The 69628-nt window shown below is 41.1% G+C and overlaps 6 protein-coding genes across 10 annotated transcripts in view; 4 read left to right on the forward strand and 2 right to left on the reverse strand.

The window, feature by feature from the left end:
- Positions 1 to 707: 707 nt before the first annotated feature.
- Positions 708 to 4334, reverse strand: thtpa (thiamine triphosphatase). Its single transcript, XM_033985737.2, has 4 exons — positions 4206 to 4334; positions 2879 to 2948; positions 1248 to 1772; positions 708 to 1160 (listed from the first exon to the last, which is right to left on the reverse strand). The coding sequence occupies exons 2-4, from the start codon at positions 2946 to 2948 to the stop codon at positions 1060 to 1062; spliced, it is 696 nt and encodes a 231-aa protein (XP_033841628.1). The 5' UTR covers positions 4206 to 4334; the 3' UTR covers positions 708 to 1059.
- Positions 4335 to 4828: 494 nt separating this feature from the next.
- Positions 4829 to 17697, forward strand: zfhx2 (zinc finger homeobox 2). 2 transcript variants are annotated; one of them, XM_055230221.1, is made up of 5 exons: positions 4829 to 4933; positions 6907 to 7065; positions 8307 to 8364; positions 9209 to 13269; positions 15065 to 17697. In XM_055230221.1, the coding sequence occupies exons 1-5, from the start codon at positions 4928 to 4930 to the stop codon at positions 15425 to 15427; spliced, it is 4647 nt and encodes a 1548-aa protein (XP_055086196.1). In that variant the 5' UTR covers positions 4829 to 4927; the 3' UTR covers positions 15428 to 17697. The 2 variants fall into 2 exon arrangements, with proteins under 2 accessions (XP_055086196.1, XP_033841617.2); XM_033985726.2 differs by lacking the exon at positions 4829 to 4933 and adding an exon at positions 5000 to 5370.
- A 323-nt stretch (positions 17698 to 18020) lies between these two features.
- On the forward strand, positions 18021 to 33490 carry pabpn1 (poly(A) binding protein, nuclear 1). Of its 4 annotated transcripts, none has more exons than XM_033985735.2 (7): positions 18021 to 18444; positions 19757 to 19865; positions 20175 to 20242; positions 20333 to 20439; positions 20529 to 20616; positions 23591 to 23742; positions 31778 to 31977. In XM_033985735.2, exons 1-7 carry the CDS (start codon positions 18310 to 18312, stop codon positions 31815 to 31817), a joined length of 699 nt encoding a protein of 232 aa, XP_033841626.1. In that variant the 5' UTR covers positions 18021 to 18309; the 3' UTR covers positions 31818 to 31977. The 4 variants fall into 4 exon arrangements, with proteins under 4 accessions (XP_033841626.1, XP_033841627.1, XP_055086205.1 ...); XM_033985736.2 differs by having other exon boundaries at positions 20178 to 20242; XM_055230230.1 differs by lacking the exon at positions 31778 to 31977 and adding an exon at positions 32817 to 33490 and having other exon boundaries at positions 18032 to 18444.
- A 729-nt stretch (positions 33491 to 34219) lies between these two features.
- ngdn (neuroguidin, EIF4E binding protein) lies at positions 34220 to 39435 on the reverse strand. The gene is made up of 11 exons (XM_033985729.2): positions 39390 to 39435; positions 39071 to 39130; positions 38918 to 38989; positions 38667 to 38804; positions 38490 to 38574; positions 38280 to 38332; positions 37887 to 37992; positions 36936 to 37110; positions 35964 to 36117; positions 34400 to 34463; positions 34220 to 34305 (listed from the first exon to the last, which is right to left on the reverse strand). Exons 1-11 carry the CDS (start codon positions 39408 to 39410, stop codon positions 34286 to 34288), a joined length of 948 nt encoding a protein of 315 aa, XP_033841620.1. The 5' UTR covers positions 39411 to 39435; the 3' UTR covers positions 34220 to 34285.
- Positions 39436 to 40048: 613 nt separating this feature from the next.
- Positions 40049 to 44584, forward strand: cebp1 (CCAAT/enhancer binding protein (C/EBP) 1). The gene is made up of 4 exons (XM_033985610.2): positions 40049 to 40126; positions 41090 to 41320; positions 42410 to 42746; positions 44466 to 44584. The coding sequence occupies exons 1-3, from the start codon at positions 40049 to 40051 to the stop codon at positions 42710 to 42712; spliced, it is 612 nt and encodes a 203-aa protein (XP_033841501.1). The 3' UTR covers positions 42713 to 42746; positions 44466 to 44584.
- Positions 44585 to 56091: 11507 nt separating this feature from the next.
- slc22a17 (solute carrier family 22 member 17) overlaps positions 56092 to 69628 on the forward strand; it is a 26138-nt gene continuing 12601 nt past the window's right edge. Inside the window, exons 1-3 of the mRNA XM_033985611.2 lie at positions 56092 to 56541; positions 59347 to 59855; positions 66657 to 66760. Coding sequence (XP_033841502.1) covers positions 59382 to 59855; positions 66657 to 66760 — 578 coding nt within the window. The 5' untranslated portion in view covers positions 56092 to 56541; positions 59347 to 59381. The remainder of the gene's footprint in view (positions 56542 to 59346; positions 59856 to 66656; positions 66761 to 69628) is intronic.

Consider the following 69628-nt stretch of genomic DNA (forward strand, 5'->3'; position numbering starts at 1 on the left):
GGTATTTAAATACTTCCATGTGATACTTTTACTTGAGTAACTTTTTACCTATATATTTGTACTTTTACTTAAGTAACAGAATTGAGTACTTAATTCTGAGTACTTCAGTCTTAATATAAGATTATCCTACATAGAAACGTCTAGATGACTTTTTAATCATTATTATTTTATGTATTTAATTATTACTATTATTATAATTTTTTATTTTTATTTTGTTCAGCTAAAGTTGTTTTAAATGTGCTGTAGAAATAAACTTAAATTGTTGCTTTGATTATTATAATTACAGATATTTTTCTGTGACAAACGTGTTTATATAAACCTCAACAAACCTGTGCATTTGTGAAACACAGCGTGAAATTTGAATATTAACACAGTTTTTGTTTTTTCCTTTTTGTTATTATATAGTAATATGTGAGCTAAGTAAGTTCAAGTACTTTCCCATGTGGAGTAGTATTGAGTAAGATTGTTAAAGTCTATTGTCAGTGTTGGAAGTAACTGATACTTACTGTGGAACCGGGAATACGTGTTCTGAATACACAGTTTGAGAGAGTAGAGAGTACTTTTTTCAGAGTACAGTTCAAAGTAATCATGTTATTTAGGCTCAAACTGCACAGAATCAGCGAGAAAAATATAAAACTCAGCTCTTGTGGTGAAGCAGGTGAGATTTTAACTTCTATAATTAGGAAAGGAAGCACAGAACAAACAGTGAAACAAACATAAAGCTATTTTTAATCCTTTATATCCCTGCAGTATTCACACTATAATTTAAATACAACTCAGCGTAAAAGTATTCCAAATATTCGCAATACAGTACAAACAAAGAGTGTTTATATAAATGAAGCCCCTCCCTCTGTACCTGCTGCTGTCAGACTCATCGTTTTGGTTTTAAATGTTTGTATTAACCCTCTACATGATCCTGGGGTTTTTATTTCACTATTGTGTCTGTAAATCAAGATATGAACATTACAAATAAAGTATTCTTCCCATCACTGTGTACTGTACTGGCACTCTCCATTAAAAGATCAAATAAATATACTAAAACACCCGCTTCATTTTAATTTACAGCACATGCGCCTTCATTAACGCGTCGTAATGCTTTGGGAGGTATCTCTGGAGATAAATGTACATTTTCCCAGGTATTTTCTGATTCCCAGTCAATCCTGAAAGAAAGAGAGAGAACAAATTCAAAACTACACACTATCAGAGCCGGTGATTGGACGATTTGGTGTCTTCAATGCAATTTTTACCCAGTTTTTGAGCTGCCTTTTCAATTTTCTCCAAGGCCGACAGCACATCTCTCCCTTCTGATACAAGGACCTCAATTTCGCCGACGCTGTAGCCGAAATCGGCCTGGTCCAGATCGACCTGCACGGCGTCCTCCTTTAAAGTAAATGACCTACGGATTGTTGTGAACTCGGCAAAGCATTTCAAATTCAACTCGTTAATCCACATCTCATCCTGCGTTTCGGACTCATCACTTGTAACACTTTGGTTTTGCCCGTCTACATCTCCATCCGTCTTCTGATTTTTATTTCGTTGTGGAGTCGACCCCTCGTCTTTTAGTACCTCTCTTACTCTAAGTTGAATTTCAGCCAGATCCGTAATCTCCCTGTAGCGGGTGCAAAGTGCTTCTACCTTTGCCTGGCCTCTGCTCATCGGACATTTCAGCTCCCAGCTTCCTTTGCGTTTACGAAGCCAAAAGTCTTGCAGAGTGAGGCCGAAGTCTGCGGTATCAAAGTACTGGTCATGAAACTCACGTTGTCTGACACAATCTGTTGAATAAACAAAACAAAACAATTGCTTTGAGTTTAAAATGACATGACACAGGGATATGAGCGTGTTCGTTTGGTTAATGATAATGAAAGCTGGGTTAAATGGGTCTGTCTAGGGGTTTATGTGGATTTTGTGATGCGGCTGGATTAATATAAACAAATATTGGACCTTGTGTTTATTAAATGCACACCAACATCTGATTATTATCTTATTTTTTGAGTTTTAAGTTTATTTGAATGACATGTAAACCACAAAATCTGATGTGCGTTACCAATAGGACCCTTCGATTTTGCTGTTTATTTGTAATTTTAATGGTCTTCCACAGTGGTGCAACCTAGCAAAGTAAAAGTAGTAAAGTACTGTACTTAAGTATACATTTTCAGGTATCTGTATTTTACTTAAGTACATTTTACAGTGTGTACTTTTTACTTTTACTTGAGTACATTTAAGAGCAGTATCTGTACTTTCTACTCCACTACAGTTTTGAACTGAACTGAAAAGTAAAAGTATTTTTCTTATTGTGTGAGACCTGCTGAAAAGGCTGAGGATTTATTTTAACACGTTCAGAATTTGAGCAAATAAAATTAAACAAATAAAAACAGCTTAAAAAAACAGCTGTTTCTAGTGAACAAAATTCAGCACAAATCTTTATCAAACTCACTACATTTACATTCTTTATAAGACTCAAAATGTGTGCAAAATACTTTTACTTTTTACTCTTTACGTGCATTTTTAACTTTTACTTTAATACTTTTACTGAGGTAGAATTTTCCACGTGATACTTTTACTTTTACTTGAGCATATACTGTATGTTTTTTGCTTTGTTATCTGTATTTTTACTTAACAAAACTTAGTACTTCTTCCACCACTGGCCTTTTAACTGAAATAATAGTCAAAGTGGGTGTGTGACCGCAGAGATCACTACACACATGATCACAGCGCTGCATGTCGGCCAATAAAAATGACTAAGCTAAATGAATCCTGGCTTCTGTCCGAGGCTGAGAACATGACACAGCCACATCCTCTAATTGGGAGTAGAACCAATTACTTCAGATTGTCTTCTACACGGTATAATTTCATCACAAACACAGAAGCCTATACTCACCAGCTGTTTGCTCCAATATTCTGAGAGTTTCATCGGTGCATATAAATTTTCTTTCTACCTCAACGCTCATCTGGAACGAAAATGTAACACAAATTTACATAAAAACAGTAATATAATATAAAAATAAGTCTTGTCATTAGGCTTATATATTTGAAATTACTGATGGGAAGTGGTTTCTTGAAGGAACAACAACTCAATATAATATTATCACGTAATTACAACATATTTTAATGTTTGGAGTTATGCCAGTTCAGATTTAAGCAGCAGCCTAACGATCATAGACTGTAGGCAAGGCAAGTTTATTTATTTGTACAGCACAATTAGTACGCAAAGTAATTCAAAGTATTAAGTGCTTTACAGAAAAAGAAAGTCATTAACATTCCAATACAACAAATCAAAACATAAATAATCACAAATTATCACGATAAAATAAACATTAAAGGAGAAAAGTGCACAATAAAACCCTTTCAGTCACATGCACAGATAAACAGAACAGAGCCAGGATTTTAACATTGTCAAAGTAGAGTCCTGTCTCACATCTTCAGGAAGTGAGAGAGATTTTAGCTGCACAAAACTGAAACAATGATTTGCCATGTTTAGTCCTAGTGTAGTCCTGGTTTAGCTCCAGTTTAGTCCTGGTTAAGACCTGGTTTGAACCTGGTTAGTCCTGGTTTGGTCCTGTTTTATTTCTGGTTTAGTCAATGTTTAGTCCACGTTTAGTCCTGCTTTAGTCCTGCTTTAGTCCTGCTTTAGTCCTGCTTTAGTCCTGCTTTAGTCCTGCTTTAGTACTTGTTCAGTCCATTTTTAGTCCTGCTTTAGTACTGGTTCAGTCCTGCTTTAGTCCTGCTTTAGTACTTGTTCAGTCCTGGTTCAGTCCTGATTTAGTCCTGGTTTAGTCCACGTTTAGTCCACATTTAGTCCTGGTTTAGTCCTGCTTTAGTCCTGCTTTAGTCCTGTTTTAGTCCTGTTTTAGTCCACGTTTAGTCCTGGTTCAGTCCTGGTTCAGTCCTGATTTAGTCCTGATTTAGTCCACGTTTAGTCCTGCTTTAGTCCTGGCTATTCTTGAAGTAGACTAATTTTATCATCTTAAATTAACATTCCTCAAAGCAAAACACATTTGGACTGTATTTATGAATGAGTGACGATCCTCGCTGCATTATCGACTCGCTTCATGCTGTTGCAAAAACGTCTCTGCGAAGTATTTTATCCTAATTGCACTGTCCAGATTACATGCAGCCAGATTAAACGTGTAACCCGCTGCACACAGACACCGGCACACAATCATAATGTCACACAAAGCTGGGTAATAACACACAAAACAGCTCACCTCACACAACTGACTGATCCGCGTCCTCTAATCCAAACAAACGAGTATTAAAACAGGGCGTCAGCTCAACCTGGAGAGCCCCAAACACGCAAAACACGTTCATTTTACTCAGGCACAATTAGAGACACCTATGAGGGCATTTAAGGACCCCCACTTCCTGTCCCAGTAACAGGGCACGCACGGGGGCTACAGATGGTGCACTTTTAATCCTCACCACTTCATAAATATTCATGCCACATACCCAGTGTAGATATGCACCACACCTTAAGTTCAATCATAAACATTTAACCGGGTCCAATTAAGTTATCGCGAGAGTTTGGCGTTTTAAAAAGGCAATCAGTGCGCGCGTGAGAGTGGCAGTGCTAATTGATGAGACGTTTTTCAAGTTGTATTCGGATATCGATATGAAGCATCTATTTTAAATGTAACTCTAGTTAATGACATCTGAAAATCTGCTGAGGTTACATAAGTGCTTTTATTTGATAGTGAGGAGGGACTTGTGAATGTCAGCAATCAGCCTTGGGGGGAGCTGTGGTGTGTTTACTAGAGAAGAGGGGAAGGAGAGAGGGATAGAAGCTTAGGAAGAGAGGGAGGGGAGACAGGAGAGCAGCCAGCGAAAGAGAGAGAGAGAGGGAGAGGGAGGGAGAGAGAGAAAGAGGGGAGGGAGAAAACTTTTCACTTGTGAGGAGCCACAGAGGAAGCGAGTGTGTGGAGCTGCGACCATGCAGGTAAAAACGCATTAGCTAATTGCTCCCAACTTAATTAAACGTCATCGCGTCGCTTAATTGTGCTGCTTCGTGCGCGGGGAGAGCCGAGACCCATCGACTATCGACTAAACGACGGATCAAACCCTTTACCAGCCCGTCCCCGTGTGGAAATCCAACATAAATCCCAAACTTTTCTGCTGCTCGGCTGTGTTTTGCGTGTCCTCCTGTTCTCCACCCCCATCGAGGAGCAGAGACCGCGTCGCACGTACTCTCCCCAGCTTCAACAAGCTTTTACGCGCTGTTAATTCCTTCCAATTACGCATCGCAGCTGTTTAAATGATAGTTTTTCCGTGGGCATGTGTTGCAGGAGGACTGTTTTAGGCAGTGGTTTCGTGCGTGGAGACGGGGGTCTGCTTGACGGCGAGGGAGGAGGGCTGTGAATGTTTCCTAACACATCTGTAAGCGGAGCCCACGTTCATTAATTAAATGGCTTTAGTCGGGCTAGGCCTCAATTTGCGCTGTTGAAGAGCAGGCGGGCGGGCGGTGCAGCTCTTCATGCCCGACTGCAGCCCGCAATCACCGGGGTAAGACCCAAACCGAGCCCGTGGTTTGGGACTTGGCGGCTTGTGTTTGTGTTTTGCGCTCTCTCAGTTGGAGCAGACAGTTTCAGGGGAAAGCAGGGGGGCTGTCCACTTGGTGCTCAGTTTTTTTTTTTGAAGCTCGGTTAATTATCTGTGAGTGCTAACAGGCTAAGCTAGCAAAGTGACACGACCGTTAATAGCTCAGCCCCTTCCTTTTCTGTTTATTAATGTAATGATCGCGCAGTCGTCATTGTGAGAGCTTGTGGATAGATTAAACTGACACCACTGCTGCTTTTGAGGCTTGACATAAGAGTACGTGCATGTGTGTGTGGTTATTTTAACTAAACTTGGAGCTAACGAGCCATTCCTGAGCTCAACTGTAATGCGGCGGTGCGGGGCTAGCCTGCTTAGCCTGCTAGCTAATTGATTCATCTCTGCGTGGCATGGCTAATTAGACTGCTCATTAATTAGCCAGCTTAAAGCGCGGACAGGCGAATGTAGCTCTATCACGGCTTTTAATTACAACATTTAACGTTTGTCGAAGAGTTTTAAATCCCGATACACGCTGTAGATATGGACTTGTGGAGTATTTTGTGCTCTTGTACCCGCGCTAGCTGCTAATTGGCACGACAAGGAAGTGAGCCCAGATACTGTAAAGGCATTCCTCTGTGCTGCTGTTGTTACTGTCCAAGCAACCGTAAAGTTTATACAACCAATTAAACCTTATTGTTAGAGGACGTTTCGCGATGTTTTCACGTTGTATTCTCATAAAAACATTGCACTCATTGATGTTTAACTTAATAGTGTTTGTGATTTTCCCTGCAGCATATGCCCCTTTGCCGTTTTGCAGTTTGTAATCCAAGCTCTACCATGTTTTTTTTTTTTTTTTCCCCACAGCTTCCCGGAAGTTTTGTGCGCAGCAGAACAATGATTATGAGCTGTAATCTGAGTTTTAATGCTAATGAAAGAGTATAGCCTATAATGAAATCATTCTGGTGCAGTTTCTATCCAGAGTAACAGCGTGTTGGCTTGTGGTCTGTTTGCTAAACGCTTACTTGGCTAAATTCCTCTAAAGTTGCAAGTTGGTGCAGCTATATTGTTAGTGAATAGATTTGAGAAGTCCTTATACCCCAGAGAAGCCTTTTGTTGTTCCCATTTTCTATTCACTGTGCAAATGACACCAGTCTGTATCTTCATCTGATTGGCTAAACGGTGTAAACTGCATAGCGCATCTATACACCTCTCAGTCTGATAGGCCCAACGTTGAAATGCTTTGTTGTAATGCAAACACTATTTATACCACCCTGCATTGTTTTTGCACAAGTTGTCCTCCTGTGTAAATTATAATGGCGTCTATATTCTCTTCAACAGCCCATGCCAGAAAGAATATTAACTTCTATTTATATTTGCCAGGAGGAGTCTGGAGAGACGGTGAGCAGTGAATGCAGTGGGGTGACTCTGTGGCTATGCCCCCTGTGTCAACAAGGACAAGCAGACCGGTCGTCCTTATCTTTGCACCTTACTGACCAACACAGCGTTCTTCCATCATGTGTTGAGAGGCTGCTGGACATTGTGAGTTTTTAAAAAGCAAAGAAAACTTGATACTTGAATGGGTGACTTCACATGACGCAGCACTGAATGGAAAAGTGAAGCGTATCGTATGGCAAGAGAAGTATAAAACGGAAATAATGATTTTCCTCCTTATTAAGCATAATTTTGTTTTATTTTACCTCATTAAAATGCGTTTATCAGTTTCATTAACATAAATATGCTGTGGTAGAAGAAGTACTTACTGTTACTGTTATTTTAGTAACAGTACAGATACCGGAGCAAAAAAATACTCGGAAGTATCACAAGGAAAACTTTTACTAAAGTATAGTAAGGGGAAAAAATTCAATTCTGTCAACTGGACAAAAAGTATTTTTCTATTTTTTGGATGATGCCTGTACGACTTGGGATTTACACACACTGTTTAGCAAAAGTATTGAAATACCTGGTAACTTGTGCTAAATCCTTTTACTTTTTAAGTCCTGTTTTTCAAATGTAGTGATTTTAATAAATAGTTGAGCTGAATTTTGTTCAACTTAAACAATTGAATCAATTTATTTTTCTAGTCAATTTTGTTTTTTGGGTTTTTTTTGCTCAAAATTGATAAAAGTAACAGACTTTTTAGCAGGTCTCAAACCATAATAAAAATATGTACTTTTTAGTCCAGTTCAAAAGTGTAGTGGAGCAGAAAGTACAGATACTTTCAAATGTAGTAAAGTAAAAAGTATCCACTGTAAAATTTACTTAAGTACAAATTTTAGGCATTTGTTCTTTATTTAAATGCTTAACTTTACTACTTTTACTTCATTACATTCCAACTCTGTAAACAAGACATACTTTTAATCTGAGCAATTTAACACACAAATGTCATTGATTCCTGGAAAGTCTGAACTCTGCTCCTGTCTGGGGCTTTTAATCTTCAGGTCGTCAGCCAATACTCAAAGCTGATCACTGATTTAAAATGAGTGAATCTTTGTTTGAATACAATTACATTAATAGGACAGTGCTTCTTCTGTTACGTCTGTTTTGGTTTGTGTCTTTTTTTTAATCTTTGACTAACAAATGCATAAAAGCTTAAAGTATTTATGAAAAACTTTAATTTATGCCTTCAGGGCGAGATGCAAATTAAAGGCAACGATTGCTATGTGTAATATAACCACAGTGGATGAGTCACGCCCAAATGTTGTTGCCTAAAAATGAACTCTAGTTAAAGCAGCCGTTGCATAGTTTTACTGACTTATGTCTCCTTTGTTTTACCTGAACAGGCTGGTCTAAAACAAGCAGCTCGTGCACATGAAGCCACTGGTGCTCAAAGCTCTTCAGGTGACTTTTCTTCTCTTTGATTTTAATTACTTTGTGTACCAATTGTGCAATACAAAGTGCTTTAGAGAATAAAGACATTAAAATCGCACAAATCAAAACAAAATTAATCATTAATCATAAAATTAACATTAAAAGTGCAGAGGCAGAATAAAGCCCTGCACAGCTAAACAGAACTGTTTGAGCCTGGATTTAAACATTGTTAAAGTGGAGGCCTGTCTCATCTTCAGGAAGAATGTTGCAGGTTTTAGCTGCAGAAAACTCTGATTCCCCTGGTTTAGCCCTGGTTTAGCCCTGGTTTAGCCCTGGTTTAGCCCTGGTTTAGCCCTGGTTTAGCCCTGGTTTAGCCCTGGTTTAGCCCTGGTTTAGCCCTGACTCTGGGCACCACCAGGAGGCTGGTCCCTGAAGTTGTTAGAGAGCTGGATTGTTCATATGGCTCTAAAACTTTTACATTTCAAAGGGATTAAAACTAGATTAATCACCATTCATCATCAATGATTATTGAAATAATCAAGAACAAACGTAGTTATCAGTAGTTGTCATAAGTAGTATTCACAGACCTGTGAAAGCACAGACCAGTAAATGGTACAAAAATAACACATGTGGTTTTAATGAAAAAAACAAAAACATGTTTGTTTTCCTACAAATCCTGCAAAATGACTCAAAATGTCTAACAAATTTTAATACTGACACTTTTAATGAAAATAATTGTTAGTTGCAGCCCTGGTCTGTAAAACATTCTTTTTTTGACAAAACTTTGAACTCTTTTACCTGTAAGTCATTGTGCATCGTTTATAACGTAACTGTTATAATCACGTTGTTAAATCTGATCTGTCTGCACCTACAGATGCTGCATCTTCAGATCTAAAAGAAGACCTCAGTTCAGGCCTGTGTCCGTCGAGCGAGAGTTCAAACTCTGCCGAAACGAGTGGAGAGAAAGAGATGGAGGAAGAAAAAGTATCAGAACAGGAGAAAGGGGAATCGCAGCTCAAGCCAGAGGAGGAGGGACCGCACCTAACAGCAGCCAAACAGCCAGCTACATCTGTAAAGGCAGAAATACCAGATGCTACTGAAAAATCAGATGTTAAAAAAGTGCCATCTGAAAATGATACAAAGCCTTTCAAATGCTACGCCTGCCTGGAAGCATTCCCCAACAAAACTGCTTTAAGTGTCCATTATAACTCCGCAGGCCACATTCAGAGGATGAAGACGGGCGGGGACGCTGATTCACAAAGCCCCCCGGCTCCCGCCCTATCACGGCCATTTGTATCAAACAAACCCTACCAGTGTGCGATATGCAGAGTCTCCTACAACCACGCCATCACTCTCGAGAGCCATATGAAGTCTGTCTTGCATCAAACGCGAAGTAGAAACGCAGGCATAGTCGCAAACAGTACCGTGGCCACTAGTAACACCACAAGTGTCCCGAAAACTGTGTCTAACAAATCTGGGAACGGTCAGTTGGTCAGCGCGGCTCCTTCTCCTTCGGGTTTGATGAAAGAAGGAGAGCAGATTCAGACTTCCCAAGTGGCCACCTCTCTCCTCACCTCCCCTGTGGCTTCTACACAGGCCGTCTCTGCCTTCCTCACCCTTTTAACATCCAGCCCCAACACCCTGTCCCACTCCATCCTGCCCTCCCTGTTCGCAGCCGGTACTGCGGGTGCCGCTGCGCCTCAGCTCGTGCCTCAGCCTCAGATGGTCATGCCCTTGATTTTAAACGGGCTTCAGGCTCAAACCCAGCAGCTCCCAGAGAACCAGCAGAGCCAGCTCCTCACACAGTGTGTGCCATTCGTCGGCCTCAGCGCAGCCCAGCAAGCTCTCCTATCCCAAAGATTTAGCAGCTTACAGAGCCAATGGCCCTCCGCGGGGGTCCCTCCAAACATACAACCCAGTTCTGAAGAGCAAAAACCCATCAAAAGCGAGAGAGAACAAGATGAAACTGATGAGAAAAATTCAGACCAGTCCAAGGCTAGTAAGGGTAGAAATACAGTGAGTATTAAAAAGGAGGAAGAGGATAGTGGTGAAATTGCTCAGAATCTAAAAACCAGAGTGATGGTTGAGCTTAATGAAGACAATGGTGCGGAGCGTAGAGATGGCACAACAGATGGAGACGGCTCTACTAATCAGTTGGACCTGGAAGGTGATAAAGCGACGAGCCTGACTCTCTCCCCAGCGGGCGCAGACAAGAGCCTCCGCAATAACAACCTCTCGCCTTCTGTGTCTGTGCCCAGCAACGCCAGCCTGAGTCCGGTCAATTTTAACCTCACACTTAGCCCTGATTCTACCCCTCAAAAATCACAGTCAGGTACCAGCCCCTGCGGTTCACTTGGCACCCCTAAAAGCAGCCCGAGTACAAACGCCTTAACCAAAATCAGAAGTAGGTCAGTCTATCGGGATCCACCGGTGTTGTCTGAATTTCAAACGGAGGTGCTGTGGGCATTCCTAGAGTCCCGTAGTGAAGCAGACGCGGCTAGCCCTCCCCGAGAAGACTGCGAGGCGCTGGGCAGAGAGGTGGGCTTATCTGAGGACGAGGTGCGGAGATGGTTAACACACGCACGACTTCACAAACAGAGGCCGAAAGCGGGTGGTTTAGAGCATTTGCAAGCTTTGGCGAGACAGATTCAAGTGTCTGATGATGAGGAAGAGCGCTCGCTTGTGATCGCAGAAGGGGAGGAGGAAGACGTAGGTGGTGGGGTGGTGTTAGACTTGTCTAGTACTAGAGCAAAGCGTAAACGGAAGCACTGGGGGAAGGAGGGCCGCGGGGATTCCTGTCTCACATCAGACTCTGAAAATGAGGTTTACACTTCTGTCATAGTTTCTGATGAGGAAAGTCAGAACGGTAGTAGAGTAGAGAGTCCGGCTAAAGAGGTGGCTCAGCATACTGATAAAGGCGCTGCGGGTGGGAAGGTGTTACGTTCTACAACTGTATTTTTGTCTGATGCAGAAGAGGAGTATGAGGATGAGGAAGGAGGAGGGACGGGTCGTAGGGCTAAAAAACGAAAGGGAGAGTTTGAGAAAGATGAACATGAAGGGAAAAGGGAAAGGCAGGATTCAGACGTGGATTTGGAGTTGGAGGCTCAAGGAGATCCACCAAGTTCACAGATTCAGGCTCTGAACATCTCAGCTGGAGCTCTCCACTCTCTGCCCTCGTCTCTGGCTTCCTTCTCTCCTCAGTTCCTCAGCCCGTATGTCCTCTCCCTCAGCCCCTCTATAGTTGGAGATGCAAGCAAAGTGCCAGTGTTTTCAAATCCGCCACCTATTGCGCGCTTTCCCAACTCACTCCTGTCCCAGTCGCTCTCGCATAACCAAACTGCTCTTTACATGGCCAACGGTGGGGACAGTGAGGGAGCTCTGGATCTAAGCATGGGGAGCAGTTCAAAGTCGCCATCTTCCGCAGCATCTTTGGCTGAAAAAATTGCGGAGCAGAAAGGACAGTTACTTGATTGGCTTGGCTTGACGCCCACCTCAAAGGGGCTGGTGGTCGTTCAGGTTAAGCCTGAATCAGCAGCGCCCACTTCCAATAGTGGCATGAATCTTGTCAACTGCAATAACATGACAAAGTCTGCCATTTACATGAGGGCTGCAGAGAAGATGAACGCATCTCTGTTGGAAAAGGAACGGGAAAAAGACCAGGGAGGCGAACAGGACTCTCACGGTGGAAGAAAGGCCAAAGGGAAACGATATCGAGACATGCGTCGCTCACGGACAATTATCCATGCGGAACAACTCGATATTCTGTACGGATGCTATTTTAAAGACCCAAATCCTGGGAAACATGAATTTGAACAAATTTCGGAATGGGTCCAACTGCCAAAGAAAGTTGTCCAGATTTGGTTTCAAAACATGAGGGCCCGGGAGCGGAAAGGTGAGGTCCGATTTATTAGTGACGGGACTCTGGCAGCAGTTGGCAAACCTTTAATCAAATTTACCTGGCCTCTAGCCAAACCTATATTTTCAAAGAAGCCGCCAACCCCCAGTAACAATAATACTGGGGGCATTGCAGCTGCTCCTATTGTCCGCACTATGATAAAACCAGATCCAGATGCACCCATTGTACGCACTATGATCAAACCAGATCCAGATCCCGTGAAGGGGGTGAGCAAACTGACAATGGTGAAGAAAATTATCCCAATTAAACCCAAGGAGATGGTGTCCTCCGCTACAGCATCCCCTCCCTCCGCAGCGCCAAAGACCAAGTCCGAAACCACCAGCAACGTTACAATGGTTAAAGTTACTCCCAAAGTCAAGAACCCAGTCATCCTACCACCATCCCCTAAAGACCCGCCTGCAGCGCTCCGGCCGGCTGAGAGGAGAAAGGTGGAGGAGGAGGAGAACGAAGAGGAAGTGACCGACGACGAGCGAGATCACGAAAACCAAACGACTCACGGCCCAGGAAGCACCAACCGCATGGTGCCCAAACTGCCCACTACACCCATCAACAACAGGCCTTCTTCCACCACAGTCTCGCAGAAACAAAACGGCCTCAACTACTGGACGCCAAAAGTCCCCATTAAGATCAACACTTTGTCTAGAGAACAGCTCGCCCTCCCAACACACCTGCCGCCGCGCTGTCTCGCCCCTCCTCCCACGCCAAATATCGCTCCGGTCAGCCCTAGTACCCCCAAAACGGCAAAAGTGACCAGTCCCACTAATCCCCCGGCAAGTGCGAAATCCAGCCCGACGGATAGCAACTTTCTGTCCCACTCTTCAAGCCGTAGGCCACGCACTCACCTGTCCTGCCTGCAGCTGTCCATCCTGCAGTCCTGCTATGAGACCTGCGCTCACCCAAACTGCCTGGAGTGCGAGGCCATCGGCACAGAGCTGAACCTACCGCTCAAAGTGGTGCAAATCTGGTTCCAAAACACAAGGGCCAAAGAGAAGCGCTGGAAACTGCAGCAAGAGAAAATGGTAAGAGTGTGCGTTTACTCTTTTTAAAGCTACACTATGCAATTTTTTTTTTGGTTTCCTTCTTGTCTCCATGGAGATGTTATCGCTTTGCCTGGAATGTTCAACCGTATGGCAATAAACTTGTCCAGCTTTCCCAAAAATATCTTGGGAAAAGCCTCAAGTGAGAGCAGGCTCGCCTCTCCGCAGATGTGACTTCTTAGTTGACTTGTCACCTGGTCGTCTCTTTATAGGTAGATGGAATAATCCCCAGTACAATATTAAACTCCAAGTGGCGCAACATCTCCATGGGAATGAATAGAAAAGTTATAGTGCGCTTTTTATAATTTTGCAGATAAAAACAAAGATCGACTTGACGGAATCTGTAGTTTTCAATAAATCTTTAGCGTACACACATTTATATTTCATCTCTCAACCACACTGGCCCCAAGTTTGAAAATGTGTTGTTACATAATTGAATGTAAGAATTTCATAATCCTGACATCGCCAACTGCTTTGAATCAGGACTTTTCAGGCAGTTTAGTCTTTAGTTTAGAATAGGTCAAGTTTAGTTTTGCGTTGGTGTTTCGTTGGCTCTAAACACAACAGCACCAGGGAAACTCACTGTTAGCGTCACTACTTCCTGTCCGTTTGTATCTGAGGTTTTTGCTGAGTCACACTAAAGTGAATAAATATTTAAAGGCAGTGGACAGAGAGCTGTGGATGGATGTCACTGATGAAGTTTTAATTTTATTTGTGTAGGTTTTATCATGCTTTCAGAGGACACTTCAGTTTGTAGCATTTTAATATTTGTCATTTCTCAAAAATTCTCTTTGTAAACACACGTTTTCTTCATATAACACTGTATGACAACCAAATTATTTTTATGTTTTAATTTTATGGTTTTGATAAAAGGTTAGCTTTGAGTCACAGACGGCTAGCTAGCATGCTACTGTGAACAAAGCCTATTGGTAATTCATTAATGATGTCTGTAGCTGTATTTAATTTAATCAATGAAAACGAACTTCATTTATCAAAGTTGATTATAGTAACTAATATAAGTAACTGACCAGTCTTTCTAGTTTAGTTTTTATTTGAAGGGACAATTTACAGAGAGACTGAGCTAATAAAAAACAGCTGTTCTGCACCAGATTAGAGCGAAAGAGCTACTTTCCATCTGCAGGTTTAGATTTACAGAAATAAATTATACACTGCAATTATATTTAGTAAACAATAAGAACGATTCTCACTGTCCACTCTCTGACCCTTGCACACGGATGAAGTACTCAAGTTTAAGTAAAAGTACAGATACAGAGGTAAAAGTTTACTCAAAAGTATCACATGAAAAAATCTAAGTGAAAGTCAGCTTAGTACTTATTTTAAAATGTACTTTGTTACTTTTTACTCTTAAATGTAGTGATATTAATTAAAAATTGCACATATTTTGGTCACAGAAACAATACGAATCAATGTCTTTATTTCCTTAGAATTTTTGGATTTGAGCAAAATTGAAATGCACAAAGCTTGAACTCGAAAACTTTAGTCAGGATGTTTCCACGAACATGGTAAAAATAACCCCTCAAATCATATGAAAAGTAATTTTTACTTTTCAGTTCTGTTCAAAAATGTAGTGGAGTAGAAAGTACAGATACTGCTCCCAAATATACTGAAGTAAAAGTAAAGTATTCACGGTAAAATGTACTTAAGTAGAATTTTTAGATACCTGTGCTTTAATAATTTGACTTTATTTTTCCACCAGTAGCATGAGGCATTTCCAAAGTCACGAGTTTCATCTTGTTCCCACCTCTTCTGTTTCTAGACGACTCCATCAGGTGAGAAGATCGACACGAGTTCAGGGAGCTATCTCCAGTACAGCGCGCTCAAAGCCAATCGCCCCATCCTTCCAAAACCGGTCCACCTCAACATCAGTGTGTCTGCCTCTTCCCCGGTGGAGGGTCAGTCGGCCAAAGAGCTCCTGACCGGCCACTGCGATGTTTGCGACGTGTCTTTTGATTCTCGCGCTGCAGCCAGAGAACATGTTTTCTCCCAGTACCACCTGGCCACCCTGAAAACCACTAACTGCGGTCAGCCCGTGTCACTCATCAATAAGAACGGGACCGGCCATAGTGGATCCAGCGCTGGTACCGGGGCGACTCCACAAACAGCCACCACCAGCAGTTAAAGACTCAGATCAGAACTGGTCTGCACATAAACTATTTGGACCCATTTGGGCATCTCAGATTTTAAGCCAACAAGAGCTCTAATCTTCAAAAGCTAACATGATTTTAGTTTTTGACACACTCTCTCCCTGTACCTGCAATCCCTCACTCACCCCTCACTGACTTTTCATTAAAATTCACTGACTGCTGCTGCCTGACGAGTGAAGAACACTGCTCCCTAAATACTAATCGAACATTTTGGTCCTAACCCTGTGGCTATATATTACCTTTCCTATAATTTGTAAAGGTTCAGCTTTGACCTGCTTGAACACAAGACTGATGCAACAATTATTCTTCTGACCGAGCGGCCATTTTGCGATGGGCTCACACTTTTGGGATATAACAGAGGACTTTCGTTAGCAGTTTGCGCCTGTGGATTTAATTTCTTATGCCTACCTGTTGAGCTTCAGTATAATATAAAGTGACTGACCTATAGGCAGAAGAATGAGTTTTCACTATCACTTTACATTTGCTTCTGGGGTGATATCTACCTATTTGTGATATAAGAGGTACTTTGACAAGAATAGGGCTGTTGAGTTGTGTCCAATTTAAATGTCCTAAATTTCATGACAATCCTAATACACAGGGCAAAAATGAGTTTATAATCGTGGCATACCGCACTTTGGACACATTTTACACTGCGGGATGTTCTAAGCATTCTGATGCAAGTGTCTTTCTGGAAAGATGCAACAATGCATGGTGGATGCCTTAATCTCGTCGAATGAAATGATTTTGCTAATAAAACTGCTTTAGAGGTGCGCTGGATGTGCGAATAAGAAGTGATCAGAGTTTGTAAATTTAGAAATACTGTTTTGAGTTTTACTTTTTAAAAATAATCTCAATCTGTCAGATGAAATAATTGAACTGTGTGTTAAAAGGCTGTGTCTGCAGATTTTATTTGTATGAATTTTGGATCCTGTGGAACTCCCCTAAAATAATGTGTCCTTTTTGAAGCTCCTTGAAATCGCTGGGACTTCACCTATTTAAAGGTGCAAAGGATAAAACGGCCTTAAAGAGACAGCACCACGTAGTCTGTCCAGGTGGTCCTCCTCCGTTTCAACCACGTCTGTCACCGCTCACCCACTTTCTACTGTTTCATTTCTCTAGTTTGTATTTACGTTGTGCGTGTCTTTTTATGTAGATATTTATTCATACATTCATCCAATTCGACTTTGTCAGGTCAAAAGCCAAACGTCAGACATGTTGAGGTTTGTTTTCCATGGCCTCCATATTGTTTTTAGTTTTGAAACAGTTACTAATTCTGGGATTGTATGTGCTGTGAAACCTGATGTGTTTATGTGTGGAAACAAAGAGCGGGAGAACGTGGGGTGTCTGTAGCGTCCCTAAGGGATTATAGACGCTCAAATTAACCAAGCAAATTTGGAACTTTTATAACTTGTCGACTGAGAGATAAGATGGTGCTGTTTTGAAGGATGCAGAACTTGCTAAAGATGTTTTCCTTCAGTTAAGTTGTATATTAATGTTACTATCAATAGTTTTAACAAAATGCAAAACTAAAAGCTAAACTTTTGTAAAGAAATATATAAAATAACTGATTCCAAAGTAATCCTTTCTTCGCTTTGTCTTTTGAAAAACCAAAAAGCAATCTTAGGTTGACAGAGCGCAGGACAGGTGTTTGTAAATGCAAAACTGTACAGGATGTCCCATGGCTTGACACTTGCACTAGTCCACATTTTTGCACAAGCTACAGACATTTCAACATGAACACGTCTTTAACACTCACTCGGTGTTGTTTGGGGGATAATCTCTCTTTTCTTTTTGGAGAGTTAATTATTTGTACACCTAATGTAACTTGTGAAATAAGCATGGACTGGAGTGAATCTCAGTAGTGGGATCCCACACGCACACAGCAAACATGGTGTTGCACTGTCCAATCTCTAAATGGGTTTTTATGGAGATCTGCTTTTTACTTTTGCGTTTGTCACATCGATTATCACTATTGTTATAACTGTACTACTACTTATATGATTAGCATTACTACTCCTCACTGTTTATCATTATTATTGATCCATAATGGGTTTTTTAAGCCACCTCCGCTCGAAAGGGTATGGTATTCCTATGAACATTGAACAATAGTGGCAGTGTTGTTATGACTTGTTAGATTTATAATTAAGCTTATCTTTTCCTCATCACTTGTACCTGCCTTTTGTGTTTGGTCTCCATTATGCTTTCTTTGATATACAGAAAAAATAAAATCAGTTAAACAACAAAAGCAACGTTTACTTTTGTCGTAAATCGAAAACAAAAGGTCATCTGGGTCAGTTTGGGGGAAACAATTGAGGTTAGTGTGTTTGTAATTAATTAGTTTAACCTTATCCTACACGGCCAATATCGCGCCGCAAAGAATCTGACTGACGTTCGTGTTGACCAATCAAAACAGCGCATGCCTTTTACAAACCGGAACGTCCTGCTTCACCGACCAATAGGAAGCGTTTACGTCACGCATGGGCACGTCTGGAATCTCGCTTGGACCAATCAGAGCGAGAGTTTTCCGCCCGCAGTACTACATGGCCCCGCCCCCACCATCCATTTCTTAACCGAAGGAAACGTTACCGCTCTCAACCGCTCTGCTTTTTTATACACGTTTAACTTATTTAAACAACGTTCTCGCCGATTATTCTGAGATTTTCCGCGCGGGGGAGAGGATACACGTGACTCTCGTTCATCTCGGGGCTTTTTGGTAGCGGGTAGAGCGGTATTTCGGGTTTTATTGGCCGTTTTAACCGTTTTCCGCGGGTTCCCCCTTGCCGCGCGCGCTGTGTGTGAGCCGGGCCTTTAGTGTAGCTTTAGCCACGAGGCACGTCGCTACCGTTGGACCAGGGCGATGGCGGAGTTTGGGAACGGACTAGCTGACGAATCTTTGCTGGATTCTGACCCCGGACATCCCGAACTAGAAGACCCGGGCGTGGGAGACGAGGAACCGGGGTTAGACGAAGGAGAGGCCGCTATTGAAGACCCGGTAAGTAAGAGAAAAGAGAAAGAAACCTACACGAAATGATGCGAAACGGGTTTATAATTGAGTTTTTTTTACACGAGAACGACGCAGCATCACCGTTTTCTTTGACAAATCGCGGGTCACATGCGGCGTGTGTAACTGCCGTCGCCATGTCGGTGTTGTCCGCCATTGTGGATCATGCAGTGCAGCAGAAACAGTGAGGATGGGCGGTGACGTGCGCGGTGGCGGCGGCCATTTTGGCGCAACAGCGGCTCCAGTTTCTCTGCGCCAGGGGCAGCACGAGCACGGGCAGTGGGGAAGAAAACCCTCATTGCAAAAAATGCGAGACGGGGATGCTGGAGACAGACTGGGGTGAGGGTAGGAGAGGCCTTTTTTGTCGTTAGCAGCCACCGTGCGAGTCGCAGCCTACGGTAAACATGTTTTTGTGGTTTATTTCTCCGTGTTTTTCTTGTTCACTGCTGGATTTCGTGTCAGATGCCCGTTCTAAGCCGGGGCAATGCGGGCTGGGGTCGGCTTATTGATCACGGGTGACTTGTGCCGCATCCAAATGACCCCAGGAGCCGCCGACAGCTGCAAATCAATGTGTTGTTGTGCTTCTTTTCGCACACTCGCAGCTGTGCAGACAATTTGTTCCCTTTCGTTAGTTTATGTTGTGAATTAACTACTGCATATGTCTGATGCTGCAGGAGACGTGACCCGGTTCCTTCTCTGTAGTGTTTTGGTTGTGATTTTGTTCGTGGTCACGGGGCGTACATAGTAATGCGCTTCTTCTGCAGACTGGCGCAGAGTTCCTCCCAGTTTCAGTCCACACCAGTCTCGTGGGGAGCAGCAGCATTACCAGGGGCGGCGTTTTAGGGGCTGGGTTTGCATCCATCGGCATTTTACTGGACCCTGAGGAAGGAGAAAGCATGTGCCAAAAATGTGTGGACAGCATGGCCATATTTGGAGCGCTGCGCCAATTTCGTCTTTGATGCCACACGTGTAGACCAGCAGCTGTGTAATCTAAAACATAAAAGCGGATAGTAGTGTAGGATAAGAGAGTATCATGTCCAGAGTTTTATGACATTTGAGGCGCAGTGACAGCAGAGACAGTTGTGGATGTAGTAGACTCCCACAGTGCTGCAGTGCACCACTGCTGGACCAGAGCCTGCGATCCTTGTGTGGAGTAACAAAATCTCACCTTTGCCTTCTCCGTGGTTGTTTAAAAGATCTATGCATTTTAAATCGGTCACATTTAAATGATTATAAAAGTACAAAGTGAGCCAAACTTCAGGACACATTTCACATCTGCGCCATGCTTTGAACTGTGTTTCAGGAGCTGGAGGCGATCAAAGCCCGTGTGAGAGAGATGGAGGAAGAGGCGGAGAAGCTGAAGGAGCTACAGAACGAGGTGGAGAAACAGATGAACCTAAGTCCACCGCCAGGTACTGCACTTTGAGCTGTGGCTGCTCACACATACACACTAAAACTTCGCTCTGACTGCGCACACACGCACACTCCAACTGCAGTGTGAGCTCTGACTGTACACTTCAGATCAAATTATTAGCAGATTTCTGTAGTTATAACACTATTGAAATGGCATGTAAACTGCAAAATAAAGGTCCAGAAATCAAATTTCAAATAATCAGATTTCTGTGTGCATGTAAACAAAGCCACTGTTTACATTTGAATCTCACACAAGTTTTTCTGAAGTTTCCCTGTTTGAGATTTAATACAGTTTCTCTTGTGTGCAGTAGGCCCCGTCATTATGTCCATTGAAGAAAAGATCGAAGCAGACGGCAGATCGATTTATGTCGGGAATGTAAGTGACGTTCCAACAAATGTTTACGTCATGTGGTTCTCGGGGAGCAGCCGCTGATGGACCCGGTTTATCTGCATTTGTCTGTTTCAGGTGGATTATGGAGCTACAGCAGAGGAGCTCGAGGCGCACTTCCACGGCTGCGGTTCAGTCAACAGAGTAACGATTTTATGTGACAAATATACAGGGCATCCCAAAGGGTAAGAGCCCGAATGTGATGTACTTTAAACATTTACATTTTAAACGATTTTGTACTAAATAAACTGCTTTGTGCGCTTCTGTTTTCCAGTTTTGCATATATCGAATTTGCAGACAAAGAATCTGTTAGGACGGCCATGGCATTGGACGAGTCTCTATTCAGAGGAAGGCAGATAAAGGTGAGAACATGATTCTTGTATTTGTTTATATGGTGTTCTGTATCTTTAAGTTCTCACTGGAGTCACCAGTCTTTGTCTTAATACAGAGACTTCACATTTAGAAATTTGTACTAGACTAAACAGAATATCTTCCAAGTTCAAAAACTTAGGCAAGGCAAGTTTATTTGGATAGGACTTTACAGAATAAGACGGACATTAAAATCACAGTCCAACAAATCTAAATATAAATAATCATCATAAAATTAATATTAAGAGAAGAGACAAAATAAAACCATTTTAGTCACATGCACAGATAAACAGAACTGTTTGAGCCCGGATTTAAACATTGTCAATACAGACGCCGGTCTCTCATCTTCAGTAAGACTGTTCTAGGGTTTAGCTGCATAAATCTGAAATGCTGTTTCCCTATGACTCTGAGGACTTCAGGGACCGGCCTCCTGCTGGTGCCCAGAGTGTGAGATGGAGATGTTCTTTGGTGCTGGTCCATGGAGAGACTTGTTCACAAGCACAGCTGCTTTAAAGTCTCTGAGCCACAGGAGCCACAGACCTGAGCCACAGGACACATGTGTGAAGTACTTCCTGGTTCTAGTCCTGACCCGAGCAGCAGTGTTCTGGATGTACTTTTATGTCTTAAGGCTCGTTTGGAGAGGCCAGTGAGTGGGACGTTACAGTCGTCTAACCTACTGGAGACAAATGCAGGTTAAATCTCCAAGTCTGGTTACTTGACACCAACAGTATAATTTTGTATTGTAAAGCAAACAGGATTTAGTGTGGGGTCCTCCAGGCGATTATGGTTAACATTTCATATCGTTAGTTTACATTTGGAATCTTTTCTTTCCATCATTCAAACCTGGAAAACCTTCAAATGCCCCTTTTTTACTCACTTTTGCAAGCAGTTTGTGGATGTGCAGTACCCAATAAAGAGAAAAAATGCACTCTTTTACTATTACGTTGGGAGATCTATACACTTAAACTACGACAAAAGTGTCCTCATTATTACGCTGTCATGAAAACGCATTTAACAAGTGATATATTGCTGAAGAAAATGGATGATAATATTGATGCTAATTTATGCCACTGATGCAGTTACTGACTCAAAACTATACTAAATGTACAATATTATAAAAAAAACAAAAAAAAACCAAACATGATCTGCAATAAGTGAACTGCACATTGAAACACTTCAGTAGTTTTTGTCTCTGTAGATTCTCAGTCGTCCAGGTGGAGAAAGCCCTCTCTGCCTGTGGATAGCCAAAATGGGCCTTCAATAGATCTAAAAGAGCTAAAAACCAGGACAACAAGAATCTGAACCAAGAAGGAAAGGTGTAACCATGCCTTACACAACGAGTGTATCTGAAAAACTTCAGAGAATTTTCAGCCAGTATGAGATTCCTGTCTTTCAAACCCACAAACACTTTAAGGCAAAAACTGGTTCACCCTAAGGACGAAACTCCGAGCCATAAACAAAATAATGAAGTCTACTCCATTTAGTGTAGTGAAGAGTGCAGTGAGCGTTACACTGGAGAAACTAAACGAGTACATCCTCTTCTGGAGTAGCGGTTTAGTTTCTCCAACACCAGCATGAGAGTTCCTCTGGACCCCAGTCTAATGTACATCTCCATCTCAGACACTAACCACGTCTTGAAGACAGTGAAGTTCAGATCTGAGCCAGAGAAAAATAGTTTGAGAGGAGAGTAAATGAAGCGATTTTTTGTTAGGAAAGAGAATCCTTAAACAGGAATGGGGGCCTGAGACATAATCTCTCCCCCATCTACAACTCCATCCTCAGACCCAGAACAACAGCAGGGTCGTTAAGGGCTGAATAGGTTAGTTTCAGCTGAAACTGGAGACAATAGCTGTTTACAGTTTCAGTGTGGTTAGCCCCTCCCCTCTGATAGATGTAAGGCAGTGGCCACCAGCAGTAATCTGACCACAACTGAAGAATGAGCAGCAAAGTCTTCACTCCTGTAACGATTTGTCCAGTTGACATTTGAACTTCGTCTTTTGCTTTAGTAGTTTTTATCTATAATGAACCATAGAAGTGCGTTATTCAACCCTCTTCAGCTCAAATCTTATTGTAGAGCAGAAAATAAATTAAATACTGGTATTTGCAAAAGCTTAAATAGTGCACTAAAGCTAACACCCAGAGCAGGTTAAATGAGACTGTGGAGGCTCTGCATACACTTAAGACACACCGATAATGACAGAAAAGACATTTGTGTTAGCTCTTTGATACCTTCATTTAGCCTTTTGAGTGGACGCTGAACTTAACTACGAACTTGACTACTAAAATAACTTTAAAGAGTACAGCACTGCAGCGGCGCTAGCTTTTTATTGTTTGTTTTGTTTTCATTTTTTGGTTGTTTTTGTTGTTGTTTTTTTTTGCTCTTGTGCTGTAACAAAAAGGAGTAGCCACACAATGTGGTATCAGCCTGGTATCGGTATTGACAAGTACAATAAGGCCAAGTATCAGTATCAGATTGGGTTTTTGAATGGAACAACACGGCAAGTTTATTTGTATAGCACAATTCATACACAAAGTAATTCAAAGTGCTTTACAGAATAAGAAAGACATTAAAATCAGAATACAATAAATCAAAACATAAATAATCATCATACAATTAATATTAAAGGAGAAGAGGCAAAATAAAAACCCTTTCAGTCACATGCAGCTAAACAGAACTGTTTGGAGCCTGGATTTAAACATTGTTAAAGTTAGAGCCTGTCTCACATTTTCAGGAAGTTTTTTTTTCCGGGTTTTAGTTGCAGAAAACAAACACTGATTCCCCTGGTTCAGTCCCGGTTCAGTCCCGGTTCACTCCTGGTTCGGTCCCGGTTCGGTCCTGACTCTGAGCACCTGCAGGAGGCCGATCCCTGAAGTCTCGAGAGTGCAAGATGGTTCTTATTTGCAGCTGTGTTTGCATGTTAAGCCGTTTCCTGCCCTAACTCCGCCCCCTTCCGCTGCTGTCGTCAGGTGGGTGCAAAGCGGACGAACAGGCCGGGGATCAGCACCACAGACCGCGGTTTCCCCAGGGCTCGGTTCAGGTCGCGAGGAGGAAGCTTCTCATCACGTGCTCGATACTACAGCGGATACACGCCCCCTAGAGGCAGAGGACGGGCCTTCAGGTGAGCCCATCGCCACCAACACCGCACCCACCCACCCACCCACCACCTGCATGAGCCCACACCATTCACACTCTCTGAACTAGTCTGCTCTGTACTGGACCTGCTAGGAGGAGGTAGACAGGGGATTTGTAAGTCTAGGCTAAGACAGGATGGTTGTCTTGTTTGAATTACATTGAAGTTCTGTGTGAGTGTAATTTTGTTATTAAAATGTCATTCTCCCAGAACATTTTTAATTGTTTGTTAGTGTGTGACTGCTTTTTAAAGACATTTTTTGGCTTATGGAGCTAGACGCAGCTTCACGTTTTTGATCTGGGCTACATTTTCACCGTGATTTGGCGTGTAGAAGTTCAGAAAATGAGACCGGTAACGTCGATAAACCAAATTCAAATGTTTTCTGATCAAATACAGCAGTTGTGAGTTGTTTTATAGTCAAAATTCCCATAAAACGTTTGAATGTGGTGGTGGTAGTTGGAAGGGAAGTAATTTGTTTCAGAAAATGCCTGGGAGTGGACAGTCGGCTGTGGTAGGTTTCTGGGTCGTCTCGTGTGAAACGGGGTCAGGGGTCGTAGGTCATTAGAGTAAGCTGGTGCCAGGGGTGGAACCTTTTTTTCATGGTTACTTTTTTAAGTAAAATGTCCCTTGATTGGCTTTATTCAAGACATCCCAGAGCTCAAAATTTGGTCCAGTGCTACTAAAAATGTTCCTGTGACATGTGACAGGTCCTCATCACATCCCCTCTCCTGTCTCCTCTGTCCTCATTATAAACGCTGATTAAATAGTATAGAACACATTTAAATTATTGTTTTTATTGACAGCTAAACAAAAGAACCTCTGATCGGACGCCAAAACCAGTCAAAGCTGAGGACAATGTGCTCAGGTCACTCTCTGGTGGCTTCTGTGATGCAAGTTTGGCTTTTTTTTTTTTCATCTAATTTGTCAATAAGACACACACAGACTGTATAAAGAAGTGGACTGAGTGAGTGTGACGTCACCACAGCGTTCAGCTTCAGTCAAATGAAGCTCATCGAGGCTAGAGCAGGTACAGCGGCGAATCTGGAGCAGAGTTACATATTTGGAATTCCGACCACGAGTATCATAGCAACCAAAGAGCCAATCTGGAGCGAGGCTGATGAAGGTAACGCCCTTTCTTGCTCGTACAGCTGGTTTAGCAGGGATTGGACGCTTTGCAACGCTGTCAATCAAACCTGTTGCTAACGCTAGCGGGAGTGACCTTCTCTTGTGTCCGTAAATCAAGATATGAACATTAATAATTGTGAAATAAAAACCCCAGGATCCTGTAGAGCGAGTTAAAAAGAACATTTTAAAACCAAAATGACAAGTCTTTTACATAGAAAGTGAACTGCAGCCAGAGTCGATGGAGCTGGACGCACGCACATGATCACTTCCTGTTTGGAACACAGTGGCTAGCAGGTTAGCTATGTTCATTTACATAAACAGTCTATGTTTGAGACACTGCATTCATCTTTTGAAGAGAAGCATGAAACTTGCAGATCTCCGATTAAGAAAATAAAACTGGAGAACCGTACCGATGGAGGTTAAACAAGGGCAGATCGACAAAATGGCGTCTTGAAAGTTGTCGATTAAACATTTCTCAAACATGAATCACCCCAAATACAACTTCAGAGGCTCAACGAGAAGAAACAACTACGACATGTTTAAAAGATCAGAAAAGTCAATTTTGCAGAACAGGTCTGATTTAAGTTATGCATTTCGCCTTTTATTGTTGAGGCCGTTTCAGGACAGTATATATCATGATGCCTTGAATAAGCGGTGGGCTCTGGTGGACCCAACTCAGATCATTAGACTGGAGCCCTGGTTTTGATCTTGTGAGTAGATTGTGCGCACATGTGGAAAATGATCTCGTGAGATTTCTTTCCCATGTGTTTACATTTGGCCAAGTTTGCCGAGTTTGCTGCAGGTCCAAAAAGCAGCGCTACAACGACAACAAAATATGAAGTCAGACCTGTTCTTCAAACTGTTCTTTTCAGATCTTTTAACCATGTTCAAGTCGTTTCTTCTCGTTGAGCCTCTGAAGTTGTATTAGGAGTGATTCATGTTTGAGTAATCTTTTGAATCGCTTATTTCCAAGACGCCATTTTGTTTGCTCTGCCCCCGTTTAACCTCCACCGTTACCCACTGCGACGTACGTACTTCCTTCTCCAGTTTTACTTTCTTAATCGGTGATACTCGCGCTTTGTTGTGATGTTTACGGCGGCGTCAGCTCCCATTGGACACCGCAGTTTTCTAACGTTGAAATCAGCGGACCTGTTTCTTTTAAGTTGTTTTAGATTAATATTATGATTTAAAATGTGTAAATTATAACAGAATGATCCACATATGTCGTAGATTATAACTATAGAGACACAAGCACAGGTCTGCTTTAGATGAAATTAATTTATAAACGTTGAGGGCCAAAATTGGGGAATGAACGATTTATGTAAAAATCCTGTCAAAATCTCGTCTTTTTGATCTCATTCAGACCAGATGAGACACAAGATTGGCTCAAACTGTCTCGTCCCCGGTCTTGGCGAGGACACAGAGGGCACTGGAGAGGTTGGAGAGCGCTCTTTATATTGTCTGACACTGTCAAAGGAACAATGGCGCTATAAATCCCACCGATGCCAACTCCTGACACACACACTGGCCTTTTGAACAGATTTGAATTTCGTGCGATCATCGGCATCTGGATCCCACTTCGAGAGCGTTGCTTAAGACTTAATGCTCTGCCTATTTTCCAGTATATTTTCCCGAATAAGTGGCTGTTTAAGAAACTCAACAATTTCCGATTATCTTTGTGTTTTTATCTCATTTGGCTGTAGCCGCTGCCTTGACCCCTGTGTTTTACCGTTAGCGCTGCTGGTACAGTGTATCTCTATTGAGGGGGTTGTCTTATGATTTGGCTGCGTTTGTGTGCGACTGTGTCTGGGCTTCAAGGTCAGAACCGCTCTAATCACGTTGTGTACTCGCTCGGCCACTCCCGCACATACCAAAGAGCCTCGAACTGCACTTGGACAAGGCACTTCCATTCATCTGCGTGTGAACTGGCCACATATGTAAGGACACAAATACAAGATGGTGGTCAGAGCCAGATTACGGAAAACGTGGGAGTATGTTTTACGAATGTTGCTAGCATACTGTGTTGATCATCTGCATGTGAGCTGTCCTCATATGTAAGGACACAATTACAAGATGGTGGTCAGAGCCAAATTACTGAAAATGTGGGAGTATTTCCTTTATTCCTTACAAATGTTGCTAGCATACCGTTTTGGCTTTTCTTGCTAACCATTTCGCAAGTAGCAGTTAGGTTTATCAGAGTTCAGTTAGGGCAGTTGCGTCATTGAAGACAAAGTGCTTGATGTTGCAATTTAACTACTGTACAGTGGATCTTTTAATAGGCTCTGTGCACAGTAGCACGCTAGCTAGCTCACTTTGTTTCAAACACAGACTGTATATCTATATATAAATGGACATAGCTAACCTGCTAGGCTCCACGCTTCAAATAATGAGTGATCATGGGTGCGATTCTGGCTTCAATTCACTTTATTAAAAAAAAAAACGTCTGTCCCTTCTCTCTTTGTAACTGCTGCTGTCAGACTCGTCGTTTTGGTCTGAAATGTTTGTATGAACATTAATAACAGACAAATCTGGCGCCTCCTTTCCTTGATGTCGCTCCCGCTAGCCTTAGCAACAGGTTTGAGGGGCAGGGGCGTTACCTTCAACAGCCGCGCTCTGGATTGGCTCTTTGGATGTTATATTTGCAGTCGGAATTCCAAATTCACCTCTAACTGCTCAAACCTCGATGTGTTTCATTTGGAGCTGAACTCTGTGGGTGACGTCACACTCAGTCCACTTCTTTATACAGTCTCTTTACACAGTGGTCGCAAAGTTTATGCAAACTTTTATCAAAATTGAAAGATATAAAATAAACAACCTATTAAAATTCAAATTGATAAAAAAATAATTGGGTAGTTTTTATTTTACATGTCAAATACTTCGTTTTGTAGTGTTGTTTTAATATTTATTATGCCTCAGAATTAGCATTAGCGTTAGCATTGAGACACAAACACGCCTCTTTCTAAACACAGTATTCATTTTATTTGTGTCGTGTTTAACATCAGTGACATCTACCCACAGCTCCGTCCACTGACTCATCTTTAAATATTCATGTTTAGTGTGACTCGGCAAAAAACTTTAAAACTGAACAGGAAGTGGTGACGCTAACAATGAAGTTGCAGTCGCTGTTGTGTTGAAACTTTGGTTAAGTTTCATCGGCATTTACGCAAACGCTAGATACCATTTTGTTATTTTCAACACTTGGAATACATTGTTGAAAAAGCAGTTTGCATCGAGAGGTGAATGTGAAAGGTGAAATGACCTAGTTTATCATATCTTTGGTCCCATTTTTACATCACTGGTGTTAATCATAGTTTCCTTGTTACTTAGAAAATCAGATCCAATATGACTGCTATCGATCGCTCCCAGTTTCATAGACTCGAGTTAATATTCCCACCACTGTGTTATTGACAAACACATTACATATTTGACCTGGATCACTCACAGGAAACACGAGCTCGAAGAGAAGCAGCACATTTATACTTAAAGGGCCCATATTACACTATTTTCTAGTTTAGTTTATAATGTTTCCTTATCAAGTTACAAGAGTCAGTTAAAATGTACTTAAAGGTCTTTTATTATTATGCATAACAGTTTATAAATTAACAAAAGAAGTAGGTGTGGTCAGTGTATCAGGAGTTCATTACAAACAAAATCGGAGAAGGCAGCCTCATGTTTTTAAGTTGGTTTTTGCCTTGTCTCGTTTTTGGGAGCATGTCCAAAAAAACTCCAAATCAGTGCGTCTTTTCCCCCGGACCGCTTGGGAAGGCAAAAGCTTTCCCAAAAGTTCTGCTCCATAAAACCTCTGGCACCAAAATCCGTCTCAACAAGGCCACAAAATGTTACTCGTTATCGGGCTTCAGATTACACAGCAAGACTACTAACAGATAAGGCTATTGGCAGCGCAGTGTATCGGGCTGAAAAGACGCTCGCTCTTGAGCTGTTTCAAGTTTTCCAATTGCAGTAATGGTTTTGGAAGTGGCGCATATATAGACAAGAGTGGTAATCTGTACTGTGTCAGTTTTTAAGTTTTAGTCCATTGTTAAAGGCCCAATATTACGCTGTTTTCTGATCCATGTTCTAATGTTTCCTCATCACAAACAGCCTAAATGTGAAGGGTTCTGTTTCATTCACACATGTTTAACACACAAACCCAACTCTAGGTCTGAGTTCTCAAACTGAACACTGTGTTCCACCTTGTGATGTCGTCATGTGGAATACAGGAAGTGCTCTACTGTGTTTTAAAACTCCATACACCTTCGCTGGAATCATTTGGACACGACTCCAGGTCTGTTTTTGATGAGGTAACAACATTATAACATGACTTAAAAGGTCCTATATTACACTGAAATGATCAAAATGATTCTAGTGAAGGTGTGTGGAGTTTACAAACACAGTGGAGCACTTCCTGTATCACCACATGATGACATCACAAGGTGGAACGGAGTGTTTTCAGTTTGAGTGAAGAACTCGTCCTTTGTTTCACTGCACATTTAGACTAACTCCAGGTCTACTGGTGATGGGGAAACATTAAAACGGATCGGAAAATGGAGTAATATGGGAACTTTAAAACTGAATACATCTTTAATTTGGGTCCTGTTGAACAAAAGTATTTTATTTCAGTCATGACATAATGTGAGTGACCTTTGTACCTTTTTTTGTTAAATGAATATGCAGAGTTGGTGTCCAAAGTTTAAGCGTTAGTCACTAAGTAGCAAGAAGCTAACAGTAAGAGAAGCTAATGTGATCCTCCTCCATCCAGCTCTACCTCCACATCTCCTCTGATCTCCTCCGATCTCCTCTGCCCCAAGTTTGGTTTTGGCAAAAGGCTGGGATTTTGAAATTTTCTTGTTTGTTTTGTATAATTTTGTTTGTGTTTAAAGTCCTGCATGTTCATGACCATTACATTGCACCTTTTCAGACGTCACTCCAGAAACGAGGGCATTTCTGCAGCCTGGTCCCAGCGCATTTTTGTTTGTTGCCACTGAGCTGCGTTTGTGCGTGTGTTTTATGTGTGTGTGCGTGTTTTGTGTGTGTGTCTGAGGTGAGATATGGAGATGTGTGGTTTTCTGTGGCTCGTTCCTGTTTCACAAAACTTGCCTCCTCAAAGTGTCAGCTCCTTCACTCCTCAGTTTGTGCTTCTGGCCAAAGGAGGGAGAGGGAGAGGCATGAAGGGAGGGAGGGAGGGAGGGAGACATGAAGAGAGGGGAAGTGAGGCATGAAGGGAGGTAGAGGGAGACATGAAGGGAGGGAGGGAGGGAGGGAGGGAGGGAGGGGGAGACACAGGGAGGGAGGGAGACATGAAGAGAGGGGAAGTGAGGCATGAAGGGAGGTAGAGGGAGACATGAAGGGAGGGAGAGAGGAAGAGGGGCAGAGGCACAGGCATGAAGGGAGGGAGGGAGAGAGATGGCGAGGGAGAGAAAGGCAGAGACGGACGGAGAGGGGAGGGGGCTCATACGAGTCTGTTGTGGGTGTGATTAAAATCAGAGGATTTGAAGAAGCAAATTATGAGAAATGGGATTTGGCCCATGTGAGTCTGAAGCTCAAACGGCGACGGCCACTGGTCATTCTCCCATTACATTTTCCAAATATTAAGATTGGACCGCTCCAGGTTTAACTTCAGAATTTGGGATTATTAAAAATGACATAATCCTAGTTTAAAGTTACGTGTTGCTCTGTTGAACTTTAAAGCAGCAAAAAATGTACTTTGTTCCCTTCCACCGCTGCCTAAACACAAGTAGTAAAATACTGTACTTCAGTAGAGTTTGAGTACATTTTACAGTGGGTACTTCTTACTTTTACTACTTTGAGAGCAGGTATCTTAACTCAGTCCAGTTAAAAATGTAGTGGAGTAGAACTTTGTTTGTTCAAAGCTGAAGCTTTAACTCAAACTTAAATTGATTGATATTGTTACTGTAGCTCCAGCGTCACATTCACTTAATCCACTTCTTTACACAGTCCAGGGCCAAAATGCAGGAAGTTACACTTATTTGTCCCTGCAGATTTCATCATAACAGTTTGGTGGAACCTTTGTGTCACATGCAGTGGTGCCTTATTTCCCGTCTTATAAATCCAACACTGCACTTTCAAAGTTCCATTTGAATATGGAGAATGAGTCGACTACACTCATTTAAGTTGATATTATGGGTTCACATGTGACTAATTTGAGTTCTATCTGAAAATGTTTGGATCATTTACATTTACAAATATCACGTGTTTATCCATGATGTGCGTACATATAAACATCTTTAATATAAAAAGGCAGTGGATCTGTTAAATGCAGGGGTCCTACACTTTGCTTGAAATCATTTTCCAGAAGTAATTTTAAGTAATTGTGAAACGTAACAAAGGAGATCTGTGCTTTTGTGGACAGTCACCATTGATGTGTGTTATCCTGTGTGTGTGTGTGTGTGTGTGTGTGTGTTCTGTCTCTGCTGGGGATATAGCTGTAGTGTTGTGCGTGTGTGTGTGTGGTGTTTCTGTGCGTGCGTGTGTGTGTGCTGTTTCTGTGCGTGTGTGTGCGCGTGTGTCCTCTACGTTTCTCCCCACAGTGACCTCGGCAGCAGAGTCCCACAGAGAGAGAGAAAGAGGGCGAGAGTGCCTTTGCTGCCCCCTCACACGCACACAACAATCAGGATTTTTTGTATTTTTTATTTTTATTTTTTTTTAAAGATTCGGAAATATCCCTCCTCTTCCAAGCTTCCCTCCTTTTCCCCCTTAACACCACTTTAAGGATCAAAGGCACGCAATAAGATCCCTGCTTAGCCTCAGCCGCACATCGACAGCGACACTTTTGCGCACTTAAACGCTCATATAAACCCTGACGCCATGCAAATTGGTGTGTCTTCTTAAACCAAACAGAAAAAAAATCTCACCCTCTTTTTCTCTCTCTCTTTTCCAGGGGCCGAGGGCGAACAACATCGTGGTATTCCCCTTACTAAACACCCAAATCCCCCCCAAATATACTCTCTCTCCCTCTATCTGTCCCATTAAAACACACACAGAGCGACAAAGCCCACCCCCTTTCCCCCTCGCCCAACATTAAAAGAAGAAATACCCAGAGGAGAGGAGGAAAAAAAAGACAAAAAAAAGAAAAGAAAAGCAAAAAATACTCCTCCCCGGACAGAGAGACTGGTGTGAGTGAGCATGCGTGTGCCCATTTTGGTGCAGCAGGTCGCCCCTGGTAAGGTATACACTGAGGGGACTTCAGTGTGGCAAGTTTTTATTTTTATTTTGTTGGTTTTTTTGTGGGCGGGATAAAGGGAGGGAATGAAAAAAAAAAAAAAACAATACAAAGGGGAAAAATGTGAATATTTTGGTACCTCAGGCTGCAGCTGTGTCTCCTTGGTCTGGCTGTGAACACCTGCTTTCACCATCACAGCCCATCCACTCACCTTCACCCCCCTGAAAAAAAGAAAAAAAAACAGAAAAAAGACAAAACAAAAGGGGGGAAACGAAAAAAAAAAAGGCGTATTCATATTTTTTTGTTTTTAATGTTCTGTACATTCGTGGATGTTGCAGATTGTTGTTTTTAAGTTTGTTGTAGTTCATTCATTTACCCCCCCTCACCCCCTTATGTCTCCTCGCTTCTGTCATTCCACTCATCTTCCTGCTTCTTCCCTCCTTTTTTGTTTCGGTCCATTCTTCCTCCAGACAGTGATGGAGAGTCCGTATCAGCTGTTGCTTTTTTTTTTTTAATACTAATTTTTGTTTATCCGTTTCGGGGCGTCATTTCGTTCACATCCCCCCCTCGTCTCGCATGGCTACGACTCATCTTCAGCAAGCATCAGTGTTTTTTTATTTATTTTTGAGCTTCCCTCGTTCCTCCTCCTCCTGTCTCTTCCTCCCCTCGTGTCACCCCTCTCCTCCTCGTCCTTTCCTCCCTGGTCTATCCCCCTCCCTCCTCTCTCTGTATATTAGACCACTTCTTGTCGTTTCAGGTTTCAGGACCAGTGGAGGCTGACGACCCCTCCCCAGGTGGCACAGGCGCCCCCCGCTGTCTCGGCGGCGTCTCTCTCACTCTCTGCTCCCGCTATGCACACTCACCCCATCCTGTCCGTGTGGGGGGGCGGGGGAGGGGGGCAGGGCGACCACCGGCCAGCCGCGGGGGGGATTTACTACAATAACAAGCGCTGATAACCCAACTTTTTTTTTGTTTTTTTTCTTAATTTTTAGATTTTTTTCCCCCTTATTTCCACACACATCAATGGCAGGCATATACACTCAAAACACAAAACACAGGCACATGAGGAAAGTGGAGCGAAGAGCAGGCCAGGGGACAGCAGGAACAGAGACCAGGGAGGTTTTTGAGGTGTACAGTGCGGACCTTATAGCGCCCCCTATCTCTGACTTGGCACAGTGTAGTCACGGCTGCTCTGGGGAGGGCATCAGAGCCAGTGGCGTGGATTAATTTAACTAAAAAAAATAAAATAAAAGAGTGGGCCGGAGCTGTTATTTTAGGGAGGGGAAAGTCAGGGGCTGGGTTTGTGTGGAGAATTTTTGTTTTTATTGGAAAAAAAAAAAAAAGGGAGTGGGTTTGAAAAAATGTTTTGCATTTTTATTTTTATCCCATGAGTCTGTAATTAGAAAAAAAATAAAGACATTGTGTAAAAATGATGGTTTTGTGTCGTTTTTGTGGAGCTTTTCAAGATGCCGTTACAGTGTTAGGCTAATGTTGCTAATGCTAAACCTGAAAGCGCAGTTAGTGTTGAGCTAATGATGCTAATGCTAACCCCGTGAACTGTTAAGACTTTATATTGACGTATGTCATTTTAGAAAACTGATTTAGCAACCACGTAGCGAAGTAAAAGTAAAAATACTGTGGTTAAAAAGTATAAAATGTATATCTGTACTCAAATGTAAAAATATCCGCTTTTAAATCTAAGTACATTTAAAAGCCCGCATCTACTTTCTACTCTACATTTTTAAGCTGGACTAAAGTTTTATTTTTATTTATTATTTTTTTGACACATCAATTTATAATTTGAGCAAACAGAAATATCACTAAATAAACGTTAAAAAAAATAAAATCAGTTTCAGTTGTACTTTATGCTAACATTTTGTTCATTTGAAGCTATATTATCTCAAAATCTCCGTTTTACTCATTTTAAACAGGTCCTTTAATACTTTTACTCAAGTAGATTTTTTTCATGTGATATTTTTACTTTAGTACTTTTATTTAAGTAACAAAACTGAGTGCTTCTTCTTGACTGCTCATAAAATATTAACTGAATTATGCCTGTCCTCAAACGCCCTTGGTTTTAAACATTAAGAGCCCACGAGGCCCTTGTGTTCAAACGTGTAGCGTGACTGCCCCCTACAGGAACCACACCGCACAACACCATGAATCAACAAGTTTATTTCAATGGTTTACAACAGCCATCAAATGTACTCCTTCGGTCAAAACGGCTCATCTGTGCTTTTTGAATGCTGCAAAAAATTAAAAAAAATAAAAACTCATTATATTGTACAAAAATATTCATGATAAAAGCATCAAAATCATCCAAAAATACACGTTACTCACCTTTTCTTTTTGTTTTCTTCTTCATGATTTTCTTTTTCTTCTTGGGTCTGGCGCTGTCCCCGTCCTGCAACAGAAAGAAACGCGTCGTTCACAGAGGGTTTATGTTTCCAGGGCACAGTTATAAAGCAGCAAACAACCCGCAAGCTTCAGTGACTTTTCCGCAGCTTCCACCCACTTAATACAGAGCCATTACTCGTGCCCTCATTAGAAAGTCTTAGGAAACTGTAGCGTATCCAAGTCAGCCGAGTGTGAAAGTATCGTAGCCCCAGAGCCAAACACGTACGCTGCCAAAAATGTTACTAAATTATACAAGTGTGGAAGTATATAAAAGTTAAACATATTAGAAATACAGCAACAGGGTGAGGGACGTCCCTACTGACACTAAACCAGGTCTAAACCAGGTCTAAACCAGGACTAAACCAGGTCTAAACCAGGCCTAAAGGACTAAACCAGGCCTAAACTAGGACTAAAGGACTAAACCAGGTCTAAACCAGGACTAAAGGCCTAAACCAGGACTAAACCAGGTCTAAAGGACTAAACCAGGTCTAAACCAGGCCTAAAGGACTCAACCAGGACTAAACCAGGTCTAAACCAGGTCTAAACCAGGTCTAAACCAGGCCTAAATGACTAAACTAGGACTAAACCAGGCCTAAAGGACTAAACCAGGTCTAAACCAGGTCTAAAGGACTAAACCAGGTCTAAACCAGGACTAAACTAGGACTAAACCAGGTCTAAACGGGGACTAAACCAGGATTAAACCAGGACTAAGCCAGGATTAAACCAGGTCTAAACCAAGACTAAACCAGGTCTAAACCAGGACTCTCTATTTTTGAACAATTAGAAAAACAGTAAAGTGAATATCTTGTCATTTGTTTATCTTAAATATAAAAAATGAGCATAAGGCAAAAAAAGCCTGTGATCCTTCAGATTCTGACACAAATCTCTCTTTTCACAATTTGCTTTACACAAACCATCGACCCGGGTGTGTCCCAGTTTTGAGTTTTGAAAATCTGCTCACCCTTTACAGGAATCAAGCCAACCCTCAGATCAGTGGACAAGACTCTACCGACTGAGCCACGGTCGCCCCCTAAGAGGTAAGGCACTAAACTGTATTTCTGAGCATCAACCCCTGCATATTTAGGCTGAGTTCTTCCCTCAAACTGAAAACACTCTGTTCCACCTTGTGATGTCATCATGTGATGATACAGGAAGTGCTCTGCTGTGTTTTTAAACTCCACACACCTTCATTTCTAGAATCATTTGGATCATTTCAGCTCTAGAATTGCAACTTATCTCGACTGAACTAAAGGTAAAAGGAGCTGTTAACGTGAAAACTACCACTTGATGACATCACAAGGTGGAACAGAGCGTTTTGAGCTTTGGAGATGTGACAGACGAATAATAAAGTGTGACTCAAACATGTGTGAATGAAACAAAACACAACTCCAGGTCTATTTTTGTGGAGGAAACAGCCTTAGAACATGGATTAAAGCTACAAGAGTCAGTTTTGCGTGATATGGGACCTTTAAGTTTTATTACGCGTCTTTTTGCATCGTGCACTTACCAAACCCGTCTCTCCTCCCGTTAGCGCCGAGATGTCTCCAAAGTGCGTAATCCCACCGAGCTGTCCTGCCATCCCCATCAGGCGCCTCTTTTGGGAGTTTTTCTGACTCTTTGACGTCTGCAGACGAACCATCATCGACTCCTCGTAGTTTTTCCTACAAACAGAAAACACAACATTATTTTTAAGTTTACAACAATCAGACAAAATACATTCACTCGTACTGCTGCGTTTTCAGATGTGCTATTATAACATCAGCCTTTCTTACACGCAGTAACCTTTTATTCAACACACTCAATTCAAATAACACGTGAAATATCAGGACGTCACACAACTGTATCAACAAATATAATCACAACTCGGGTCATAATGACAAGACTTGTAGTTAAGCAGATTAACAGTTCATACTTAAACACACCACATCAAAACTGGGACTAAACTTGGACTTAATCCAGAACTAAAACTGGACAAGACTTGGATCAGCACAGGACCAAACCAAGATGAGTTTGATCGCTCCTTAATAATCCCACACAACCTGTATGAGCTTTTAATCATTTTATCAAAATTCCTGTCAGGGTTTCCACACTTTGCTGGGAATAATTTTCCAGGACATTTTTAGCTGTATAATCACGGTGCCCACAGACAGATTACCCTCTTTTTTTAGTTTTTATAATAATGATGTGGTCTAAGCCTAAGGCTGTAACTAAAGTCCTTGGGGATCATCCCCCAAGATATTTTGTACAATTTGTACAATTTCCTGCATTTTGGTGAATTTTAATGCAGGTTTTAAAAACCCCAACTGCTCTAAGACGTGGCAGTAAAAGTCTATTAATTTGATATCCCATAAACAGAAAAGCAAAGTGCAGAGATATTTTCCAGGATATTTGCCCTTTTTTTCTGTGATTCCATGTCTGGAAAACAAGACAATTATTTTCCAGGTTTTCCAGAATTTGCAGGACTCGTGGGAACCCTGACCTGTGCGCCTCCTCTCGACTCTCCCTCTCGCTCTGAAAGTCCTGGCGGTCCCTGATCTCCTCGGGGGCGTCGCTGTACTGCTGCCTCAGCTCCTGGATCACAGAGCTCCTCAGAGCCGCTCGCTTCAGCCGCTCCACCTGCGCCTGCTTCCTGTCCACCTCCGTCACGTCTCCATCTGACACAGACATGGACATTAGAAAAACACACATTTACTTTGACTCTTAAATTCAAATACTCATGATCTAGAGCTGGGATTTTACCATCACACCTCAGACAATTTTAAATTTACCTAAAGCAAACCAACAGAGATTATGAGAGATGTATTTTAGGAGCAGTGACTCAGATCCTTATCACAATGTCCCACTGCTCCTTTGTTTACTTTTTATATTATTTAGGCCAATGGTGGAATAAGTCCTCCATTTTGTTACTTAATTAAAAGTACAGAGGGCAAAAATATCACAAAAAAATCTAGGTAAACATGTTTGAGTACCTGTTTAAAAATGTATTTAAAGAGTAAAAAGTAAAAGTATTTCTCACAGATTTTGAGGTCTTGAGTAAACAAAAATACACAAATAAAAACATCAAATTCTGAACGTGTTAAAAATTAAACCTCAGCCTTTTCAGCAGGTCTCACAATAATAAAAAATGCATTTACTTTTCAGTCCTGTTCAAAAATGTAGTGGAGTAGAAAGTACAAATACTGCTCTCAAATGTACTCAAGTAAAGTAGAAGTATCTAGTTTAAAATCTACTCAAATAAAGTACAAAGACCTACAATTTATACTTAAATACAATCATTCAATGTTTTTTACTTTGTCATGTTCCACCATAGGTTTTAGCAAAGGCATTTCGATACAAGTTTTACACATGTGTCCAAAAAACATGGCGGATTTGGTTAATAATGAGCTCAGGATTGAATGTAAAAAATAAAAACAAACTTGTCTTGTCTTACCATAATGCATCGGAGCGATCTTTGGTGGAATGTACTTCTTCGCAGTGGGTTGTCTGGGTTTTTTAGCTGTATCTGTATCCTCCTCTTCAGATTCAGACTCACTCAGCTGAAAATACCATAAAAAAACATGATATCAGCTATTCCACCACAGTCTCTTTATAAAACAGAAACTACCAGGCAAATATATGGATTTTGTTTTTTTTATTTTATATTCAAATCCTAAAAGTAGCCACCTTTTGCTATTTTGGGAAAGTTACTTCTCTTTTTTCTTTACTACATAATTCCATATATGTTACTTCATATATTTGATGTCTTCTGTGTGTATTTAAAATGTAGAAAGTAGTAAAAATAAAGATAAAAACATTGAACGAGTGACTGATGTAACATGCTTACCTTGCTTTGAAGATTCCCAGGATTAGGGCGAAGTTGTAGAGGATCGTTTTCAGCTAAAAGTATAAATTTTAGGTTTAATCACAAGGATACAGGCTCCGTCACTGTTCACAAAAGGGCCCAGGTATGTTTTAATTGAGGTAACAGCATTAGAACATGGCTAAAATCTCACGAAAGTCGATTTTGCGTAATGTAATAGCTTTAAATCCTCACCTACACTGCCGGTTACAGCTGTGCGCACCAGTTTATCAATCTGGTATTTCAGTTTGTGGTCCAGTGGTCTCATCTTTTCCAGGACCTTAGCAAAATAGAAAAAGACAAATTCAAAATCATGTCAGCTGCTAAAACGCACATGACATTTCATTCATTCATTTCATTTTATATCGTTACCGTTCGGACTGTAACTATCCGCTCCAAAGCTTCACTGTCTTTGATTCGACCTCCTTCTGTTTTGATGCTCACGAGGTGGGTCAGGTCTTGCAAATAAAACAGGAGAAGGTGGTATCGGAGGTCCAAAAATGACAAACCCTAACAGAGACAAAAAAAACTTTAATACTTCTCAGGAGTAGACAAAATATTAAGTTAAGTATAGTTTTTTGGGCCTACTTTGACTTAACACACTAATAATAACACTAATTAACCTTTTCAGTCTTAAAAGCTCCATCTTTCAATTTATTTAGGAGCTCGCGTACGTGACTTGTGACAGACACCACCTGAAAAAAAAAAAGGATACATTTATATGCTTCAATATCAAATTAAAGGACCTTGTATGCTGTATATTAACGACTCATTACCTGCTCTGTGAGGTTGTTTAGCAGCTGCACAGCTTTAGGCAGATCACTTTCCACCAACTCCTAGAAAAAACAGACATAATATAACATTAACTGAAGCAATAAAATGAAAAATAGGAGCTTTGTAATGGACTTTACACATTAGCATGTTAGCAAAAAAAAATACTCCGCTACTATTTAACAATAAATCGATAATAATTATACTTTCATAAACTCTCTAACGCAAGTATAAAACATAACTATAACATACACAAGTAATAATGTCAAATGAAACCGGGAATAAGCTTAAAATTTGATGAAAAGCTCATAAATTTCCACTCACGTTGTCAACAGCGGCGGCCATTTTGACAGCGAGGCGAACTACGGAAGCCGACGTAGCGCAAACAAAACCAATTTCGCAACCGCTTAATTAAAAAGGGCTGTTTTACTTCGTAAATGAATTACTGGCCTTTAATATGTGCCCATTTGAATACATTTAGTTATTGTTATTACTTATTATTTTATTTCTGTTATAAGTTGTTATTATTTACTCATTAAACAAAACATAGGATGAAATTAATACATGTAAATTACTTTTCCAGCACATAATAATTTAAATATAATTAATTTAAAGGTGTGAATGTGATTTTTTAGGCAGGTAAGATAAGATAAGATGTGCCTTTATTAGTCCCACAGTGGGGAAATTCCAGTATTGCACCACACAGTTAAAGAAGAGAAGGAAAATGGTACATGCAATGAAACAAGAAAATAGATAAATAACTTATAATAATTTAAAAATAAACTAAAAATAGACTCTAATATAACATCTCTGTAAAGTGACTTGAGTATAGTAGGTAGTTTTCTCTCAGATGTTTGATTATGCTGCATACGTGTTTATCTGTGTGTGCGGTGCATGTTCTTTGTCAGTTCCTCAGTTTGATCCTTACACAAGCAGCAGGTCTGTGATGATGAGGCAGCGATGGAGGAGGAGACTCTGGGGGGATGTGTCTGTATATTTTTCTTACACCTGATTCACTTCGGACCATTTGCACCGAGACTTTCAGAGGAGAACGTCTGATGGTAAGACAGACTCTACCACAGCTCTGCACACAGGTCCTACTCACTATTATATTAGACACTTATATTAGTCCACTGTTTAGATTTTGTTACAATTATTATTATTAATTGGCCAATCATCTTATTTACATATGTATTTAATTACTTTTTAAATATTTTCTTCATGTAATTTTATTATTATTTTTTATTTATTTATTTATTTATTTATTTTACTTGTCTACTTACTTCTAGCAGATTTTTGAAATGCAGTGGTGGAACGTAACAAAGTAAAAGTAGTAAAGTACTTTATTTCAGTACTATTTTAGGTGTCTGTCTTTTTACTTTTACTTGAGTACATTTGAGAGCAGTATCTGTACTTTCTACTCCACTACATTTTTGAACAGGCCTGAAAAGTAAAAGTATTTTTATTCAAATCTTTATCAAAATCACCACATTTGAAGCTTCATAAGACGCCAAATCTGTGACAAATACTTTTACTTTTTACTCTTTAAGTACATTTTAACATTGTAACTTAAGTCGATTTTTTCATGTGTTACTTTTACTTTTACTTTGTACTATTATGTAGTTTATCTTGTATTTTTAAGTAATAAAATGTTTAGATGTTCAGAGATTCAAAATGGTTTGGGGCTTAGGAATCTGACCCGTTTAATGTGTTTTTATTTTTTATTTTAAATTGTAAATTGATTAAATATTGACGAGCGACAGTTTCCCGGTTTATGGACACTAGTTTTGAATTGATAATTACTATAGCAACCGTCCCATGAACCAGAGAATAACAGGTTTTGTTTTACTGAAGCTTCATTAAACAGTAAAATGTGTTTGTCGTGACTAAAACACAAAATTATGTTAGAATGAGTTTAATGAAATACAAAACAAACTGAAGAAACAGTAACATTCTCCACATTTTCAAACAGATTTACACCATTTTCATCACATTCCCTCTGATTTTTCCTGTTTTTCCTGCAGATGTCCGATTCCAGGGGGTCGTCTGTGATCCAGGAGTGGGTGAGCTCGTACCAGGGGCCGTCGGCGCCGCCTCAGATGGACGTCCTGTACTCGCCGGGGCTCAGGGCGGACGACCGAGGCCTCGGCGACCAGATGATGGGACTGTCCTACCTGCCCTACAGCTCCACCTGCATCAGCACCACCTCCAGCTCCATCACAGGGGCCGGGGAGCACCTCCACAGCCCTCAACAGGTGGGGGCGCTGTTCAGGTTCATGTTCTCAACAGGTGGGGGCGCTGTTTTTGTCGGCGATTCCCCTTTTTACATCATTAAATATTCAGTTTTATTATCACTATAAACAATATTTATTTTTAGTTATTCATCTCTATTTTTACAGGGGAGGCCATAACTGCAATAGTATTGAAATAGTACTTTAGTAGTACTTTACTACTTTTACTTTGCATTCTTTTAAAAACTCGCCATCAGAGAAGAAGCTTTTGCTAATTTGAAAACCAGCAAAAAGCTCACCTTGGTACTTTGATCAGACTTTGGTGAAAAAATGTTTTGTTGTCGCTCACTATCCACTTTTCTTTTCTTTCATAATCTTATTTTTGCAGAAAGGCTGATAAGAGAATGACAGAGTAATACAGACCTGATGTAGCTGAAATGCGCCATAATTTGGTCACGTTTGCTGGGCCGGATTAATAAGCCCAATGGGCCGTCTGTGGCCCCCGGGCCGTAGTTTACCCACCCCTGGTTTATGCAAACAAGAATAAGATGAGGAGAACTTTGTCTTAAAAAAAAAAAAGAAGTGTTATTTAAATCAGTCGTATGAGTTTGTGTCTCTATGGTTCTCATCTCTGTGGATTATTCTGTTATAATTTACACTTTTTAAATCACAATATTCATCTAAAACCACTTCATAAAAGAGACAAATCCTCTGACTTCCGCGTTAGAAAACTGCGGTGTCCAATGGAGCGCCCCCTATGGACAGATGCACGTCACACTAGAGCAGCACAGTTTTTTCATTTGTACCAAAATGATGACGCGACGCTGCCGAATCCCACGAGTATCAACGATTAAGAAACGCTCTGTTCCACCTTGTGATGTCATCAAGTGGTAGTTTTCACATTAACTCCTCCTTTTACCTTCAGTTCAGTCGAGATAAGTGGGAACTCCAGAGGCATAAATGATCGAAATGATTCTAGAAATGAAGGTGTGTGGAGTTTAAAAACACCTGTACGACCACATGATGACATCACAAAGTGGCACAGAGTGTTTTCAGAGATCAAACACACTCTGACTCTGTGTTTTGTTTTTGTTTTTTTGTTTTTTTCCCCAGGACTTCTCTCCGTTCCTTCACCCGTCGCTGCGCCCCCCGGTGACCAAGAGGAGCATCAGCAAGGACAGCGCCGAGTACCGTCTGCGGCGCGAGAGGAACAACATCGCCGTCCGGAAAAGTCGGGACAAGGCTCGGCGCAGGATCATGCTCACCCAGCAGAGGGCGCTCCAGCTGCAGGACGAGAACCAGAGACTCCAGCTGCGGATAGGTCAGCTGACACAGGAGCTGGACATGCTAAAACACGTCCTGTCCCAGAGACACATGTCGGGGGTGGACGAGGGGGCCGGGGACGCCTCCATGTGAACCTGGCGCCCCCTCGTGGACTGGAGGAAAACAGGTACAAAAAAACAAACAAACAACAAAAAGACAAAAATACGGATACGGGACTTTTTGTGCAAGACTCCTTCAGCGATGGTGAAATGAGAAAGTGTTTCCGATGACAACACAACGACATTGGCCAATCGCTGCGGTCGCTAACATCAGTACTGTTAAAGGCGCACTCTGTAACTTTTCAGGTGGAGGGTCAGCAGATACATGTTTGTTTCCGTGTAGATAGTTTAGTTAGCGCGTTGCCGGGGGTGTTCCGCAGTAGGGGATTTTATTACGGTATTTATCTTGCGTTTACAAAAATACCTCGGAAAACCCCCAGTCCGCAGATCTGACGTGTAACTGTCGCTTCAAGTTTATTTTTATATTTCACGTTTAAAACAGCTTCAGCGGCGTGAAAGTCGACGCAAAACAAATATACAGAAGGAAAAGAGCAAGAAAACACCGAGATATTCTGTCTTGCTAAACGACGTCTCCATGGATACAAGCGGAAGCCGAACCCCTCACCAGAAAAGTTACACAGTGCCGCTTTTTGTTGTGATATGTTGTCACTGCTGTTGGATATTTCTACTGTGAATACTGTGTTATCTACTTGAAATGATTCTTGATGCTAAAAGGAACGAGTCCCCAAATGAAGCTCAGCTCATCGAGGCTAACAGTTATAGCGGCTAATCTGGAGCTGCGAGTATCATAGCAACCGCAGAGCCAATCCAGAGCGAGGATGTTGAAAGTAAAGCCGCTTCCCAGTTGCACCTCTGGTTTAACAGGGAGCGGGCGCTTAGCAACGCTGTCAATCAAACCTGTTGCTAACGCTAACGGGAGCGACCTCGGGGAAAGAAGGACCTGATTTGTCTGTTATTAATGTTCATATCTTGATTTACAGACACAATAGTGAAATAAAAACGGCAGGATCATGTAGAGGGTTAATACGAACATACGAGCGCGCCCGTGATCACTTCCTGTTTAGAACGCTTGGCTAGCAGGTTAGCTACGTCCATTTATGTAAACAGTTTAACAAAAACAAGACCATTTTGAAACCCTGCACAAAATTGTAAGAGAATGAGAGCGTGAAGTTCAGAGTTACGTCATTTTAAAGGTCACGTAACGGCAAACGATTCGTGAAACTGTGATCAAATCGGCCCACGTGTCAGGACGGTAAGCTAGCAGGTTAGCAACGTCCGTTTATATAATCACACTGAGGGCGAGGAGGGTTAAGTGTCTCGCCCAAGAACAAAACAACGACAACGATTCATCTGTGGGAGCCGGAATCGCACGACCAGCCTGCGTTTAACCAAAGATTAACCGGGATTTAAAAACACGAACGTTCAGATCAGAGGCCGAACGCTCTACCGACTGAGCCACTGATTTGATTTCTTCAGATTCTACCTTCACAACTGAACTCGGATGTTTCGTTGCCCAAGCGCGTTTCACAACCGCGCCGCTATAACCATTTGAACATTTGCTCAGAAGTAAAATTATCCCGTCAGGATTGTGTAATGTCGACTTCTTCTTCTTCTTCTTCTTGCGTTCTGAGCTGATAAAAGCGTCGCACGAGAACACGTTTGATTATTGTTTTCAGCGACTTCACGTAACGCCGCGGTCTGTCATTATTAACAATCAGTATTTCTAGGACGTCTACTTGGCGTCGTCTTTTCGTCCATTTCCCGTAAACGGCAGCCACAGGAGCGGATGTCACACCAGAGACCGTTTTTTTTTTTTTTTTAACCAGAGCGAGAGATTTCAACACATCAGGACGGAGATGGAGAGAGAGAGACGAGATGGTATCAGACGCTCGGGGGCTGCCAGAGTTTTCCTGTGGCTGCGACGGCATCGGACGGGACGTAGAGATAGTGGACGCGACGGGGGGGAGGGCGAGGGGGGAGGGGCCGACAGACCGAAGAGGAGACGCCAAAAAACCGGATCCAGAGATTATACAATTCAGACATCCTTTGGTTTAGACGACGACGCAACAGACAGAACGTGTTTGGGGTCGGCTCTGTTGTTTTTTCATTGTAGTAACTTAAATCCTAAATAAATATATATATAAATACTGCAGTACTTTTAAGTTTTTGAGTCTTTTTTTTTTTTTACAATGATCTGGGGCGTTTGACGTTTTCTAACTCGTAAATGAAACTTGGGCCTTTAGATGTGAGGCCTGTTCAAGTTGAAGTATAAATACTCAAGTAAAAGTAAAAGTATCACATGGAAAATCTGCGTAAGGAAAAGGATTAATTTAAAATGTGAAAAGTAAAAGTATTTTGTGCAGATTTTGAGTCTTTAAAGCTTCAAATGTGGAGATTTTGATAAAGATTGGAGCTGAATTTTGTTGATGAATTGATGTTTTTTTTTTCTGTTTTTATTTGTATATTTTTGTTTGTGTTAAAAATAATCCCTCAGATACTTTTACTTTTTAGTTCAGGTCAAAAATGTAGTGAAGAAAAAAGTACAGATACTGCTCTCACATGTACTAAAGTGAAAGTAAAAAGTACACACTGGAAAATATACTTAAGTAAAGCACAGATACCAAATATTTATACTTTTGTACAGTACTTTACTGCTTGTACTAAATGGGGTGATGTTGGTTTTATTTTCCTAAATAAAAATATTATTACTTCTAAAATGTGAAATTGTTACAGTATAAATAAAAAATATGAAAGAAAAATAAAAAAAGTGAAATATTTATATAAAAATAATGTTTCTTCTAAAATGTGGAATAATTATAGTATAAATAAAAATAATAATACTTATAAAAATCCAAAATATTTATATAAAAATGATATTACTACTAAAATGTGAAATATTTATATAAAACTAGTATGAAAATCCAAAATATTTCTCACAGTTATAACAGTATAAATTCTGCTTCGTCGTATTAAATGGGTTTTTTTCGGTAAAAATAATTTTTTCCTCCAGCGTCACAAAACTTCACCAAACTTTATTTAAAAACACGATAAAAAATAAAAACACTATATTTATAATGAGCAGCTCTGAGGTCATGTGACTGAGCCGCAGAGGTCAAAGGTCACATTTACATTTAATGAAGTCACTTTTTAATCAGAATCAAAGTTTTTCTCTCGTTGAGTCGTATTTTTATCAAAGTAACAGCAGAAAAAGTTTGTGTCAGTTCTCCATCTGTGACAGACAAAAGTTTTCTGTCACACACACATCACATAAACACACACACATTGTATAAACACACACATCGTATAAACACACACACACCGTATAAACACACACACATCATATAAACACACACATTGTATAAACACACACATCATATAAACACACACATTGTATAAACACACACACACCGTATAAATGTCTACAAACACATGAACATGAAATAAACTCTGATGTGGAGGAACTGTGTGTGTGTGTGTGTGTCTGCTGCACTTTTCATTTCCATCCATCCATTTTCTTCCTCTCGCGGGGGCAGCAGTCTAAGCAGGGACTCCCAGACTTCCCTCACCCCGGACACGTCCTCCAGCTCCTCCGGTGGGACCCCAAGGCGTTCCCAGGCCAGCCGGGAGACATAGTCCCTCCAGCGTGTCCTGGGTCTTCCCCGGGGCCTCCTCCCGGTGGGACATGCCCAGAACACCTCCCTAGGGAGGCGTCCAGGAGGCATCCTGAGCAGATGCCCGAGCCACCTCAGCTGGTTCCTCTCAACGTGTAGGAGCAGCGGCTCTACTCCGAGCTCCTCCCGTGTGACCGAGCTCCTCACCCTATCCCTAAGGGTGCGCCCGGCCACTCTGCGGAGGAAGCCCATTTCAGCCGCTTGTATCCGCGATCTTGTCCTTTCGGTCATTACCCAAAGCTCATGACCATAGGTGAGGGTAGGAACGTAGATTGACGGGTAAATCGAGAGCTTCGCCTTCCGGCTCAGCTCCTTCTTCACCACAACGGACCGATACAGCGACCGCATCACTGCAGACGCTGCACCGATCCGCCTGTCAATCTCCCGCTCCATCCTTCCCTCACTCGTGAACAAGACCCCGAGATACTTGAACTCCTCCACTTGGGGCAGAGACTCACCACCCACCCGGAGAGGGCAAACCACCTTTTTCCGGTCGAGAACCATGGCCTCAGATTTGGAGGAGCTGATTCTCATCCCAGTCACTTCACACTCGGCTGCAAACCGCCCCAGTGCTGCAGGTCCTGGCTCGAAGAAGCATCAGGACAACATCATCTGCAAACAGCAGAGATGAAATCCTGTGGTTCCCAAACCAGGCCCCCTCCGGCCCCTGGCTGCGCCTAGAAATTCTGTCCATAAATATAATGAACAGAACCGGTGACAAAGGGCAGCCCTGGCGGAGTCCAACATGCACTGGGAACAGGTCTGACTTACTGCCGGCAATGCGAACACAGCTCCTGCTCCAGACATACAGGGACCGGACAGCCCTTAGCAAAGAGCCCCGGACCCCATACTCCCAGAGCACCCCCCAAAGGACACCACGAGGGACACGGTCGAATGCCTTCTCCAGATCCACAAAACACATGTGGACTGGTTGGGCATACTCCCATGAGCCCTCGAGGACCCGATGGAGGGTATAGAGCTGGTCCAGTGTTCCACGACCAGGACGAAAACCACACTGCTCCTCCTGAATCCGAGGTTCGACTATCGGTCGGATTCTCCTCTCCAGTCCCTGGAATAGACCTTACCGGGAAGGCTGAGGAGTGTGATTCCCCTGTAATTGGAACACACCCTCCGGTCCCCCTTCTTATACAGAGGGACCACCACCCCGGTCTGCCATTCCACAGGTACTGTCCCCGACCGCTACGCGATGTTGCAGAGACGTGTCAGCCAAGACAGTCCCACAACATCCAGAGACTTGAGGTACTCAGGACGGATCTCGTCCATCCCCGGAGCCACCGAGGAGCTCACCAACCACCTTTTCATTTGGTTTGATCAAATTCAGTTACTTTATTAAAGAGAAATAGAACAAAGTACTTCATCTGAACAAAGTACTTCATCTGTAACTTTGGATTTGACCAGTGCAGTTAAAGAGAAAAATATAAAACACAAATCAGACAAAGAAAGTGTGTGCGTGTATGTGTGCGTGTATGTGGGGGTGTGTATGTGTGTGTATAGGGATGTGTGTGTATGTGTGTGTATATGCGTGTGTGTGTGTGTATATGCGTGGGAATGTGTATGTGGGTGTGTGTGTGTGTGTGTATATGTGTGTGGGGGTGTGTATGTGTGTGTGTATAGGGGTGTGGGGGTGTGTAGGGGTGTGTGTATGTGTGTGCGTGTATATGCGTGGGAATGTGTGTTTGCGTGTGTGCGTGTGTGTATCTGTGTGTGTTTTTCTGTCTCTAATTAAACACAATTTAATCCATAACCACAAACATAAACCTGTTTGTGTAAATACAACTCTGTGTAAAAGTATCAAAGTATTCAGAACGCAGTACTCCAAGTATTCAGAACGCAGTACTCTGATTGGCCCGTGTATGAGAGTACATCACAAAATACTTAATACTTAATTACTTTACTTTGAATATTCACTTTTCTGAAACTAAACACATTTTCAAAGTTTCCGTCCGTCTCTGATCATTTTGTCCAAACACACTTCAGTTACTCTCAGGTCCTTTGTCCTTTGTCCTTCTACTTGAGTAATACTCTTTTAAAGTAGCGTTACTGTTACTCGAGTACTTCCTCAGGCTCTTCACCTCTGAGGAGTCGGTTCTTGTGTGAAGTTTTCTGTTGAAATGTCCCGGTGTCGTGTGGGGCAATCTGTGGTCCGAGGACTGCGACATCTGAAGTGAAGAAAGGCTGTGTTTCACCCAGAATATGAAGAGTTACACAACGACGACGAGCAGCCGAGACCACAGAAGTCCACGGAACGCCACGGAATACCACGGAATACCACGGAATACCACGGAATACCACGGAATACCACGGAATACCACAGAATACCTCAGAGCTCCATAAAACTCCACAGAACACCTCAGAACCAGAGCTCAGGTTCCACATAAAGACCTTTTATTCACTTCTAAATGAGCGACGTCCATCTCGACCTCATCCCAACTCCCAATGAACCTTATTTAGCCCCGCCCACTTTCGCCGTAACCGCTCCAAACGCCGCTCTCTTTGTTTTGGCACTTTTGTTCATTTCAGTAAAGAGCTTGAGAAAAGTTTTGCTGCTAAAATCTCAAATAAAGTCATGTTAATTTGTGTAAAACGTGTAAAAAATGACCCAAAAAAAAGAAAAAATGGGTCATTATAGAACATATTTTTATTTATTTTTATTTATTTTTCATTGATTTATTTATTTCGGGCAGATGAACAGTAACAAACGCATGTATCCAGTTCATTTAACGCTCATTTCACTTATTTTTGTTTGTTATTTAAGCTCGAAAAAGAGCGGGGAGAAGAAAACGTATTAAATTCCGCTCGTGTTTAGTGTCAAAAAAGTCAAAAAAGTCAAACCGTTATAAATGACTTATAAATAAACAAAACAAATAAAAATTAAAAAAAGTAAAACAAACAAAAATAAAAATAAACAATAATAAATAAAACTAATAAAATAAATAAACAAAAATAAATCCACAAAATAAAAATAAAAAATAAAACAAACAAAAATAAAAATAAACAAAAATAAATAAAACTAATAAAATAAATAAACAAAAATAAATCCACAAAAAATAAATAAATAAAATAAAACAAACAAAAATAAACATAAATAAATAAAACTAATAAAATAAATAAACAAAAATAAATCCACAAAAAATAGCGGGAAGAAGAAAACGTATTAATTCCGCTCGTGTTTACCGTCAAAATCCACAGCGCCTCGCAAAATAAAACAACTCAAACGTAAAGATGGGACGATAAACAATTATAATATCGTTTATCGTGATAAAAAGGGTCGACAATAATCGTTCGTGGGACATTTTATATAATCGCCAACAAAGATAATCACCGTTATAAATGACGACAGGGGGACACAGACGTCTGTTGTCCCGGGTTTAGGGGGCCCCAGAATTGGACTCTCTTTCTATTAATTTGTATTAGAGGGGCCCATGGGAGACATCTTGCCCCTGGCCCCCAAATCTCAACTGACGGCCCTGTTCATCCAGAATATTTTTCCCAGGTTTGTCCGGGGGGGGCGATTTATGTGTGAAATTATTCAAATATATAATTACACATCTTCACCACACGAGGGCGCTCTAGACTTGTACCAGTGTCTCCTCCTCCTGAAACACTGAACATTTAAAAAATTCAACATTACGGTGATTTAAAAAACATCTGAGAAACACTGAACAATAGCGCCCCCTACATCTTCCTGTAGATGAAGATGAAGAATTCAGCAGATTTATTAATTTGGAGTGAGATCCAGAGGAAACTTGTTGTTTTTTCTGCTTTATTTATCTGATTAACTGTTAATATCTTACGTTAACAAACCAGACACATGTTCAGTTCTGTCTGTGCATGTTAATTATACATGTTACAGTTCACTTGTTTGACCACTAGACGGCGCTGGTGTGTTTGTAATACCTGTAAGAAAATGTACTTGACTCATTTTCTTTCATTGTTTTCATATTTAATTTCTGCTTATTTATTTCCTCTTCATTTATAAAACCATAAAGGTGATAATTTTTCATTTGGAATAATATTGTAAATGTTTAGTTTATCAGACGTTTAGTTTAAGGTCGTGAAAACTACTTCCTGTTTCCCGGTTTAGTCTTTTACGCTCGTGCAAAGTCTTACCCGACAGAGCTCTATTTAAGAAACAACTGAGAAGTAAAATATGAAGTTTTGGGTTTGTTTACTCGCAGGACAAAGTGTTGTGTGTATTTTCCGTGCATTACTGTGATGAAGAAGTAAGACTACAGTGAACATCAGTCAAATAAATTCTCGTGTCTCTCGTGTTTGTGGACAAGCCGCATATGTGACGTTAGCGTAGCGTCTCTGATTAACTGTTAATATCTTACGTTAACAAACCAGACACGTGTTCAGTTCTGTCTGTGCTTCATGGAGCTGATTAAATATAAATGTGTTACGTTAGCGTTAGCATTAGCATTAGCGTTAGCGTTAGCGAGCTGTACTGATATTCAGCCTGTTGGTCCACACTTTATATTTGCCTTTAAAGATAAAATGTCTGTTCTTGGTCTCGGATTTTGTAAAATAAATTTCCCCCCAAAAAATGCGACTTATATGTTTATTTCTTCATTATTTTGTATTTTTCACTGATGCAACTTAAACTCCAGAGCGACGTTTAGTCCGGAAAATACAGTATTTGTTAATCACAATTATTTTGTTTGTGATAATCGTGACACTAAATTTCAATATCGTCCCATATTTACTTAAATGACGAAGGCGGCGCCCCCTACTGTTCACATTTTAAACAGAGGTTCAGACTGGGCCTGGTTCAGTGGTGAAAGTAACCTAAAAGTACCTAAAAGTATTAAAGTACTGCACTTACGTCGACTTTTGAAGTATCTGTACTTTACTTAAAACCGATCTATGTAGGTCTCCATGGAGATGTTATTGCTGAACTTGGAATGTTTCTCAATACAGCATTAAACTTGGCTGTCCATCAGCACAAGCAGGTGAGACTATAGGGTAAAGTTACAGGTCAGATCTGTGAAGAGGCGAGTCTGCTCACAGTAAGAATGTGTGTGTCACGGCTTTGTTCAGCTGGAAGAGTTCAAGCTAAACAAAAATGAATAAAACAAACAAAAATAAATCCACGAAAATAAATCAAACAAAAACAAATCCACAAAAAAAACAAATAAACAAAACAAATAAAAATAAATCCACAAAAATAAACAACACAAACAAAAATAAATAAAACAAATAAAAATAAATCCACAAAAATAAACAACACAAACAAAAATAAATAAAACAAATAAAAATAAATCCACAAAATAAAAAATAAACAAAAATAAATAAAACAAACAAAAATAAATCCACAAAATAAAAAAAATAAACAAAAATAAATAAAACAAACAAAAATAAATCCACACAATAAAAAATAAACAAAAATAAACAACACAAACAAAAATAAATAAAACTAACAAAAATAAATCCACAAAATAAAAAATAAACAAAACAAACAAAAATAAATCCACACAATAAAAAATAAACAAAAATAAACAAAACAAACAAAAATAAATCCACAAAATAAAAAATAAACAAAACAAACAAAAATAAATCCACAAAATAAAAAATAAATAAAACAAACAAAAATAAACAAAAATAAATAAAACAAATAAAATAAATAAACAAAAATACACAAAACAAACAAAAATAAATACACAAAAATCAATAGAAAATTTTAAATTTGTATCATTATTGTGACCAAAATATGTGGAATTTTGAATCTATATCTCTGCATTTACACTTTAACAAATCAACAACATTTGTGTGAAATACTTTTACTTTTTACTCTTTAAGTACATTTTCACACAGGTACTTTTATGTGTACTTTTACTTGAGTAACAGAGTATTTCTGGCCTGGTTTCACCGTGAGAAATGTTTATTTTAGGTTTTAGTTTCAAAATAAGCAGCAGATTTGAGAAGTGGAGTTAAACGCTGGGACGTCGTTGGACGTCGTTGGGTAAGATCCACGTCTCTATAACGTGAGCCGTTACCACGGTGACGCAACACGCCGCCATTTTACATCCACAGATTAAATCAAGAGCCATAAAAGGGAAGTGGCAGTTGGAAGGTACCTATGGTCCCAAAGTGTGTGTGTGTGTGTGTGTGAGAGAGTGTGTGTGCGTGTCTGTGTAGGTGTGTGGGTGGGGGTGTGTGTGAGTGTGTGTGTGTGTGTGTGGTGTTAAATACCAGGGAGAAGAGGTGTAGATAATGAGAACATCACAAATCCTCTCTCCTCTCTCCCCCCTCCCCCTCTCTCCCCCCTCCCCCTCTCTCCTCCCTCCCCCTCTCTCCCCTCTCTCCTCCCTCCCCCCCTCTCCCCTCTCCCTCTTCTCCTCCGTCTTTTCTCTGTTTTCACACTGATACAGTCGTTTGTTTCCAGGTTAGAGCCAAAGTGCTAATTTCCACCAATTAAAAGTCTCACATTTCTCTCCTCTCCCTCCTCCCCCTTTCTCCCTTGTCTCTCTCATCTATCCTCCCCCTCTCTCTCCTCTCCCTTCTTGTCCTCCCTCTCCTTCTGTCTCACATCTCTCTTGCCTCTCTCTCCTCACACCCTCCTCTCCCTTTCCTCCTTCTGTCTCACTCCCCCTCTCCTCCCTTTCTCCTCTCTTTTTCCTCCCTCCAGCTCCCTATTTCCTCATGTTCTCCTCCCTCTCTTTCCTTCTTCTTGCTCTCCTCACATTCTCTTCTCTCATTCTATTCTCCCTTTCCTCCTCCTGTCTCACCTTCCTCCCTCTCCTCTGTCTCCCCTCTTGTCCTCCCTTTGTCTCCTCTTTCCCCCTTTCTCTCCTCATACTCTCCTTTCTCCCTCTCCTCCCCCCCTCCTCCCACTCCCTTCTCCCTCTTGTCCTCCCGCTCCTTCTCTCTCCTCACTTTCATCTCTCACTCTACTCTCCCATCTTCCTTTCCTCCTCCTCTCTCTCATCTATCCTCCTCCTCCCCCTCTTGTCCTCCCTCTCCTCCTCCTGTCCCTCCCCTCTCTCTCCCCTCACCTCCCTTTCTCTCTCTCTCCTCTCCCTTTCCTCCTCCTCTCTCACCTCTCTTCGTTCCCCCCTCTCCTCTCCCTCTTGTCCTCCTTCTCCTCCTTCTGTCTCCCCCCTCTCTCTCTCTCTCTCTCCTCACACTCTCCTCTCTTACTCTACTCTTCCTATCCTCCTCCTGCTTCACCTCTTTCTTCTCCCTCCCCCTCCTCCTCCCTCTGTCCCCTTTCTCTCTCTCACTTATCCTCCCCCCTCTCCCTCTTGTCCTCCCTCTCCTTCTGTCTCCTCTTTCTCCTCTCTCTCCTCACACTCTCCTCTCCTCTCTCCCTTTCTTCCTCCTGTCTCACCTCTCCTCCCTCCACCCCCTCTTTCCTCACGCTCTCCTCCCTCCCTCTCTCTCCTCCTCCTGTCTCACCTCCCTCTCCTCCCCCTCTCTCCTCTCACTCCCTTCTCCTTTTTGTCCTCCCTCTTCTCCTTCGGTCTCCTCTCTCTCTCTCTCTCTCCTTTCTCTCACTCTACTCTCCCTTTCCTCCTCCTGTTTCACCTCTCTCCTCTCCCTCTTGTCCTCCTTCTGTCCCCCTGCTCTCTCCCCTTTCCTCCTTTTCTCTCTCTCTCACTCTCCTCTCCCCTCTTCCTCTCTCTTCTCCTCCCTCTCCTCCTTCGGTCTCCCTTCTCTCTCCTTCTGTCCTCCTCTCTCCTCCCTCCCCTCACTCTCTCCTCCATCCCTCTCCTGTTTTTTCTCCTTCATGTTCCCTTCCTCCTCCTCCTCCTCCCTCTTTCTCCTCCTCTCTCCTCACACTCTCTCTGTTTTTATTCAGACTCAGTTTCAGGCCAAAGTTTTTTCGATCGTTGGGCGAAAATAAATCCACAAACTTAAAGATATAAAAAAGATTAAAGTCACTTTAAATATGAAAAACAGGACTGACCTCCTCCTCGTCTCCTCCTTGTCTCCTCCTCGTCTCCTCCTCGTCCCCTCCTCGTCTCCTCCTCGTCCCCTCCTCGTCCCCTCCTCGTCTCCTCCTCGTCCCCTCCTCGTCTCCTCCTCCTCCCCTCCTCGTCTCCTCCTCGTCCCGTCCTCGTCTCCTCCTCGTCTCCTCCTCGTCTCCTCCTCGTCCCCTCCTCGTCTCCTCCTCATCTCGTCCTCGTCTCCTCATCGTCTTTTCAACAGTGAATTTTACTTAAGTACATTTTACAGTGTGTACTTTTTACTTTTACTTCAGTACATTTGAGAGTAGTATCTGTACTTTTTACTCCACTACATTTTTGAACAGAACTGAGTAAAAAGTAAAGTAAAAGTACTTTTCTTCTGATTTGAGGGGTTATTTTTACCGTGTTCGTGAAAACATCCTGAGTGAAGTTTTCAAGTTTAAGCTTCGGCTTTGAGCAAAACAAAAATAAATACACAAAATAAACAAAACAAACAAAAATAAATACACAAAAATAAACAAAAATAACAAAAATAAATACACAAAAATAAACAAAACTAACAAAAATAAATACACAAAAATAAACAAAACAAACAAAAATAAATCCACAAAAATAAACAAAAATAAATACATAAAAATAAACAAAACAAACAAAAATAAATACACAAAAATAAACAAAATTAACAAAAATAAATACACAAAAATAAACAAAACTAACAAAAATAAATACACAAAAATAAACAAAACAAACAAAAATAAATCCACAAAAATAAACAAAAATAAATACATAAAAATAAACAAAACTAACAAAAATAAATACACAAAAATAAACAAAACAAACAAAAATAAATCCACAAAAATAAACAAAAATAAATACATAAAAATAAACAAAACGAAGAAAAATATACAAAATAAACAAAACAAACAAAAATAAACACACAAAATTCAGAAAAAATTAAAAATGGGTTCATAATGTTACTGTTGAACCAAAATATTACAACTTTTGTGTGAAATACTTTTACTTTTTACTCTTGAAGCACATTTTTAACGAGTGCTTAAATACATTTACTTAATACTGTTACTTTTTACCTCTGTATTAGTACTTTTACTGAAGTAACAAAATGAAGATACTCATTTTTGCACCGCCTCGTCTTGTATTTGTGTGTTTTTGTTGTGTTTTATTGCATTTTTGCACATTTCGTTTGATAAAATGACACTTTATGGCACTGATTACCACTTTGAGCAGCAGTGATTGTTTTTAAATCTGCTTTATCCATAGATTTGACTTTATTTAACATCTCAAATCCTCCTCATGGGACAAATTAACCCCTATTTTGACCTTTGACCTTTGAACTGTGACCACGCAGGTGTCTCCAGGACTCTGCACTTTAAACCTCCCTCAGTCCCACTTTCTCTTTCCCAGGCTCCTGTCTCGTGTAAACTCTTGATAAATGGCTCCATCGTGTGGCGCAGGCGCAGAAGAACAAAACCACTGTACGTAACGACAGACGTCTCACTCTGACGCGCATTACGTGCTCAAAATACAGCTTTTACGTGCAAATACTTACATAAAAACACACATAGGACAAACTAATTCACTAATAACGTGCCTAAGTGTAAACAGAAACAGCACAGCAGATGTTTTATTTACATCACATCTTTTCACACAACTGAACAACACGCGCGAATAAACCAAGAAAATAACAAATTAACCTATTATAAACTCTTAATGTTAACTAAAACTGTTGGAATAAACATAAATTAGCTTGTTATATCTATGTCGTCATTGTTTTGAATCCACGCCCAGAGTGACACCTCCTTCCCACACACGCGATCTCTGTCTCGGTCGTGCTTGGACGAAAGGAGCCGATTCTTGTCGCTTTCTCGCCTCTTTTAACCCGCATTTTCGCAGTTTCCGTCATCATCAGCCCGGCCCCTGACGCTCACCCCTTTAAACCCACGTTTTTGGATTATTATGTGAATAAATGTCGGCGGATACAAACTTGGAGAGGACATAAGGAGCATCCGCCGCGTGAGACAGACCTCCTCCACAGCTCCATCCACTGCACATCTTTTTTTTTGGCTGTGTCCTTCTCGCACAAACCCGAGTCTTCCCCGGCGTTTGTTTGTCCTCTGTTCATGTGTGAGATGTGTTTGTTTAATGGAGTAACATAAGGGCAGTGCGCGCGCAGGACCAAGAGCGCACAAAGGGAATGCGGCTGTTCCACTTCGCAGTACGCAATGTTTTGGATGTTTAGCAGCCAGAGCGAGCAGTAGCAGACTCCACGGGCCGTTTGAGACGTAAGTAACAGTTTGGATAGCTGTTGTAGGTGTTGATTTGCATGGTGGCGCAGGTGGAGCACATCAGACCGGAGCAGAACACTTCACTGAGTCTGTGCGCTCCCGTTTCCAGCGCAGCTTTTTTGTGTCTGTTCCACGTTTGTCTGGCACATTGCTGCGTCCCCTCCTCGCCCTTTTACCCTCCTCGTGTGTAAAAGCAGTTCTTATGTAACCTCGTGGGACGCGTTTTTTCCCCCTTCCTGACCAGAGGAAACACCAAACACTGCTGCTTTAGAAGAAGAAGAAGAAGAAGAAGAAGGAGAAGGAGCAGAGGAAGCATGCGCACAGACGCAGAGGAGGGAGGGAGGCTGCTGAGGGCACAGCCTGTCCACATTCCACCCCTGAGCTGTGGACAGAGCTGCAGGAGGACAGTTTGACACGAGCAGAGACGTGTTTTGGGTTTGAACTTAAAGAAAATGATGAGTTTGATTTGATTTTTTGCAGATTCAAAGCCGAAAACACTGAGACCCTCCCCAGGCCCAGAGCTCATTTTATCTGTTTAATCAGGCTGAAAATGGGATTAAATTAGAAGTTTAGACTCTAGAAAAGGTAAAAATAACACACGAAACAATCTACTCAAGTAAAAGTATTAAAAATGTCCTTATATGTTAAAAAGTAAAAGTATTTCTCACAGGTTTTGAGTCTTTAAAGCTTCAAATGTGGTGATTTTGATCAAGATTTGAGCTGAATCCATCGGGTTTTATTTTTCTGTCTGTTTTGATTTGTATATTTTGGTTTGAACGTGTTAAAAAAAAACCCTCAGCCTTTTCTGCAGGTCTCAAACTATAACAAAAATACAAAATACTTTTACTTTTCAGTCCAGTTCAACGATGTAGTGGAGTAGAAAGTACAGATACTGCTCTAAAATGAAGTAAAAGTAAAAAGTACACGCTGTAAAATGTACTGAAGTAAAGTACAGATACCTCACATGTTTACTTTTGTACAGCACTTTACTCCTTGTACTTCTTTACGCTCCACCAGTTTCTTCTCAAAAATCTGTTTATTTTTGCAGATCATGTTTCGATCTCGTCACAATTTGACACAAAACTCACATCAAAAGTGTTTCAGACGTTTTGTTTTCTAAATAAAAACTATTATTACTTCTAAAATGTAAAATAATTATAATTTAACCTCGTAGGACCTTTGTGTTTGTTTATGCCACAATGCACATTTTTAGAAGAAGAAGAACAGAAACAAGAACAGAAACAGTTCAGTTTAGAATGTTCAGAATATATTTTTTTATTTTTGTAAAGTCTCATCTCTTCACATGAGACACAAATGTTTTTACTCAGGACAAAAGTTGCTGTTTCAGGCTATAAATCGTTTATGCAAATCGTTATTCAAATGTTTTATCAAAATAATTAAAATGTAGAACAAATGTCCTCATCTCTGGACATTTTGACATTTTTCTGAATAAAACAAGTGACACGACAGAAGAGAGAATATGACTTTTAAAATCTGAAAAAAATATAGTATAAATAAAAATAATAGCACTTCTAAAATGTAGTATTAGTATAAGTATAAGTGTTTCTATAAAAATGATATCACTTTTAAAATCCAAAATGGTTCTAATAAGTAAAAGTAAAAAGTACACACTGTAAATTGTACTTAAGTAAAGTACAAATACCTGAAACGTTACACACTGGACTTAATCCTCGTTACGTCTTTTTTGTTTTTGCAGCTTCGTTCACTTTTCTCTCATGAAACTGAGTCTGGACTTTAAACCTGTGAGTTTGCAGGTTTCATTCATGTTTTTATTTTATTTTATTTTTTTTAACAGATGCTTCAAACTCACAGCGTCTTTATTTTAGTTTAACGTCTGTGTAAACTCACCTCAGGAAAATTCTACAGTTTAATGTGTAAATCAGCTTCAGCTTCAGCTTCAGAGCCGTTACAAATCACAGACTCTTCACACAGTTTTTAAACATTTTGTCTCATTCAAACTGGACACTGAAGTAAATCGAGACATAAACTGATGTAAAAAAAAGAGATAATTTACACGTCGTATTTGGACCAGAAAGTCTCATAGTGTTTATTTTTACACAGTCGTAATAATGAAGCTCGATATGAGTCTGAAAATGTCACGATAAACGATGATATTAAATAAATCCACAAAAATAAACAAAACTAACAAAAATAAATACACAAAAATTAATAACACAAGCAAAAATACACAAAATAAACAAAAATAACAAAAATAAATATACAAAAATAAACAAAATAGACAAAAATAAACAAAATAGACAAAAATAAACAAAATACACAAAAATAAATATAAAAAAATAAACAAAACTAACAAAAATACATACACAAAAATTAATAACACTAGCAAAAATACACAAAATAAACAAACAAAAATAAATCCACAAAAATAAAGAAAAATGTATATGTAATATTTGTAATTTGAATAAGTAACCAATAAAAACAGTTAATTAAAAAGTAAAAAAAGTAGATTTATTTTACATCTGGCCCTTTGAGAGAAGCCATTCTGCTGATGTGGCCCTTGGTTGACGCCCCTGGTCTTAAAGGTCAAACGCGACGTCAAATTTTGAAAAATGTCCCGACTGATGCGAAGAAAAGATGCACAAGATGAAAAGTGAACCTGAAAAACGCCGTAGAATCGAAACCGGTATCAGAACAGAAAAAACTGGATCGACTCGACTTTTCATCTTAAACAAACAAAAGAACAAAAGTAAAACTAAAACAGATCAGACGCCTGATTTTAAAGTTTCCTGGTGACATATTTCTTCTTCTTCTCTTCCGCAGAGCTGTTCCTCGCCGCCGCCCCCTCGCCTTCCACGATGACATCACCCGACTCCCCCCCGCTGGCGTCGCCCTCCCCGTGCCCGCCTCCTCCCCCGTCCCTCCCCTCCTCTCCCGTCCCGTCGTCCCCCGCTCCGTCCTCCTCGTCCCTGCCCCTCCCGCCCGCCCTGCCCCCTACCGGCGAAGTCATGGTCCTCGCTTTAGGACGGAAAAAGCAGCGCGTCCTCATAGCGCTGTCCATTTTACCCAACCTGTTCCTGGCGTTCCTCCTGTCATCGGACGGGCTGATAACGCTCTCGCCTCCGCACCACTGCCGTCTCCCCGTGTCCTCGTCGTCTCCGGAGGTCCTGAACGCGTCCCTGCCCTGGGTGAAGGGGGATCGGCCCGGAGACAGCGGGGGGCCGTCCCAGTGTAAGCAGTTCGCCAACAGCAGCCGCAACGCCGTTGTGGACTGCGAGGAGGGGTGGGACTACAACGTGACCGAAGGACTCAAGAACAACATCGTGACTGAGGTAAACCCCGCGTTTAGAGCATAGACTGTTTATGTAAATGAACAGGAACAGGAAGTGATCATGCGCGCACTTCCTGTTTCATTGGCTCTGGCTCCAATTCACCTTCTATTGAAAAACTGTGTCTCCTCTCTGTAACTGCTACTGCCAGACTCATCATTTTGGTCTTAAATGTTAAAAATAACCCACAAAAAGTGAAATCCGCGAAGTGTCAGCTTTATTTTTTACATTATTCTCTATGTTTTTGTCTGTAAACCCTCACCACAAACTTTAAGATAAGATCAGATCTGCCTTTATTAGTCCCACAGTGGGGAAATTCCAGTATTGCACTGCACAGTTAAAGAACAGAAGGAAAATGGTACATGCAATAAAACAAGATAATAGATAAATAGCATAAAATAATTTAAAAAATAAACTAAAAATAGACTCTGATATAACATCTTCATAAAGTGACTTGAGTATTCACTTTATACACTTTTCTCACACAGGTGTTAACATTTTCTCACATTTCTCTCTCGTTTAAACTCTCTCAAAGTTCAAACCTTCGTAGGCGTCTTTGTCGGTGCAGAACGTTTCATCGACATTGTGGGTTTTGTCCTTTAGCCAATCAGGACGCAGGACACAATGCATGTTCATATGTTATTATTATTATTTATTTTTAGCTGTTTTTTCAGTTTTTTATTTTTTTTAATTTGTTTATTTTTTTTGTTGTTGTTATTTTTAGGAGTGCTTTTTTTTTTAGTTATTTTGAGTTGGATTTTTTTTTTTTTTCTTCTGAGTTTATTTTTTGTTATTTTGAAAATCTGTGTCCTCTCTCTGTCTCTGCTGCTTCAGACTCATTTTGGTCTTAAATGTTCGTATTAACCCTCTACATGATCCTGGGGTTCATTTAGAGTTTTATTTTAAGTCTGAGTTTATTTTTTAAGTTTATTTATTTTTGAGTTATGAGTTCTTTTTTGTTTTTTTGAGGATTTTTTTTTTAAAGTTTATTTATTTATTTTTGAGTTATTTAAAGTTTTTTTTGTTATTTTGAGGATTTTTTTGTTGTTAGTTTTTAATTTCTTTATTTTTTATTATTTTTTGTTTATTTTGTTTATTTTGTTTTATTTTATTTATTTTTTTATTTTTTTTAAGTTTATTTTTTTTAACTGTCTCCTCTCTGTCTCTGCTTCTTCAGACTCATTCTGGTCTTAAATGTTCGTATTAACCCTCTACATGATCCTGGGGTTTTTATTTCACTATTGTGTCTGTAAATCAAGATATGAACATTAATAACAGACACTCTCGTTAGCCTTAGCAACAGGTTTGATTGACAGCGTTGCTAAGTAGCCGTTACCTTCAACAGCCTCGCTCTGGATTGGCTCTTTTGTTGCTATGATACTTGTAAATTCGCCGCTGTAACTGCTCTCGCCTCGATGAGCTTCATGTGAGCGACGTCGTGAGGGGAGTTTGTAGTAAATTTTAAAAACATAATTCGGAGAAAATAATCAAAATCAGCCCAGAAATATCAGAAAGATCAGTTGCTGTGGATTTTAAACAATCGTTATCGGTGTCGCCTGTGAAAAAAAAACCCATTCTGGTCGATCTGTGGTTTAAATTTCCGAGACACATCCAGACTCTATTTACAAATTAACAAAAATCCCCAGACTCAGGTGCAGGTCTCCAGCTTCAGGGAGTTTTCGAGGTCTTCTAAAAATATTTCATGTGGAGTTATTTTAAGAGAAACTTTCATCACCCGAGAAACAAGGAGATAAAAGAAAAGCCACGAAAAGGCACGATCTTTAACGCAGAGAAAGACGTAAATGTGAAGCATGGACGTGTTTGTAACAGGTCAGAAAGAGAGAAGAAGAAGAACGTTTGGACACGCCCTCTCAGGGTTTTTTTCTTTATTTTTACTATTTTTTTTTACATGTTATAAACAAACAGAAGAACAAAACTGACTTTGTATCTTTAAATCATGTTCTGATGCTGTTTCCTCCTCAAAAACAGACCTGGAGTTCTTGTTTTGATTCAATTATTATTCGTCTGTAACATCTCCAAAGCTCAAAATGCGACGTTCCACCTTGTGATGTCATCAAGTGGTAGTTTCCAAGTTAACAGCGACTTTTACCTTCAGTTCAGTCGAGATAAGTGACAACTCCAGGACTGAAATGATCCAAATGATTCTATAAATGAAGGTGTGTGGAGTTTAAAAACACAGTGGAGCACTTCCTGTATCACCACATGATGACATCACAAGGTGGTGACACTGAATGAGCGGCAGTGTCCAAACTCTTGACTAATCCTGAGTTTAATCTTTAATCCACTATTTTCAAGATGCCATTTTGTCGATCTGCCCCCGTTTAACCTCCACCTGTGACACGCCCACTGTGCCACGCCCTCTCTTCTCCTCTCGTCTTTTCATCCTCGTCTCCTCGTTCTCATCTCCTCGTTCTCGTCTCCTCTCTCATCTCCTCTATTGTCTCCTCGTTCTCATCTCCTCGTTCTCGTCTCCTCTCTTGTCTCCTTGTTCTCGTCTCCTCGTTCTCGTCTCCTTTCTTGTCTCCTTGTTCTCGTCTCCTTGTTCTCATCTCCTCTCATCTCCTCGTTCTCGTCTCCTCTCTTGTCTCCTTGTTCTCGTCTCCTCTCATCTCCTCTCGTCTCCTCTCGTCTCCTCGCTCCATTGGACACCACAGTTGTTTTTTTTTCTTGAAATCATTTGGAGTGTTTCTTTTCTGAAGTGTTTTTAGATGAATATTGTGATTTAAAAAGTGTAAATTAAAACAGAATGATCCACAGAGATGAGAACCATAGAGACTCAAGCTCAACAGGACTATCTAAATTCAGTTTTAGCTCCGCTGTGCAACTCTGACTTAATACAAAACACTTTAAACTGTTTGTACAGACTCATTTGAAAAGAAAATCCAGTAAAACACATAATTTAACCAAGATCAGCTCATGAAACTCTCTGTCGCTCGGTAACAGCCAAACTTGTGCCATTTTTAGACTTTTCCACTGGTTTTCTTGCCGCGGGGGACACACCCAGCGCTCGCCGCCCTCGTGTGACGTCAGGGTTTGGTCGTCCATCTGTCCATAAAATGCGACTTTTATTTAATTTAAACTGAGCATGGGCCAAAACGGGAGAAAAAGTTGAGTTTTTCTGTAGTTTGTGTGGGTTCGAGCTGACAGACTCCGCAGGAAACAGGAAGCTCACGGATCAATAAACAAACACGGGGTTTTGGTCGGCGCTAATGCTGCGGTAAGAGCGCTAACAGCTAAGAGCTAATCAGGCGTCGTCCTGTTTTGGCTTTAGCTGATCAGACAATTTACGTAAAAGCTCCGGATTTAATGGGAAAATAGAAAAATCTGGAGAAACAGGACCTGGTTTAGTCGTCTGGTTCTCTCCATCTTCAGGGAGGCGGAGCTCAGTGTTTCATCGGCCGCTGCACCTGCTCCAGCCTCGACGAAACGCTGAGGGTGACGTCACGCTCACGACGCTCCGCCCCCTGACGCTCTGTTTTATCGCTTGTTGCCGTGGTTATAAATGTGACGCTGATTCCTCAAACCTGGAGGAAGATAATTTTCTTGTTTTGAGAATCTCGATAAAGACAATTTGTCCTCGTTCATTCAGACCTGGTTTAGTTCTGGTTTAGTTCTGGTTTAGTTCTGGTTTAGTTCTGGTTTAGTCCTGGTTTAGTTCTGGTTTAGTTCTGGTTTAGTCCTGGGACGTCCCTTGAGTCCAGCAGCAGGACGCCCGACCTCTCAGTGCTGCACTCCTCCTCTCTCCTTCCTCCTCCCCCCTCTTCCTCCTTCTTCTTTTCTTCCCCCTTCTCCTTCCTTCCTCCTCCTTCTTTCTTCTCCTCCCCCTTCCTCCTCCTCCCTCTTCCCCTTCTTCTTTTCTTCGTTCTTCTCCTCCCTCCTCTTTCCTTCCTTCCTCCTCCTTCTTTCTTCCTCCTCTTCCTCCCTCTTCCCCCTTCTTCTTCTCCTCCTTCCTCCTCCTCCCTTCTCTTCCTCCGTCCCACCCTCCTCCTCCCTCCATCTTGTTGCTGTGGTTACAAAACGACAGGAGCAGCTCGGACTCGTTCACTTGAAAACTCCCACTTGATGACATCACAAGGTGGAACGTCGCGTTTTGAGCTTTGGAGATGTGACAAACTAATAATAAATGAAACAAAACACAACTCCAGGTCTGTTTCTGACGCACTAACGACATTATAACACGACTTAAAGCTGCAAGAGTCGGTTTAGTGTGATATAAAACCTTTAAATCTGATCTTAAAGCCAAAAAATCACCAAAAACGTCTCAGTAGAACAAAGAAAAAGACAATGTGTAAATTTTGACTCTTTAAAAAACATTAATTCCATCTTTAGACATAGAAAGGATTAAAACAGGGCCACTTTAACACATTAGGACACACTATCAGACGCACTACCTGCTCTTACATCAGACAGAGGTTGTGAGTCAGATTCCTGTGAGTGTCTTGCTCAGAGACACATTTATCCACTCCCCAAACCCGTCTGTCCCGTCTGTCCCGTCTGTCCCGTCTGTCCCGTCCAGTTTCTTTACGTGTGTTTTCATTCCCGTGTCTCTGTGGTGTTTCAGCTTCAGGCCTGGGACGATACTGAAATGGAAATCACGGCGATTATCGATTATTTCACGATAATCATTAAAGTTTCTGACAGTTTAGACCACACGTGTCAAACTGAAGGCCCCCGGGTCAAATGTGGCCCTCGACATCATTTTATGTGGCCCTCGATAGAATAAATTAAAAGGTAACATGTTATTTTATGAAGAGATACACAATTACACAGCTATATTTGTACATCTACGCAAATGATTATGCAATATTTGTAAGTTGAATAAGTCATAACTACAGAAACAGTTAATTAAAAAGTTAAAAAAGTAGTTAAATTTATTCTACATCTACATCAAACACGACAGGAGGAATTTGAACTGATTCAGGACGTCGTTTGCTTCTCCCCGACTTCAGGGAGACGTGACGCGACTTTACGGCGGTGTCCGAACGACTCTGAGCTGCTCCGTTGTTTCGTAACCGCGGCGACAAGCGATAAAACAGACCGTCGAGGGCCGTGTAAAGACGTGGACTGAGCGAGCGTCACGTCGACCACAGCGTTTTCCTCCAAATGAAGCTCAACGAGGCCAGAGCAGGTACAGCGACCAATCTGGAGAGCATAGCAACCAGGATCATGTAGAGGGTTAATACGAACATTTAAGACCAGAATGAGTCTGAAGCAGCAGAGACAGAGAGAGGGGACAGATAAAAAAAAAACAGCAACAACCTTAAAATAACAAAAACAAAAAACAAAAAAAAACAACTCAAAATAACTAAAAAAGGGAAAATAAACTTTAAAAAACTCAAAATAACTAAAAAAAAAGAAATTATAATAAAAATAACAACAAAAAAACTCAAAATAACAAGAAAAACCCCCTGAAAATAACAAAAAATAGACAATAATCTAAAAAAAACAACAAAAAAACAAAAAAACCCAACTCAAAATAACTAAAAAAAGGAAAATAAACTTTAAAAAAACTCAAAATAACAAAAAAAAAAAAAGAAATTATAATAAAAATAACAAAAAAAAACTCAATAACAAAAACCCAACTCAAAATAACAAGAAAAAAAACCCTGAAAATAACAAAAAATAGACAATAAACTAAAAAACAAACAAAAAACAAAAAAACAAAAAAAACCCCTCAAAGTAACAAACACAACAAAACTTAAAATAACTCAAAATGAAAAAATAAATAAATAAATAAACTTAAAAAATAAATTCACAATCACTGAAGAAATGAACCCCAGGATCATGTCGAGGGTCTGAGTCTGAAGCAGCAGAGACAGAGAGAGGAGACAGACTTTCAATAGAAAGTGAACTGGAGCCAGAGTCGTGTCCATGATTTCTCACATAAATGTAAAGCTGATTCCTCAGACATGGAGGGAAATCATTTTCTAGTTTTGAGAATCTGGATAAAGTCGCGTCACTAATGTAAACGCCGAAACTTCATCTCATCTTCATCCTGACGCCATTTGATCCGATTTGAAGATTTGGCGAAAAACATTTCTCTGTATTTACGACGCTCAGACTCGGAGATTTCTTGACCTACTTTTGATGTAAGTGGCGTCGATTTTACCCAGTGGCTCTCGCAGGACGTGCAGAGCGTGGGCGGGAACAGAGAGGAAGAGGAGGAGGAGAAAGAGGAGGAGGAGAAGGAGGAGGAGGCTTAAAACAGACTCACAGTTTGGCGTAAATGACCTTTGACCTCTCCTGTGACCATTTAACTCCACTGGTGTTTCATTCACACATGTTTAACACAAAAACAAACCTGCAGATTTACGCTGTGTTCTTCTCTCAAACTGAAAACACTCTGTTCCACCTTGTGATGTCATCGAGTGGTGATACAGGAAGTGCTCCACTGTGTTTTTAAACTCCACACACCTTCATTTATAGAATCATTTGGATCATTTCAGCTCTAGAATTGTCTCTTATCTCGACTGAACTGAAGGTAAAAGGAGCTGTTCACTTGGAAACGACCACTTGATGACATCACAAGGTGGGACAGAGCGTTTTGAGGTTTGGAGATGTGACAGACGAATAAAAAAGTGTGAGTCAAACGTCTAAAGGCGGAAGAGGAGGAGCGTTTATTCTATGGACTTTATAAATGCAGTTTTTATGATATTTGTCTGAATCTCCTCATTTTTAATCATGTGTGTGTCGTGTGTGTCGTGTGCGTTGTGTGTGTCGTGTGTGTTTTGTGTGTGTCGTGTGTGTCGTGTGTGTTTTGTGTGTGTCGTGTGTGTCGTGCAGTGGGACCTGGTGTGCGCGCAGTACTGGCTCGTGCCTGTAGAGGAGGTGTGTTTCATCCTGGGCGTCCTGACCGGGTGCCTGGGTCTGGGCTACGCCGCCGACAGGTAAGAACGACACCTGTGGTTTGAACGGAGGTTAAAACGAGAAAATGTGATGCACAAACTGTGAAGAAAAGAAAGAAAAGACTGAGAGAAACGACAGCACAACAAGTGAAAGTCAGAGGAGAAAAGACGCGAGGGCTAATCTGACCACGGGTGTCATAGCAACGAAAGAGCCAATCAGGAGAGAGGATGTGGAGAGGAAGAGGAAGAGAGGGAGGAAGAGAAAGAGAGAAGGAGGGAGAGAGGGAGGGGAGGAGAGTGTGTGAGTGGGGGCAGACGGAGAGAGAAGAGATAAAGCGGAGAGGGATAGAGAGAGGGGAAGATAGAGGGAGGCAGAGGGAGGCAGAGGGAGGGAGGAAAGAGAGGGATGAAGAAAGAGAGAGGGAGCAAGAGGGAGGGTGTGAGAAAGAGAGGGATAGTGAGACAGAGGGGGGAAAGGGACAGAGAGAAAGTGAGAGAGGGGGAAGGGAGGAGCGACAAAGGGGGGAGGGGACAGGAGAGATCAGGAAGGAGAGACGGGAGAGTGAGAGAAACAGCAAGGGGAGAGGAAGGAAGAGGGAGAGAGAGAGGGAAAGAGTGGGAAGAGGGAGAGAGGGGGAGAGGGGGAGAAAGAGGTGCAGAGAGAGGGAGAGAGAAGAGAGAGAGGGGAGAGAGACAGGGAGATGGAGAGAGCAAGAGGGAAAGTGAGAGAGAAGGGGAGAGAGAGAAGGAGAGAGAGAGAAGGAGAGAGAGGCTGTTGACGTCCAAATTAAATCACGCTCAGATTTACGGCGTCTGTTTGTGTTAAATCTGTTTGTGAAGTCGGAGGATTTACTCTTTAGTGAAGAGCCGTTTGTGAGAGCCGTTTGTGAGAGCCGTTTGTGAGAGCCGTTTGTGAGAGCCGCGATTCATTGAACACGAACGGAGCTCAGGTGAACAGATCTGTGTCGTTTTTATGTGTTAAATCAGACGGACAGACAGACACGTCAGACACGCTCCGTGGTTTTTAGAGACATTTCAGCATTTAGAGTTTATTTTAAGTTTTGTTTGTTTTAAGTTTTGTTTAGTTTTTTTGTTATTTTGAGTGTTTTTTCTTTTGTTATTATTATTATTATTATTTGTTACTTTTTTTTGTTATTTTTTATTTATTTTTTTTAGCTGTTTTGAGTTTTTTCAGTTTAGTTTATTTTCTTTTTTTTTGTTATTTTGAGTTGTTTTTGGGTTTGTTTGGTTTTTTTTTTTTGTCTTAAATGTTCCAAATGAGGAACTCTGCTCCAAATTAGTGAGCTTCATTTGGAGCTGAACGCTGTGACGTCACACAGTCCACTTCTTTTCACAGTTTGTGACGTAACATCTGATTTAGAGTTTAAAGTTCATGTAATTAGAAGGGAAAGTGTGTGTCGTCCAGGTCTGATCCAGAACAAAAGAGTCATACTTAGCAGAGCCATTCAAGCCCCTAATGAGTCATTTCACACCTGTTAGCATCCTGACATATTTAATTCAGTAGAGTTATTTCACTTTTTTCTTTTCTACATAATTTATAGTAAAAGAAAAATATAAAATCTGTCAACTGGTTAAAACGTCGTAGGAGTGAAGACGTTTGTCCGTTTCTTCAGTTCTGGTCAGATTTCTGCTGGACACTGCCTTGTATCCGTCTGAAGGACGGATACAAGGCAACGACTCTGAAGCTAACACGTTTATTGTTTACAGTTTCTGTTTGTGCGCTGTGCCTGAGTCATATTGCGCATTATTTCCTATTTATAACATCCTCAGACCAAAACAAAACAAGAAAAACAATAGTATCAGCCATTATGCTAATAGCCAGTATGCTAATAGGTGTGAGAGCTCATTAGGGGCCTGGATGATTATACAAAATATGACTCAGGCACAGTTGAAGGTTAGCGTAGCTGATTAGACCGAGCAAACAAACAGAAACTGTAAACAAACAGGCGCGTTAGCTTCAGGTGTGTTAGCTTCAGGTGTGTTAGCTTCATGGGTCGTTAGCGCCTCCTTCAGACGGATATAAGGCAGTGTCCAGCAGGAATCTGACCAGAACTGAAGAAACGGCCAAACGTCTTCACTCTAAAACTTTTCTTTTCTGGCAGAATTGAATTTTTCTTAAATATAATGAACAAAATCGGTTATTAAAATGAGTTATACGTGTTACTTCATACTCTCTTCAAACTTCACTTCAATGTACATATGTGTCTCTGGCCTTTGTCCCACTTCCTGTTTCCTCTATAAATATCAGAACAGATCAAACTCAGCACATTTCTCTAATGTTTGAGCGGCAGAACCACATTCCTCTGGACACACCCTCTTATTAAATGTTTTTTCTTTATTTTGTCTGTCTACACTGTCTACATTTTATTTACCCACAGAAGACGACAAATATATGCAGTAAAATATATGGAATCATGTGTTTTATTTTATTTTCGAATCCTCAAAATAGCCACTCGTTACTTTGTCAAAACATATTTCATAGTAGAGTTATAACCAGATACAGGACAGAACGAGGTAACTGATGTGTAACTGCTTAAATCTGCAACGTAATTAGTGATTTGTATAAAATGGACCAGGGAAAAAAGGAAAGTAGAGCCAAACAAAAGAACAACTGGAGCCACAGGTAAAGCTGAGATGAATCATCAGTCCTGGTTTAATCTTGGTCTAGTCCTGGTTTAGCCCTAGTTTAGTCCTGGTTTAGTCCTGGTTTAGTCCTGGTTTAGTCCCTGGTTTTAGTCCTGGTTTAGCCCTGGTTTTAGTCCTGGTTTAGCCCTGGTTTTAGTCCTGGTTTAGTCCTGGTTCAGTCCTGGTTTAGTCCTGGTTTAGTTCTGGTTTTAGTCCTGGTTTAGCCCTGGTTTAGTCCTGGTTTAGTCCTGGTTTAGTCCTGGT

The sequence above is a fragment of the Periophthalmus magnuspinnatus genome, chromosome 20 (assembly GCF_009829125.3).
Source record: "Periophthalmus magnuspinnatus isolate fPerMag1 chromosome 20, fPerMag1.2.pri, whole genome shotgun sequence".
Lineage (NCBI taxonomy): Eukaryota > Metazoa > Chordata > Actinopteri > Gobiiformes > Gobiidae > Periophthalmus > Periophthalmus magnuspinnatus.

Bases quoted from the DNA above. Each gene is read 5' to 3' on its own strand.
- thtpa (XM_033985737.2), bottom strand. From the start codon at position 2,948: ATGAGCGTTGAGGTAGAAAGAAAATTTATATGCACCGATGAAACTCTC. The intron at 1,773-2,878 runs GTGAGTATAGGC...TTTATTCAACAG, and splicing joins AATATTGGAGCAAACAGCTG to ATTGTGTCAGACAACGTGAG. The intron at 1,161-1,247 runs GTAAAAATTGCA...TCTTTCTTTCAG, and splicing joins AAAGGCAGCTCAAAAACTGG to GATTGACTGGGAATCAGAAA.
- zfhx2 (XM_033985726.2), top strand. The intron at 7,066-8,306 runs GTGAGTTTTTAA...TTACCTGAACAG, and splicing joins TTGAGAGGCTGCTGGACATT to GCTGGTCTAAAACAAGCAGC. The intron at 8,365-9,208 runs GTGACTTTTCTT...CTGCACCTACAG, and splicing joins TGGTGCTCAAAGCTCTTCAG to ATGCTGCATCTTCAGATCTA.
- pabpn1 (XM_055230230.1), top strand. From the start codon at position 18,310: ATGGCGGAGTTTGGGAACGGACTAGCTGACGAATCTTTGCTGGATTCT. The intron at 19,866-20,174 runs GTACTGCACTTT...TCTTGTGTGCAG, and splicing joins GAACCTAAGTCCACCGCCAG to TAGGCCCCGTCATTATGTCC. The intron at 23,743-32,816 runs GTGAGCCCATCG...TTGTCGTTTCAG, and splicing joins GGCAGAGGACGGGCCTTCAG to GTTTCAGGACCAGTGGAGGC.
- ngdn (XM_033985729.2), bottom strand. From the start codon at position 39,410: ATGGCCGCCGCTGTTGACAAC. The intron at 38,333-38,489 runs GTGAGGATTTAA...TTATACTTTTAG, and splicing joins AGCTGTAACCGGCAGTGTAG to CTGAAAACGATCCTCTACAA. The intron at 37,111-37,886 runs GTAAGACAAGAC...TGTCTGTGTCAG, and splicing joins GATCGCTCCGATGCATTATG to ATGGAGACGTGACGGAGGTG.
- cebp1 (XM_033985610.2), top strand. From the start codon at position 40,049: ATGTGTCTGTATATTTTTCTTACACCTGATTCACTTCGGACCATTTGC. The intron at 40,127-41,089 runs GTAAGACAGACT...TTTTTCCTGCAG, and splicing joins TCAGAGGAGAACGTCTGATG to ATGTCCGATTCCAGGGGGTC. The intron at 41,321-42,409 runs GTGGGGGCGCTG...TTTTTTCCCCAG, and splicing joins ACCTCCACAGCCCTCAACAG to GACTTCTCTCCGTTCCTTCA.